Below are 72089 nucleotides of genomic sequence, written 5' to 3'. Positions count from 1 at the left end.
AGTATGCACAGATGTTTTTGGATGAGTGTGTTTGACTCATTAGGATATATCCCTAGGAGAGGAATTGCAGGGTCATTTCTATCCTTCTGAGAGTTCTCCAGACTGCTCTTCACAGGGGTTGACCAATTTACATTCACACCAGCAGTGCAGGTGGGTTCCTTTATCCCCATAACAACTACAGCATTTGTTGTTGCTGTCATTTCTGATGTATGACATTCTCACAGGAATGAAGTGGTATCTCATTGTTGTCTTTATTTGCATTTCTCTGACAATCGATGATTTGCAGCCTTTTTTCATATGTCTGTTGGCCTTTTGGATCTCTTCTTTGGTGAATAGGCTATTCATAGCCTGTGAGTATTTTTGGATGAAGTTTTTTTTTTGTTGTTGTTGTTGTTGTTGTTGCTGAGTTTGTGAGCTTGTTATATATCTTGCTTATTAGCTTTTTTTTTTTCTTTTCTGGTGTATAGTATATGAAGATCTTCTCCTATCCTGTAAGGAATTTCTATTTAGGTGCTAGTTTGTTTTTCTGTGCAGAAGCATTTCAATTTGATGTAGTTCTAGTGTTAATTTTTGTTTTAGTCTTCCTTGCAATTGGATTTACATCACTGAAGATTCCTTTAAAATTTAGGTGGAAAAGAGTTCTGCCAATATTTCATTCTAAGTATTTGATAGTTTCTAGTCATGCAAGTTCTTGATCCATTTAGAGTTTACTTTTGTGTGTGGTGAGATGTTCAGTTTCATTCTGTACATTTCAACCTAATTTTTCCAACAGTATTTGTTCAAGAGGCTCTCCTTTCTCTACGGTTTGGGCCTCCTTGTCAAAAGTTAGATGCTCATAGATGTGGGGGCTTAGAGTGGTGATTTTTAAGTGCTTGTAATGTAGTGTAGAGAGAATCAACAAAATACAGCAATGGTAGAGATCACTTCCACATACAAATTTGATTGAGAAGTAGTCACAAAAGAAAAAAAAATCTACCTAACTCCATTTATATAAAGTATATAAAAAGATAAAATAAACTATGCCATTAGGGTCAAGATATTGCTTATTTTAGATGGACATAGACTGGATCAAGAGATGGGTACTTGTGATAGTGATACCATTACTTTTCATGACATTGGTGCCAGTTTTACTGATGAATAGTTTTTTCAAAATTCCTCTAGTGAATGACAAGATATTATTTTACTTAAAATATTGGAAAATCAGGCCCTCTCTGATCTGATTCTTCTGTGTCACCAAATTTGAGTGTTAAAATGACCATGTCTCTCTCTTCTATTTTAAAATTTTTATTGTCTTTACTTATTTATTGGATACAGACAACTAGAAATCATGAAGAAAGGGGGTGACAGAGAGGGAAAGAGACAGAGGTGTACCCTTGCACTGCTTCACCACTTGCAAATCTTCCCCATGCAGGTGGGGTCCAGAGGGTCAAACCTGGGTCCTTGAACACTGTAACATGTGCGGTCAACCAGGTGCACAAACACCTGGCCCCATCACTCATATTTTCATTCATTCAACATTTATTTATTGAAAATTTCCACATGCAGGCTAACTGATGAAATGAGAAAGCAGTCAGGTAATTGTTTTCATCAGTGCTCAGATTCTAGTAAGAAAAGACAAATAATACATATTTGAATACTTGATTTTACTAACTCAGAAAACTATATGAATCAGTGTTGCTTTTTCTGTAAGAGATCAATAAAGAGTAGCTTGCTCAAGCAAAGTATGAAAATGTTGCATTTCTTAGGTATTCAATTACTATTTAGCTGTTGTTGAATGTGTCTGTTCTGTATCTTTGGAGTTGGTTTGAAGAGCCAAAATAAAATCCGTGGTCCAGGAGGTGGTGCAGTGGATAAAGTGTTAGACTCTCAAGCGTGAGGTCCTGAGTTCAGTTCCCAACAGCACATATACCTGAGTGATGTCTGGTTCTTTCTCTCTCTCCTACTTTCTCATTAATAAATAAAATCTTTTAAATAAAGAACTAAAACAAAATCCTGAAAGCGTGTGAACAGGGTCAAACATAGGAGATGGAAAGAATGAATTAGGAGAAAAATTCATATAAACTTTGAATGAGTCTTAATAGAGGTGGAGCCAAGTTGGAAGATTAATGAACATACTATTAAATCAGTTTGTTATTGCAATAACAATGAGGATATAGTTCAGAGTCTTTTCCTTAATTGGGTAGGAGTGACTCAGAATTACTGTATAAAGCTAAACTATTTCCTTATTGAAAGTTTAATTCATACAATAAGGTTCTTGTTCCTTTTTGTGACTTTTTTTTCTCATCTCTTGCAGTACTTCATTATAACTGAAACTCTGGAAAAGATAGATTCTATGCTTTCAGACATAAACTTCTTAAAACATTTTTTATTTTGTTTATTTATTTATTGGATAGAAACAGCCAGAAATTAAGGAGGGAGTGGTGATAGAGAGGAAGAGAGACAGAGAGATAGCTGCAACACTATTTCACTACTTGCAAAGTCTCCCCCTGCAGGTGGCAGTGACTGAGGGCTTGAACCTGGGTCCTTGAGCATTGTAACATATTCATTAAACCAGTGTACCACCACCAGGCCCCAGACATAAGTCTCTTTATGCTTAAAAACATTTATTTATTGAGCATGGTGATAAGTACTGGGAATGTAATAATGAGAAGAGATAGTTTCCTGCATCTAAAAATCTCACCATCTAGAGGAATAAATCATTAGTTAACACACAGAGGGTTAAGTGTTATTCAAGGGTAAAATGCAGTGATGTGAGAAATTTGTTAGCCTGGTTCGAAGGGGGAATAGTGAAATTAGGCAATGCTTCTCTGGGAAGTGTCACCTATATTATATTAGGGATAAACTAGTTGAAATTCATTACTGATCTCAGCATGGAGCTTGAACTTGGCACTGAGTGCAAAAGAGATTCATTAGGTTTTAAAGAGAAGAGAAGTAAGACTTGGCTTGTACTTTAAACCCTCTGATTACAGGGTTAGACATTAATCAGGGCAGTACTACTAGCACACATGCCTTATGTAAATGAGAAAGACAGCTTGTGAACCAAAAAAACGTGACACTTGTAGGCAGACAAATGATCAAATAATACCCATTCAGTCCTGCCCTTGTGAGTATATCTGGACTGTATTTCTTTCCTCTCCCTGCCCTGACATGGTTGGGTGAAATCAGGCAGGGCACAAGCTATACAATGGTTCAGAGAGACACTGTTTAGAAAAGGGTTATGTAAGAATTCCAGTAAGCAGTGCTGAAGGCATGAACTAAGTATAAAGGCTGATGGAGGACTTTTTTTTTTTTGAGAGATTAGAAATTTTCTTGACTTAATGTCTGCTTATAGAAGGTAATAAAAGGAAATTTACAAAAATTCCTGCATTTGTAAAGTTTTTGGCAAACAAGATTGATTAGTCCTGGGGAGACAGAATAAAAAGGAGAAAATTTTGAATATTGAAATACACATACAAATGCAGGAATTCTTACATCTATGAGGGTGCCATAGAGGTCTTCCATGAGATATGTAAGTGGGTCAATACTGACCATTCAGGGGGCCAGAATACTTTATGAAGAGTGAATAATAGCACATTGAGGAGTGGCACATCCTGTCTGGGAGTGGGTGAGGCAGTTAAGAGAGGCAGTAGAAGTGAAATTCTAAAAAGAAAGGTATGGGGGCAGGAGGCAGGAGGCAGGAGGTAGGACAAGGAAGACAAAAGGGGGCAGGAGGCAGACAAGGAAGGCAGGAGGCAGACAAGGAAGACAAAAAGTGGCTAGTAACATTATAAATGGAGAAGGTTGAGGGAAGTAAGGTGTTTTTTTTTTTTTTTCATAAATGCCAGTGATATAAAGTAGTGAGGAATCAGGAAGTTTTTGAATAATAACATCTGGGAGACCAGTCAGTATGGTGTAACTAGAAGTAAGGAAGTTGAGTTCAAGGTTCAGTGGTGGTGGACCTAGAACTCATAGTCTGACAGTGTTGGACAAACATTTATTTGGATGTTTTTGTGCTAGATGCCTGGCAAACACTGATATAAAAATGGGTATAGTCTCTAAGTCAGTGTATCTTAGATTATATCATGAAGACAGAACGTTACTGTGATTTTTCTCAGATTTCCCTGTGGAAAATGTGGTGGACATGCTGGGGAAGGTAGACTGAAACCAGAGAGACAAAATAGGGCCATTTTTATGCAGGAGATGATGATGGAGACTGAACTGTGGCAGTGTCACTCAAAGTGAGATGATGACATAGAAAGGTTATAATGTCACTGACATGGCCTGATGATATAACGTAAGGCATGAGGAAAGTATAGTCAATGAGTGGTTCCTTAGGTTTCTGGTTTGAATGACTGACTAGATGATGACTACTTTTCTCTTACTGATACAAGATATTCAGAAGAATGCATAGATGAACTACATTAATTCATTCTTTGAGATGTACTGAAATTTAGAGACCTACATATATACTTTTTCTTTTGGTGCCAGGGATCAAATGTAGGACTTTAGACAGGCAATACACTTATTAATCACTATTAACATTTTTTTGGTATTTGAATTGTGTTGATCTGAATATCCAAAAATTCTCCTTATTTATTCATTTTTTATACTTAGATTATTTCTGTATCTTGGTTATTGGAAATAACACAGCAGGGGTTTCTGGGCAGTGGCACACCTGGTTAAGTACACACATTACCATGGGCAAAGACCCGGTTTGAGTCCCCACTCCCCATGTGCAGATGGGAAGCATCGCATGCTGTGAAACAAGTACTACAAGTGTTTCTCTGTCTCTCTCCCTCTCTATCTTCCCCTCTCAATTTCTTTCTGTCTTTTTTTCTTCTTTTTTTTATTTAAGAAAGGATTAATTAAAAAAACCATAGGGTAGGAGGGGTACAATTCCATACAATTCCCACCACCCAATCTCCATATCCCACCCCCTCCCCTGATAGCTTTCCCATTCTCTATCCCTCTGGGAGCATGGACCGAGGGTCATTGTGGGTTGCAGAAGGTAGAAGGTCTGGCTTCTGTAATTTCTTCCCCGCTGAACATGGGTGTTGACTGGTCAGTCCATACTCCCAGTCTGCCTCTCTCTTTCCCTAGTAGGGTGGGTCTCTGGGGAAGAGGAGCTCCAGGACACATTGGTGGAGTCTTCAGTCCAGGGAAGCCTGGTCGGCATCCTGATGGCATCTGGAACCTGGTGGCTGAAAAGAGAGTTAACATACAAAGCAAACAAATTATTGAGCAATCATGGACCCAAAGCTTGGAATAGTGGAGAGGAAGTGTTAGAGGGGTACTCACTGCAAACTCTAGTGTACTTCTGCTTTCAGGTATATATTTTGCAGTAGTTTACGGATACGTGTGAAGATATGCTCTCTCTCACAGAAACTTTGTTATAAAGTGAACCACCTGAGATGGAATTAGAGTATACTATGAAAGGAAAGGTCTCACCCGAGTAATGAAGCTGAAGGGTTGTCATTCCACACGTGAAGTCTCTGGACACAGTCTGAAGTGAAGCATGTTGCGGTGGCAATTGTTGTATTGGTTAGGTTGTGATTGGCAGATGTAATATCATTTGATATGGATTGGGAGAGGCATATGGGAAAGTGGGCCCTATACAATGGTTCTAGGACTGGGGGAAGTAGAGGCTCTATAGTGGAGATGTGAGGTTCCTGATGTCTTAGGGTTCAAAGAGACAATGGATAGTTAATGTTATCATCACATTAATTGGTAATTGGGTTAACTTTGAAAAGTCCTTTTGTTAGGGTTTGCTGTACAGTACCCAGTATCTTGTATATAGCTGTGCTATTGGTTGCTTCTGATCTACTTGGTATAGGCTTTTGAGAGTCTGCATATCAATTACACAGCCTATATATTAAAAAGATTCAGTTTGTGTTTTGAAAAACTTTGAGACATACAATTAATTTTCCCCCTCTCGTATTAATTAACTAGTGATTTATATGACTACATTTTACTGGGAGTGTACATAAACACCGTTCCCACCACCAAAAGACTGTGACCCATCCCTCCCACCCACTCCCACCCCCCACTGTTCCAGGAAGCTGCATGTCTACCCCTCATCACAGGGTTTTTACTTTGGTGCCCTACTTACAATTTGGTCAGGTCCTGCTTTTAGTTTCCCTTTCAGATTTTCTTACTCAACTTCTGTTGATGAGTGGGATCATCCCATCCTCATCTTTATCTTTCTGACTTAGCTCACTTAACATAATTCCTTCTAGCTCTGTCCAAGATGGGTCAGAGAGGGTGGGTTCATTGTTCTTGATAGCTGCATAGTATTCCATTGTGTATATATACCACAGCTTTCTCAGCCACTCATCTGTTGTTGGGCACCTGGGTGTCTTCCAGGTTTTAGCTATTATGAATTGTGCTGCTATGAACATAGGAGTACACACCTCTTTTTGGTTGGGTGTTATGGAGTCCTTGGGGTATAACCCCAGGAGAGGAATTACTGGATCATATGGAAGGTCCATGTCTAGCCTTCTGAGAGTTTTCCAGACTGCTCTCCACAGAGGCTGTACCAATTTACATTCCCACCAGCAATGTAAAAGGGTTCCTCTGTCCTCACAACCTCTCCAGCATTTGTTGCTGCTGTCCTTTTTGATGTATGCCATTCTTACAGGAGTGAGGTGGTATCTTAGTGTTGTCTTAATTTGCATTTCTCTGACAATCAGTGACCTAGAGCATTTTTTCATATGTTTGTTAGCCTTTTGGATCTCCTCTGTGGTGAATGTTTTGTTCATATCCTCTGCCCATTTTTGGATGGGGTCATTTGCTTTTTTGGTGCTAAGTTTGCTGAGCTCTTTATATATTTTGGTGATTAGTTTCTTCTCTGATGTATGGCATGTGATGATCTCCCATTCTGTGAGGGGTCTCTTTGTTTGTTTAATAATTTCTTTGGATGTGCAGAAGCTTTTCAATTTGATGTAGTCCCATTGGTTTGTTTCTGCTTTAGTCTTCCTTGCAATTGGGTTTGATTCATCAAAGATGTCCTTGAGGTGTAGGTGGGAAACTGTTTTACCAATGTTTTCCTCTAAGTATTTCTGGTCTATATAGTTTTTATATGTTTTTCTGAAGCTCTTCTCTTAACATGAAGGAGTCTTAGTGAATTATGCTCAATCATTCTCTCCATTCAATAAATTAGAAAATCTACACTTATTCATGCTCTCCTAGCCTGTAGGATTTCTGCCGTGAAGTCTTGTGGAAGCCTGATAGCTCTGCTTTAATATATAATTTCCCTTTCTCTAGTAATATATATATATATATATATATATATTTTCTTTGTCCTTAACTTTTGATAATTTTATGATGATATATATTGTGTATGTCATTTTGAATTCAGAAACTTGGGTGTTCTGTCTACTTCCTGAACATCTATGTTCTTGGCATTCTTCAGATTTGCATATTTTTCAGTTGTTACTTCTGAGACTAAGGTCTCAGTTCCATTTCCTTTCTCTTCTTTTGTAATTTTCATCACATTTATATTTACCTTTCTAGTGGCATGACATTTTTCATAGAGTTGTTTTGTATTTCATTTTTTCCAAATCTTTTTTTTATCTCTTTTATTCCACTTGAGTGGCTCTTGGCTATTCTACTCTTTTAATTCAGATATCTTCACCTCTGCATGACTGATTCTACTTTATAAGCTCTTCATGTTTAGATGAATGTTATTCAAAGTTCTTTGTTCTATGTATCTGCGTTTAAAATATTTTCTTCAGATCTTGAATTTAGTGAAGAATCTCCTTTGTTCCTGTGTCTTCTATTCTGTGTTGACAATTTCTAATTTCTTTAAATGTCCTCATTATGAATCTTCTAAATTTGTTCTCTGATAAAGTCCTTCAGATCTATATCTTTATGGGTTTCTCCTATGTATTTGTAGTCTTTAGAGTTTTTTTTTTTAATATGGGATATCTGTTGCTTTTCTATGTTTGTTCATCTTGCATAGCTTCTGTTGTTTAATTGCATGTGGTTTCCTTCATTGTGATGGGATTCCCCTTTGCTTATAATATATGGTAAGGAGGGGAAAGGAAGTCGAGGAAAGATAAGGTTATCCTTTGGGAGAGGATACCTTGACCAGACCAATTCTGTTGTCTTCAGTGTCAATTTCAGATGGGCTCTTATGTCCCAGAGGTGAGTCCTTGTGTACAGTTCAGTACCTTGTCCTCTCATGTATGTTCCTATAGATTGGGACTTAAGAGCTTGAAGTCTTTCCTTTGCTCCTGAATTGTGTTATGTTGATATGTCACTAGTGACAGTGACAGTTGACAAGCAACATGCCACTAGTACACTGTGTACAATAACTCTCATTTCCAGGGACATCCAAATTTTCATCTACCTTTAGGAAATATCATGTCTTCCAAATCAAGTGGAGTACAGTTTTCTAGAATCTACTATACCATGACTCTGTCTCTGGAAGTCAGAATCTATATTTTGATATGTTATTTTTAATCAATAATAAAAACCTCTTTTATATCTTTTTTCATTGCAAAGTTGTATAAGTATTTTATTCTTCTTGGTTACAGTTTCTGGTATGAAGTATTTATAAAAAGAATGAAACTGAAATGATTACATCATAAAATTGCTTGTTACTGTGAAGAGGATCCCACCAGTCAACACCTTTTCTTAGAGACAACCTGACAGCTTTACTGTTCACACATTGACATTCTGTACAGTCATAAAAAGTATCATAAAACGTGGTCTAGCCTCTGTTCTTAGCATGGCTTTTTCAGTGAGTTTCCTCAAGATAGTACAGGCATATTACTAGACATTGAGGAAGATGGTATAACTTTCACAGTATCCTACATTGTAGTTCCTGGATTATTTCCAGACCAAAAAGACACAGGTAGCTCAACTCCAGTGACAAGCACAGTGAAAAACTATACATCTTTCCACAGAGAAATCTCTAGAGGAGAATGTGTCATGTGCTCAGAATATACTTCTGGAATGGCGACTCTCCTCACTGTGTCTCTTATGGAGAACCTAGATGATGACAGAGCTTCTCCCTTGTCACTGGCCTGGTACAGGACTTCACGTAGTCTAATAGCAATGGGCACAGATGAGGACAGCTGTGAACCACACCATGTCATCTGGTACTTAAGAAGCAGCCTTGCCAATGTCTTTGGCTTCTTGTCAAGTATGGTTTTTGTCATCTCCAGGGAATAAGTCTGGATGTAATTTTTGAGTTCTCTTGTTATCATCCATTTGTCTTTACTCACCTGACAAGCTGTTTACCAGGGAAACTGACCTGTGGAGGCACGGTAGAGCAGGAACACTTCACTTTTATTCCGGGAATATGTGGGTAGTGAGCAATATTACACTGATACTAAGGACACAAAAGTCCTGGAGTTATCCATGAAAACTCTTTACCAGTATACCTATCTGCATACCCCATTCTCACTTTACATTCAAATGATGAGTAGAAAATAGTAATAGGGGCCACTGGTCTTTGACCCAGGAGACAAAGTATTTGGTAAGACTTTGTTGGTAGAAACTACATTTGTCTACAGACCCAGTCAAATTACCTTGTTACAATGACATATTATAACACAAATATGAGCTGACCTTTGGTATGAAAAGGCTGTCAGCCAACAATACTTTAGCGTGTCAGGTTATTATCCATATTTGATGGAGGACAATAAGCTCAGACAAGCAACAGCTGAATGAATTTATCAGCACTAAACTGGTTCTACAAGAAACACCGGAAGATCTCATAAAAAGGACAGTAAATCCTAATGAGAAATTTAAGATATCTTCAGAATATAAAATGAACAAAGAAGCAGAGTAACAGTGGTCACTTAAAACAAACTTGGGATGTTTATCTAATCTCACCGTAAATAGTCTGGGATATAAACCATTTGGTGATATCAAAGTTGAAACACTTGGAAGAAATAAAACAAGAAAAGAAGCAACAAACATGATTAATAGACAAAGGCAGATATCAAACTATAAGAGAAGACAGCAAGTGAAGAATCAAGGAACAGAGACAAATTACAAGAAGATTTAAGATCCGGTGGAAAGTGACAATAAACTCTCTTAAATTTATAATTTCACTAAATGCCAGTGGCCTAATTCGCCAATCAAAAGGCACAGAGTAGCAGATATATTAGGTAAAAATAATCCAACTATCTTGATGTCTATAGGAGATCACTAGAGAATTAATTAGAAACACCCTTTCAAAGTGAAAGATTAGGACACAGTCATACAGGAAAGTGGACACTAAGAATGCTGGGCGGATACCTCACCCTATCACAATTATCAGCTTGCATACCTGAGGCCCCAGAGGTCACAAGTTCAATCCCTAGCACCACCTTTTGTAGGAGTCCTTGACACTCACAACAATAAAACAACAAGGGCAACCAAAGGGAATAAATAAATATTAAAAAAGGTGACAAAAGACAGAAATGAATATTATGTAACAGTTTAAGGGGTTAATCTAACAAAATGATGTAACACTTAGTGTCATCTATGTATCAGAAGAAGGGGCTTCAAAATATATAGAAGCTATTAATAGCAGAAGAGACACTGAGCTGTACAATAATAGTAAAGGATTTTGACACCTCACTTCCAGCAACAGACTAATCAGACAAACAGTAAATACATAAGAAAACAAGAGTCATGCAATACATATACAAACTAGTGTATTTCATTTTCTGTTACTGTATTTTATTGTTGACTATAAACCATTAATCTCACCAGTTAAAAAAAAAATTAAGAGTCCTAAGTGGGAGTTTAGAAAGTTTAGATTTACAAGACATTTATAGGGACTTATCACCCACCAAAAAAAATCAGATACACATTTTTCTATAGTGTACATGAAACATTCTCAGTGATAGACCTTATACTGGGAAATGAACCAAGACTCTGTTAATTCAGGAGGACTGAAATTATATCACGCATCATTTCAGATCACAGTGGAATTAAATTAGAAGTCAGTCATAAAAAGAAAGTTGAGAAAAACTCAAGATATGGAAACTTAATTACATGCTACTAAATAAATATTGGCTCAATGAAGAGATAAGGGGGGAAAGTTTAAATAATGAAAATGAGGGGGCCAGTTGGTTCGTTCAGTTAAGCGTACATAGTACTAAGTTCAAGGACCCGTGCAAGTGGGCGAAGCAAGTCTGTAGGTGTCTATCTTTATTTCTCCTTCTCTATATCCCCTCCCAATTTCTCTCTACCCTACTGTATAAAATGGAAAAAATAAAATAAAAAGAAAAAATGGCCGCCAGGAGCAGTGAATTTGTAGTGCACTGAGCCCCAGTGACTGGAGGCGGGGAGAGAGAGAGAGAGAGAGAGAGAGAGAGAGAGAGAAGTTAAAAAAATAATAATGAAAATGAAAACATTAGCTCTCAAAATGTAATGGACAAAGAAAAAGTAGTACTAAGAAGGGTTCATATCAATACAAGACTACAACATGAAGCAGGATAATCTGAAATAAACAATCTAACCTCACATTTGAAGGAACTATAAAAATAAAAACAAAAGGGCGCCAGGCAGTAGTGCAGCGGCTTAAGTGCACATGGCAGGAAGTGCAAGGACCGACGACGTAATGATCCCGGTTCAAGTCCCCGGCTCCCCACCTGCAGGGGAGTGGCTTCACAGGCGGTGAAGCAGGTCTGCAGGTGTCTGTCTTTCTCTCTCCCCTCTCTGTCTCCTCAACTCTTGATTTCTCTCTGTCCTATCCAACAACAACAGCAATGGCAACAATAACAACAACAATGGCAACAAAATGGGAAAAATGGCCTCCAGGAGCAGTGGATTCGTAGAGCGGGCACCGAGCCCCAGCAGTAAACCTGGAGGCAAAACAACAACAACAACAACAACAACAACAACAACAACAACAACAACACCCTAAAACCAAAAAAAACCCCAAAACAACAACAACAACAACAAAAACAAAAAAATTAAACCCAAAGTTGGTAGAAGGAATTAATAAAATTAGACCAGAAGTAAATGAGATTGAAGGTAAACAAAAGATAGTTTCAAAGATCAATTAAACTAAGAGTTGGTTCATTGAAAGGATAGGTTAACTCTACAAACTCTTAGCTAGATTCATTAAGGAAAAAAGAATAATGTAATAAATAGGATCATAAATTAAAGAGGAAGAAATGACAGTAGATACCACAGAAATATAAAGGTCTATGAAACGTTAGTATGAACACTTTAATATGGATAAACTGGAAAAAAATGTTCAATATCATGAACTGCAAATCAAAATATAGATATAACCTCACACCAAAAAGGACAAAGACACGTGCTGGTGAAGGTGTTGGGATAAAAGGAATATACCCTTGGTGGAAATCTAAATTCTTCCAGTTCCAGTGAAAAGCAGAATGGAGATTCTTCAAAATATTAAGGATATATCTACCATACTATCTGATAATTCTTTTTCCTCCCCCCCTTTTTTTGACCAGAGCACTGCTCAGCTCTGGTTTATGGTGGTACGAGGAATTGAACCCAAGACTTTTGAGCCTCAGGTGTGAGAATTCTTTGCATAACCATTATGCTATCTACCCCCTGCCCCTGATAATGCCTTCCTTCTGAAGACTATGGAAACACTTATCTGAAGAGACACTTATGTTTGTCACAACACTAGGCAACAGCTACTATTTGGAAATATCCCAAGTACCTGATAAGAGGTGAATGAAGATGTGATACCTACCTACCTACCTACCTACACACACACACACACACACACACACACACACACACACACACACACACACACACACACACAGCAGAATATTACACTGAATTGAGAACAGAGGAACTGTGGTCATTTGCTCCAATGTGGACAGAATTGGAGGAAATTAATAAGCCAGAAGGAGAAAGACAAATACTGGTGAGACCTGAGGATACCAAAGAAGGAAAGAAGTGGAGGCGGCGGCAAGGGGACTGGGGCCTCAGTGCTAGGCAAAGGAGGGAGGGAGATATCATTTTGGTATTGGGTGACGTCTGCTAACACAGATTTTGGGGAGATGTGTAACTGTACCCCTGAAATAATAAGTCTTGTAAAACAAGATTTTCTCTTTTTTTAAAAAAAATGTTTTCGTTATCTTTATTTATTTATTTATTTATATGATAGAGACAGTCAGAAATTGAGAGGGAAGGGGGAGACAGAGAGACAGTGAGCCACCTGCAGCCCTGCTTCACCCCTTGTGAAGCTTTCCTTCTGCAAGTGGGGACGGGGGCTTGAACCTGGGTCCTTGTGCTTTGTAACAGTGCACTCAATCAGGTGTGCCACCACCCAGCCCCCAAACAAGATTTTTATGAATAAGAATAAACTTAAAAAAGAAATGTGCGCGCGCGCGCACACACACACACACACACACACACACACACACACACACACACACACACACACACATGCCTGCAGCAGTTTGGCCTTGATACTTTTCAGCCCTTGGCCATGCCTGATCTGACCAGCAGAGGGGAGTCTCTTTCTAGAAGTGCTTCCTAGTCCAAAGACTGCAAGCAGGCTTCTTGCATTATCACTCTAAGAATTGAGAATTGAAACACATGAACTTGAAGGAAAAAAAAAACAACTGTACCCAACCCATCTCTAAGATCTTGGGAGATCTATAGTGGTTATTGTTGGGAGAGAGAAGAGTGGCATGGACTATGTTTCTATATCTTATAATCCTATAAATTACTAATTATATATAAAAAACCAAACAAAAAACTAAACACCTTAAAAAGAAAAGGAGGAGGAGGAGGAGGAATAGGAGGAGGAGGACGAAAAGGAGAAAGAGGAGGAGGAAGGGGAGAAGGAAGAGGGGGAAGCGGAGGAGAAGGAAGAAGAGGAGGGAACAAAAAGAGGACAAGGAGGAAGAGGCAGAGGAAGAGGAGGAGGAAGGGGAGAAGGAAGAGGAGGAAGAGGAGGAGGAGGAAGAAGAGGAGGAGGAGGAAGGAAGGAAGGAGGAGGAAGAAAGGAAGGAAATAATTGATTAATCCCAGGCAAGGAGCACAAAAAGTTTTGTGCGGCAATATTAAGTATAAGTATTAAGTGCAGGGCTAGTCATTTAAGGAATGAATTTAGCTCTGTCAGATAAAACAACACTGTTACGGCTGGTGGAGCAGTTTAAATCCATTCCTGTCTGTGTCATAGAATAAATGCCTGATACTACTCATAGGAGAAAGGATTTCTTCCTCACTTCTAAGTGGTTCCCCTAAAGGATCAGTTTATACTCTTCCCACACACAGTCTTAATTTAGGAAGGTTCCTGTATTTGGCCTAGTTAAATTGTGAAAGCACCCTCACTTGGGCCTGACTTTGCAAATTAAAAGCCACGGTGGGCCAGCGCCAGAGTCCCTTAGGCACAGAGGAGGAAGTTCTGAAATGACAGAAGGGTTAGGTCTTTTCCCAGCCCCAGAAATCTAAGCATGGTCCTTACTGATACCCTCTTCCTCCACAGCAGAACAATTGTCACAGTAGGGCAAACATTTTAGATTCTCCTTAGTGCTTTTCTCTGAAGACACAAATAGTTACCAAGTCCCTTTTGACTGTCCACTGTATTTAGACCTTTAACGATGCAAAACCAAAGAAGAGAAAAAGCTATTACTATGAATACAAAAATATTTTTCAGATGGCTTGGGTAAATTTTGACAAAATCTTTCCCCTGTGACGCAACCCGACAACCATCTGGCCCCACAATTACATTTCTTATTCTTATTCTAACCAGTGGATATTTTAGAGGCAAAAAAAAAATTAGTATTCTCACACTTTTATTTAAATTAGCAACTCCATGAGCATAGGCTCAAGTGGTTAGGAAATTTATCACTTTTATATATTCACTTTTATTGCAAAGAGTGGACAATGAACATAGCACATTAAATTCTAAGTAAAAGTTTGCCAGGTACATAGAGAATAGAATTTTACTTCTAATAGCTTACAATTTAATATATGGATAAAACTACAACAAATACCCAAATTGTCAAACTGATCGCTGAAATATTGGTGCCTGGAGACCCACTGCCTTCCTGTGGAGGAATAAACTTGATTGCTTCTGCAATGTTGGAAATTTCTGAGTTGCGACTGCCTTCATGGACAGATCGAATTGCAGCATAGAATTTGGTGCCATTTTCTATTCTAAATGGTTCTGGTTTAAATTCAAAACTTTCTGTTGATCCAGCTTCCTTAGGTACCAGACTAGAAGTATTCACTAAGGTAGCATTGTCAAAGTCTTCTTGGAGATCCAAGAAATGCTTACTTATTCTTATAATGTAGCTGTTGGCTGGAAGAAAGAAAATATTATACATTAGATACTATTCAGTCAAATCACCAGGATACCTAATCACCACGATATAGACTTACATCTAGGAACTATTAAACTAAGATTTGATTATGGTAATCACAGATACAGGTTTTTCCTGGTTATTCTAACATCTTTATTTTGAGAACCAATGAGCAACTTTGTTTTTATCTAATTATCTGATCATAAAAATTAATTCAAGATTATGTAGTACTTAATAAATATAATCTAGATTCATTATTATAAACAGAAATATAAAGACTTAACTACATGGGGGGAGTGTATTTAACTTTTGACTATCCATTGTATTTAGACCTTTCATGATCTAAATATAGTACATGATACAGAACAAAAAGGAAGACACACCTGGCTAATTACACCCATTACAGTGAGCAAGGAGACAGGTTCAAGCACCTGGTTCCCACCTGCAGGGGGAAAGCTTCATGTGTGGTGAAGCCAGACTGCAGGTGTCTCTCTGTCTCTTTCCCTCTCTATCTCCTCCACCCCTCTCAATTTCTTTCTGTTACTATCCAATCTTCTTCTAGCATTTGCCCTTCTTCCGTAGCCAGTCAACAGCGTCAGGTTGAAAGGTGTCAGGAGCTGCTTGTTGCAGGCTTTGAAAGTGACTGGGATCCATGTGGATTCAGTCGGCTAGGAAGGATCGTCAATTTCCCCAATGAATGGGTACTCACGGGATGCACCACGAGAAGGTCGATCCAATGCATCCCAACTATCCAATAATAAATAAGAATAAAAGGAGTTAAATAAAATTTTTGATTTATAACAAGGAACACAATAATGTTCATATGTAGTAAAAGATATTTGATATCCCACATTTGTATTGTCTTTTATTGACAGAAGTGATTTATGGTTTCTGGAAAAATGACAACTATTATTAGGAACTTTAAACAAATGAGATGTTTTGTCCTTGAGCCTTATTCAAATCCCACAGCCAAGCCTCTCAACAACTATGATTGTCTGCATATGAAATTACTTTCTCCAAGTGACACTTTTACATAACTGGGCTAACTTCTCTCATCTTTCAAAGTCAGGGAGTCTTCTCTGAAGAGCATTTGAAGATAAACCCTATGATCTTAACTCCCGACTAGGGGTTTGTGATCTTTCTTTGTGGCGTCAGATCATTCTATGCTTGATGGTAGAAATCCAGCGTGTTCTATAAAACTGTCTTCTTACTAGTAGAAATGTCTTCAACACTTGCTGGCTTGTTGAAAGTAAGGATTTTCCCTTAGGAAGTAAGTAGTGTTTGAAAAGTGCCACAAAGGGTCAATGAGTGAGTTCTTCTTCTTCTTCTAGCGTTTGCCCTTCTTCCGTAGCCAGTCAACAGCGTCAGGTTGAAAGGTGTCAGGAGCTGCTTGTTGCTGGCTTTGAAAGTGACTGGGATCCATGTGGATTCAGTCGGCTAGGAAGGATCATCAGTTTCCCCAGTGAATGGGTACTCACGGGATGCACCACGAGAAGGTCGATCCAATGCATCCCAGTGAGTGAGTGAAAGTACAGAAATGTAAAATAAGTAAATAAATAAATAAAATAAAAAAGTTAAAAAAGCAAAATGTAAAAAAAAACCTTGTTAATGAAGTAGAAAACCGGCTCCCCACCTGCAGGGGAGTCGCTTCACAGGCGGTGAAGCAGGTCTGCAGGTGTCTGTCTTTCTCTCCCCCTCTCTGTCTTCCCCTCCTCTCTCCATTTCTCTCTGTCCTATGCAACAACGATGACATCAATAACTACAACAATAAAAAAAACAACAAGGGCAACAAAAGGGAATAAATAAAATAAATAAATATATATATTTAAAAAAAAAAAAAAAAAAAAGAATGCAAAATAAATTTGTTATTTCAGTTCTTTCAAAATCATTTAGACAATGGTTCATATTGTGGGTGAACATTTGGCACAACAGAATCTGACAAGAGTGGGCTAGAATTCCAGGTTTCTAAATATATAAATAATGCGAGCTAGTTTATCACTTAAGAGTTTCCATTTTCACACCTGATAAGACTTGAATAATGGTGAAACAAATTCACTACATGTTACTTATATAAAACATTCATAAACCTTTAGCTAATGAAAGTCAATGAAAAATATTTTGGTATATTTGAAAATTTACTTAATATTTCTTTAAAATAATTTTTAAAATTTATTTATTTATTTAGTATTGGATAGAGAGAAACTGAGGGGGGGAGATAAAGAGAGACAGAGAAACATCTGCAGCCTTGCTTCACCTCTTGTGAAGCTTTCCCCCTGCAGGTGGGGACCAGGGGCTTGAACCTGGGTCCTTGTGCACTGTAGTGTGTGCGCTTAACCAGGTGTGCCACCGCCTGGCCCTATTTACTTAATATTTTATGAGAGACTGTTTATAACACTGCTCTGACAAAGGCAGTACTGTAGATTGAATCGGAGTCTTCACACATGCAAGGAATTCACTCTACCAACTGAGCCACTTCTTCAGCTTTCAGCTTTTATTTTTATTTATTTCAGATAGAGGCAGAGGGGAGGAGAGAGAGAGAGAGCGAATGAATCACCGAAACTTCCTTTGATGAGGGAGAGGGCCAGCTCACACCAGGATCGTGTACCGGTCTAAGAATCATATTATCCAGTGATCTATTTCAATGACCTCCCTTCCTCAGCCTTTAAAAGTACATTTTAAAATGTAACGTCACACTTGCCTTTTCCTTTATCAAGCACATTCCCAGGCACTGTCCATGACAGCTGAACGGAGTCCTCTTTAAATTTAGTTTCCACATCTGTGATCCGACCCTGTGGGAACACATGAGTAGGAGTACCAGCAGAGGGCGCTCCTGACAGAGTAAAGGACCCTCCTGAGGTCAGTCTGTTGAAGTCTTGCACTTTCATGCCATCTTCGACTTCAGGGCTGGGTGGGTTCATTTTAATTTTTCCTATCAAAAGGAGTTACTTGTAAGTTTTCATATTGCACTATCTCTTCTAGTCATCTCATATTGCTGCTATACACGGTTAACATCAACTGGTAATAGACACCAGCAAAATAACATTTAGTGAAAAAAAAAAAAACCTCCTTTAAGTTTTGACTCTTAAAATTAATTAGGAGAAATACATGGGACTACCTGGTTTCACTTTAGATGGAAAATCATGTAATAAAATTGCATATATTAGATACAGGCTAAGGTTTAGGGTACTGAGTACAGGCGTACATGTATTCATAAGCAAGGAGAAATTACTTAACTCAAAGTGAAAGTTATTAATAGTCCTCTATGATAACACATAGGCCTAATAAGCCTGGAATCCTAGTAGAAGTGCCGCAAGAAGGCATCATAATTCTCTAATGGATAAAACCTAGACCAAATTAACTTGGCAATTTAGCAGAAAGGCCCAAAGAAGATGGATCCCCAAAACTTAATTCTGGTTGGGAACCACAAATAATACTCAACGCTTAAACAACTAAGAGAAAATCCAAGGTCATCAGATAAAGAAAGAACTACAAAAGTTTCATAAGGGCAAGAGACTAGCTCACCTAACAATGGCCTTTGTGGTCAACATCACACTACCCCATTATCTGGGGTATCACATTATCCATTATCTGGGGCCCTGGTCAGGGGATCCTTAGATTCCCCCACACAAAAATAAAGGGCCTAAACCTCTAATGGATCCCTCTCTGCACCATCAATGGTCACTTCCATCAGACACATTATCCGTCACAAGCCCTCTTGTGGGCTTCCCTAGGACCTTGCTCTCACCATAAAGCCGCCATGATAGGGACTGCCCCACTCTCCAAAGGGAAACCATGTCAGCCTGCCCTGCCACTCCAGAGACACTGTCCCTTAAATGAGTGCAGCCTGAAATGTTCCCACTGTGAGCTCAGACCAATAAGGACTGAGTTTACACAGGCTCTTGTGATGTATATACATCTTGATTGGTGGATGAGGTAAACAGTTAATTTTTCCCCCTTTTGTTGACCGTTGCAGTTCATCATCGTCCTTGTTATCATTATTGTTCTCATTGCTGTCTTTGTTGGATAGGACAGAGAGAGACTGAAAGAGGAGGGGAAGACAGAGAGGGGGAGAGAAAGAGACACCTGCAGAACAGTTAATTTTATTCATGGATTTTTTTTTTTTCAAGAATGGGAACCCTTCTCTGCCCTATAATCCAACTTTCTAGCCCTTTTCTCTACACTAACACCATCTTCTCAGAAAATATTTTTGTCCAACTGTATGTTAACAATCAAACTCAAGCAAGAAACTACGATAGCTGTGGCCCCCTTGGAACATGCCTAGAATGGATTTCCTAGTTGCTTTGCACCCCAAGAGCCCTGTTCTCATCTGCTCTACTCCTACTTTTGTTTCCTGTTCATTAATCATTTTGTCCCGCTTTGTATTTTGCTGACTTTCAGCCAACAAGTTGCATATGCCATCATGTTTCCATCCTGACTCCCTGGGCAAATGACCTCACCAATGTGTCTTGGAATCTCACCTTTCCAGAGCCCTACCCCACTAGAGAAAGGCAGAAATAGACTGAGGGTATGGATCAACCTGCCAGTGGCCATGTCCAACAGAGAAGCAATCACTGAAGACAGAACTCCCACCTTCTGCACCCCCAAAATAAATCTGATGCATACTTCCAGTGGGGGAGAAATGATTGGAGGAAGGCTCTGAACTTCAACTCCATCAGGAACCAGAGAGAGGAGGGAGGAAAAAGGGAGGGGCATTTGGATCTAATAACAGATGTACATGAAACTTGTAAAGGAACAGAAGATAGAACCTTAAAAAAAAGGCCATCTCTCTCTCTCTCTCTCTCTCTATATATATATATATATATATACACAGATAGTTGTAGAAATAATAATTGACCCATATCTGCAAACTTGGGAGAACTGCTGTCGCTTCCAATGGAGGGGTTAGGGATCCAGAACTCTGGTGGTGGGAACGGTGCAGAGTTGTACCTTTGTTATCTTGTAAATTTGTACATCATTATTAAATCACTAATAAAATTAAAGCTGATTGTGAAACATTCAGTGGACCTTAAGGTGTATTTAGTGGAAAAAATTAATCAGGAGATAGATTTTTTTTGACTTGCCATAGATAATATTGATGAGGGGACTTTAGAACTACTGTTTAGTCCCTACTATTTAACCGGACAGAAAAGATATTTTATTTATCTGTGTAGATCCAACATACAGCATAATACTTGCCTCATAGGAAATGTTCAGTAATTTTTCTTATTGTAAATGAAATGAACTGGGTGGGGGGGTGCACCAGTTGAGAGCACATGTTAAAATGCAAAAGGACCCACCCACTCTGGTCCCCACCTGTAGGGGGAAAGCTTTGTGAGTGGCGAAGCTGGGCTGCAGGTGTCTCTCTGTCTCTCTTCCTCCCTACCCTCCCTCCCTAAACAATTTCTGACAGTCTCTATCCTATAAATAAATAAGTATAATAATAATAATAATGTTTAAAAATGAATAAATGAAATGAAGGGCATATAAGTAAAACACATGCAAATAGTCCTATGCTAGGTCCACTAATACATTGTTTGAAACATACAGAAGACTTCATTAATACATACACTGATTTATACAGTACTTTATAGTTTCCATGCTGGCCATATGCTGATTGTATGACACATTTCTATTTTAATACTAATTACCATTTTCAGTGTAGCCAGGAATGTACAGGGCTTTGTTCTGTTGTTTTAAACTTATCTTAGCTGTGTTTTTTCTTGCCTGGGCAATGACTTTCAAACTGTATCTACCATTACCATGGTAATCTGTAAAATATCTTGAGTAGATGCCATCATTCTTGACATTGTCAGCACCTTGATATTGAAATGTGAGAATTAGTAACCTAATGAGAAGCAATGATGATGCCAAAGGTTTCTGGGCATCAGTAAAGACTACTATGTTTGGAAATAATATAGCATAGTGTTTTAAGTCCGTGAATCTTGGAATCAGACTGCTTGAGTTCATAACCTGGTTTGGTCACTTGCTAATCTTTGGAAAAATTCTAGTCCTGGATAAACTTTCAGTTAATAGTAGCTTTTAATATTTCAAAAAAAAAATTGGCCAAATAAGGACAATAGTAAACCGAAGACAGCATATGCAAAGTCCTAACATGAAAGTAAAGAAAACTGTACTCTTAGGTTGGGGAGTCAGCATAATGGTTACAAAGACTTTCATGCATGAGGCTCTGAGGCCCAGGTTCAACTCCCAGCACCACAATAAGCCCAGGCTGAATCATTGTCTGGTCTCAGTCTCTCTCTCTCTCTAAAAAAATAAACTATGAAAAAAGTTTTCTTAAATTCCATGGGCATATAAAATTCATAAACTTTAAAGAAGTTATATGAATAAAATACTAAAGAGTTACAACTAAATTCAGCTTACTTAAAATCTGATCAATTAGCATATATGGTTCATAGTGCCTTGTAATTTATGTGACTTCGACCAGGATAAACCTAGGGTCTTCTGTGATTCCATGGGATCCTGCTCCAATGTCTAATCTTGCTTTTTTAGAGATGGGGTTGGGGGAGACACCACCATCTAGGAGGCTCTACCTATCTTCATCCTTGGTGCTCACCTCTGCTCAGAGATGAGGCTCCTGGCAGGAAAGACATTCCCTCCAGCCACTGAGTTACCTCTCAGGGTCTTTGTAGTGCAGTTTTAATTGTAGTGGAAGTTGATGCAAATCCTGTTACCTGCACCATTGTCCCAGAGCTCCAGTGTTACTTGATATCCGTCTTCACTTTCTTTTACTTATTTATTTTTATTTTATTTTATTTATTTATTCCCTTTTATTGCCCTTGTTGTTTTATTGTTGTAGTTATTATTGTTGTCGTCATTGTTGGATAGGACAGAGAGAGATGGATAGAGGAGGGGAAGACAGAGAGGAGGAGAGAAAGATAGACACCTGTAGACCTGCTTCACCGCCTGTGAAGCGACTCTCCTGCAGGTGGGGAGCCGGGGTTCGAACCGGGATCCTTATGCCGGTCCTTGTGCTTTGCGCCCGACTCCCCCATCTTCACTTTCTATAATGGCTGTTACATTGACTCCTAAGACAGGCAGAAACCCTTGACTGACTCGGGCATAAACAATCATTGGGCTAGGGTAGTGTGCTGTATTTCGACTCATGTGAACGGTTGCAGTTACTGGGAAAGTGGTTGAATCTCTTGCTCGTGTGGTCACTGTCACTGTTAGCAACTGCGAGTCAGCATGTTTATTTAGAAGGCTGTAAGTCCAAGTACCTGTCTGAAGATCAGAAGTATGCATTTGAGAAAATCTGTAATATTTTTCCACTCCTTGTTGTAATATAAAATCTAAAACCTGAAGTAAGAAGAGTAATGGCTATTAAAATAAGATTAACAAAAATATGGTTATGAATTTAATGAGAGAAAGACATATAAAGACCAGAGCGCTGTTCAAATCTGGTATATGATAATCCTGGGGATTGAATCTTGGAACTCGGGATTCTTACATGAAAGTCTTTTGCATAACCATTATGCTATCTCTCCAGCTCTCACCCCCCTTTTTTCTTTCTAAAAGATGATTTGACACTGTTTTGATATTGACAATGTGTACTATATCTTCATATTCCTCCCTTCACATTGATTGGTAAAGTATGGAAAAATAATATTCTTACCTCTGCAGTACCTGGTATTCGAAGGCGGACAGAGCGAATATTCAGTTTATCTTCTTGAAAATGTGAAGTTTCATATATTTTTCCTTTTGGATCTTGAAGAAAAATTTCTGACCTTTGTGTCGTCCATGTGACAACAAAGAAAGTGTCATTTCCAACTGTCTTATCCACAGGCACTGTGCCGTTTGTCCATTTCCCTCCTGCAGCATTGACGGTTTTGCTTTCCAACTGTTGCACAAGTAAAAGCAATAAACACAAACCAACTGGTTATCATAGTTACTAAGATGTCAAGTTTATGTCGGTGTCTATGGCCATACCACCCTGAACACACCTGATCTCAGAAGATGTCAAGTTTAGTTTGTTCAGAGAAGTGCTAAATGTAAAGATTAAAAAAACTGGGAGTCCTGAGGTAGTGCAGTGAGTTAAGTGCAGGTGGCACTAAGCGCATGGACTGACTAAGGATCCCGGTTCAAGCCCCTGGCTCCCCACCTGCAGGGGAGTCGCTTCACAGGCAGTGAAGCAGGTTTGTAGGCGTCTGTCTTTCTCTCCCCCTCTGTTTTCCCCTCCTCTCTCTATTTCTCTCTGTCCTAACCAACAACGACGACATCAATAACAACAACAATAACTACAACAATAATAAAAAACAAGGGCAACAAAAAGGAAAATAAATATTAAAAAAAACTAAGAATTGTTTTGAAAAGACTTCAAACACAAATTATTTATGATATTATAAAACAAACAAACCTAGAAGAATCCTTAACTACCAGGCTTAGGCAAAAATTACCAAAGTCATGGACCCCTTGGAATATACCTAATGTGGACTTCCTAGCTTCTTCCCACATGAAGACCCTTAGTTCCATTTGCTCTATTCTTACCTTTAGGTTGCTGTTTATGAAACAATTTGTCCTGCTTTATATCTTGCTGCTTTTTCGCCACCAAGTTGCAGATGCTACCAGGATGCCATCTTGATTTCCCTGGGCAGGTGACCTCACCTATATGTCCTGGAACCTCACCTCCCTAGAGCTCTACCCCACTAGGGGAAGATAGAAACAGGCTGAGGATATAGACCAACCCGCCAATGTCCATGTTACAGAAGCCAGACCTTCCAGCTTCTGCACACCATAAAAAATTTGGTCTATACTCCCAGAGGGATAAAGAATAGGGAACCTTCCAATGGAGGGACTGGGAAACGGAACTTTGATAGTGGGAACTGTATTAATCACAACAAAACAAACAAACAAGCAAGCAAACAAAAAAGAACACCCCAGTAGAATCAAAAGAAAAGATGGCTGTGGGACCAGGACATAGCTTAGAGTACCCAATTTACCATGCTTAACAACTTGTATTTGAGCCTCTGGCCACATCATGCAGAGGGAGAACTTTGTAAGCATTGGAGTGGTAACATGATGTTTCTTCTTCTCTCTTTATTTCTCACTTTCTTTTGCTCTCCCTCTCTATCTGGGAAAAAAATTTCACAAGAAGCAATGATATCATGCAGACACAAAGCTCCACAAAGTTCTGGCAGAAAGGAAAGGTGACTTTTTTTTTTTTTTCCTGTGTCACAGCAAAACAAATTTAGTCAGGGTGTTTTTCTTCTGCACACGTGAAATATTTTCAGAAATATGTTATTTACTAGAGAAAGAAGTTTTTATGTCGGATAAGGGAAATTTATTAGCTGTGTGACAAAGCAAAGACTCTTTTTCATATACTGACCTGAATAGCTTGCTGACTGATGCTTCCACTTCTCGATGAAATCCTACTGAAAGCATCGATAAGACCATTTATGTCTCTGTGGGCGTAAAAACGATGTCCACCTAAAATGGAATTTTATTTCTTCTCGTCATGTAAATTTTAGATGGAAACTCATCTTTGTTATTGTGCTGTCTTCAGTATGAAACAGAATGGGAGCAAAGTCCGGAGCGCCTCCCTTCTAACCACCCAATACTTCAGGAATCAACAGAGAAGTCTCTGACCACTCCTTCCCTTTAAGGTAAACTTAAGGCTTCTTTAAGACCTATCAGTGCACAGATCCTGCCAGTGACCACAGTCTGACCCTCCAGAAAGTGATGTAGTGATGTCGTCTCTATCCCTTCTTTTTTTAGAAATCAATTGCTCTTTCCATTGTGTCATCGAGCAAACCTTTCCCTCCCTTAATATCCTTCACTCCTATTCATTTTTAGAAGACAGCCCATGACCCTGCTGCTCTGTGGTGGGTCCCCTGTGATTCAAAGATAGGCCAGATAAAGTGTATGTGGGCAACACTGTACTCATATTAATTTCTGTTTCAAGAAAGTCAAATGATTTGGGGGTCTGTAACAATTATACTTTACGATACATTAAACAATTAGAAATTACAGAAAGTGAATTTTATAAGGCCATAGAATATTTTCAGTGTTCTATACTCCTACAATAATAAAAACTTTGTTCAAAGTAAATTAGACAAAAAACAACTATAATAACTTTCCAAATGCTGTGGTTTTATGTCAATTACTAATTGCCTAATGCCTGTCTCACTAGTAAAGCTTATCTAAACACTAAATAATACAAGTAAAGTGAGCTTAAAGGGATTTCTTTTGAATAAAAGTGGATGTATGGACCAATGCAACAGGGCAGAGAACATAGAATTAAACACATAAATTGGCATGTTATATATGATGGGGCCAAAATTGTCCACTGGGGCAAAGAAAGTTTCTCTGACAAATGGTGTTGGGTAAATTGGACAACCACATGCAGAAAAATGAAAATAGACCACCTAACACCGTGCACCAAAATTAACACAAAATATGTCAAAGACATGGGTATTAGACCTGAAACTATAAAATACGTAGAAGAATACTTTGGTGAAACATTTTAGAACCTTAATATTAAAGATGTATTTGGAGACTTCACTCCATGGGCAAGGGAAACAAAACCAAAAACGAATAAATAGGATTATATCAAATTAAAAAGCTTTTAGTCATCAAAGAAATTCCATAAACAGGAAACCCAGCAAATGGGAAAAGATGTTCACACACGACATTTCAGACAAACGGTTAATATCAAATATTTATAAAGAACTCCTACAGCTCAACAAAAAGAAAAAGAACAACCCAACTAATAAGTGGGCAGAAGATATGGATAGATGGTTCTCTAAAGAAGTGATAGATAGGGAGTCGGGCAGTAGCGCAGCGGGCTAAGCGCATATGGCCCAAAGCATCAACGACTGGCTTAAGGATGCCGGTTTGAGCCCCCGGCTCCCCACCTCTAGGGGAGTTGCTTCACAGGTGGTGAAGCAGGTCTGCAGGTGTCTATCTTTCTCTCCCTCTCTCTGTTTTCCCCTCCTCTCTCCATTTCTCTCTGGCATATCCAACAATGACAACAATGACTACAACAATAAAATAAGGGCAACAAAAGGGAATAAATAAAATAAAAAAAAATAAAAAAGAAGTGATAGATAGATATGACCCACAGACACATGCGAAAATGTTCTAATTTACTCATCATAAGAGAAACGCAGATTAAAACCACACTGAGATTCTACCTCACACCTCTGAGAATGGGCTCCATCAACAAAACAAGAACAGGTAAGTGTTGGAGAGGATGTGGAGAGAGAATTCTAGTACATTGCTGGTGGGAGTGCAAACCGTTGCAATCACTTGGGTGCACAATATGGAGAAACCTTAAACAAATACAAATGGAAACACCTTATGATCCAACAGCTCCACCGCTGGGCATATACCTCAAAGATATAATACTAATTCAAAGGGATATATGCATCCCCATGTTTACAGTGACTTTATTCACAATAGAAAAAACCTGGAAATAACCAAAATGCCCTTTGACAGATGACTGGGCAAAAAATTATGGCACATATACTCAACAGAGTATCATGCAGTAATTAAAGGGGATGATATGTCTTCTTTAGGATAAAATGGATAGAATTGGAGGTGGTTATGCTCAATGCTGCAAGCAAGTAAGGAGGTGAAGGATAACTACAGATTGGTTTCACTCATATGAAACAAATGTGAAAAAACAAAATGTCAACCTATTCTCAAGACTGTGGGAGAACTATAGTGGTTATATATGGGAGTGTTGAAAAAAAAAAAACTAACAGAATTGTACCTGGTTGAGCATACGTATTACAACGCCAAGGACCCAGGGTCGAGCCCCCGTCCCCACCTGCAGGGGGAAAGCTTCACGAGTGGTGAAGCAGGGCTGCAGGTGTCTGTGTTTCTCCCTCTCTATCGCCCCCTTCCCTCTTGATTTCTGGCTTCTTCTTCTTCTAGCGTTTGCCCTTCTTACGTAGCCAGTCAACAGCGTCAGGTTGAGCCTGATGTAAAGTTTCGAGACCTCCTTTGAATCTGGAGAGGGGGCAGTCATTGACTATGTGGGTCATAGTCTGTCTGGAGCCGCAGGGGCAGTTCGGGTCGTCTCTGGCTGTCTCTATCTAATAAATATGAAGATAATTAAAAAATTAAAAAATATCTTTAAAAAACAAAAAACAATTATTTTGAATTACTTGCTTATTTGCTATTTGCCTCTTAATACACACACACACACACACACACACATATATATATATATATTGCTTATTTACTATTTGCCTCTTAAGATACACCTCAAATTAGGGAATAAAACTTTGGAATGAAGTTAGAATTAAGTGCAAAACGTAAATACAGAAATTAAGGGCTTCCCGCGCTCGCGCGCGCGCTCTCAACCCTCTGCCCGCATCTTCTCGCGCTCGGACCCCGCGTTCGTTCCTGCAGGTCGCGAGCAGGCCGCCCCCAAGCGGCCGCAGGTGGAGGCGGCGCCATGGCGGAGCAGCGGTCGCCCGGCGAGGCGGAGCAGCAGGTGTGCGCCTTTCTGTTCAGGAAGCCGGGGCGCTGGGGGGCTGCGGGCCGCGGGAAGCGTTCACGGAGCGAGGCCGCGGGCCTGGAGGGCCTGGAGGGCGGCGGCGGCGGCGGCAGCAGCGGCGACGAGGGCAGCACGGTGGTGCGGCCGGAGAGGAAGCGCGCGGCGCACAACCCCATGATCCAGAAGACGCGCCGCAGCGCCCAGTCCCGGGCCGGCGGCGGCCGCGGGGAGCCGAGCAGCGGCGAAGAGCGGGACGAGGGGGAGCCCGAGGGGCTGGGCGTCGTGTACAAGTCCACCCGCTCGGCCAAGCCCGTGGGCCCCGAAGACATGGGCGCCACGGCCGTGTACGCGCTGGACACCGACAGGGAGCGCGACGCGCGGGCCGTCTTCGAGCGCAGCCAGAAGCTCCAGGAGCAGCTGCGCGGCCGCGAAGACGACAAGCTGTACCGCGGCCTCCACAACTACCCGCACTTCCTCCCGCCCAAGGACTCGGCCCTGGGCAACGCGGCGTCGGGGCTGGTGCGCAAGGGCCCGATCCGCGCGCCCGAGCACCTGCGCGCCACGGTGCGCTGGGACTACCAGCCCGACATCTGCAAGGACTACAAGGAGACCGGCTTCTGCGGCTTCGGCGACAGCTGCAAGTTCCTGCACGACCGCTCCGACTACAAGCACGGCTGGCAGATGGAGCGCGAGCTGGACGAGGGCCGCTACGGCGCCGAGCTCGACGACGACTACCGGGTGGCCGGCGGCGGCGACGGCGACGACGACCTGCCCGTCCGCTGCTTCATCTGCCGCCAGCCCTTCCGGGACCCGGTGGTCACCAAGTGTCGCCACTACTTCTGCGAGGCCTGTGCGCTGCACCACTTCCGCGCCAGTCCGCGCTGCTACGTCTGCGACCAGCAGACCCACGGCGTCTTCAACCCCGCCAAGGAGCTCCGGGCCAAGAGGCGCAAGGCCCGCGCTGCCTCGCAGGCAGCGGCCGCCCAGGGCGGGGCCGACGAGGACGACGAGGACTAGGAGCTCCCCGAGACCTCCAGCAGGGGCCCCAACCCCTCCCCTAGCATGCCCCGCCTCGCTTCTTCTGTACTCAAATAAATGTGTATGTGTTTTGGAAAAAAAAAATAAAGAGAAAAAAAAAAAGAAATTAAGGAAAAGTGATTACTTAGGCATGAGTTAGAAAAAACAACTTGCAAAGAGCAAAAATTGGTAATCAGGACTCTAACAAGTTATTTGAGTCTCTGTTTCCTCATCTATGAAGTCCAATCATCTGAATCTCTATTGTAGATCTAAGTAGTAAAGATATGGAGCAAATATTTTGGAATTGGAAACAGGAAGGGAAAGCATTAAACTCGTATGTATGAGGGTCTAGATTTCCCAGGCTCAGTCCCCAAATACCACCATAGGCCAGAACTGAGCAGTGCTCTGGTATCTATCAATCTTTAAACATTTTTTGACTGCAGTTGAGTAAGTCCTTAGTAGTCACCAAGGTGTTTCAATTTGGTGATACTGGTACGAAGGTAAGAATAATGGATGAAAACAGCACAGGCTGAATAACAGAAGGCCTTAGTATAGGTAGGAATAGAGAGAAGTAGTGTGGAGGAAAGAGAATTCCTTTGGAGCATAACGAAGGAACAAAACTAACTTTTACGGTAGTGCATTTTTAGCAGTTTTGTAGTGTAAGGGGAAAGGAAGAACACCTGTGTGGGAAGATAATGAAAATGTAATTTGTATTCAAACTGTGTTCCAAACGCTTACCTGTCATGGTTGCTAGTGTCTCCAGTTCTTTGGCAGCAGAAGGTCCCAGAGCAATGGTGTGGATGATAGCACCACTCTGTTTTACCTCCTCAAAGCATGAGCTGATTTGACTGTCTTCCCCATCTGTCAGTAATATGATCTCAGATCCAGAGGTACTCTGACTATTGCGGGTAATGACCTGATAGTGAGATATCAGATTATTGACTTCAGAATATCAGATTGTTGTCTTCAGAATATCATATGTGCTTACATTTAAACTCCAGATAAACCCACCCTTTAGTTTGGGAGAAGTCTTTAGGCTTATGCATTACAGGAGGAAAACACTGCCTGTGATTCCAGGTCGAGATGGCATGACAATGAATGATAATGTACAGAGTTTTGTTAGGTTTGCAAAGACAGAGTTTAAAATGTCCCTGGTCCTTTATAATATATATATATATAAACACCCAAGAGTGGATAAATAATCAATTGAGAACAAGGCTTGGCCTATAGTTAGTACTCAGTGAATGCTAGGAATTACTGTTCCTTTAAGAGACACTCGGAATGAAGTCATTGCTTAAGTCAGTCCCAGAAGGCTGCAGACAAGACAACATATGCAAAATCATGTTAGATGATGTAGTTGTGAAAAGTTAAGTGATGAGGAATTTTATGAAACTCATTGATGAGGAACTTCAAGACTTCCTGAAAAAAAAAATACTAGCTTGACAGAAAAAAAAGTTCATAAATGTATCAAGTACTCCCATTTTTAATTTTAAAAAATATTTATTTTCCCTTTTGTTGCCCTTGTTTTATTATTGTAGTTATTATTGTTCTTGATGTCATCGTTGTTGGATAGGACAGAGAGAAACTGAGAGAGGAGGAGGGGAAGACGGGGAGAGAAAGGTAGACACCCCAGACCTGCCTGTGAAGTGACTGCCCTGCAGGTGGGGGGCTGGAGGCCCTACACTACGAATCCAATGCTCTTGGAGGCTATTTTTCCCATTTTGTTGCCCTTGTTGTTGTGCTTGTTATTGTTGTCATAGCTGTTGTTGTTGTTGGATAGGACAGAAAGAAATGGAGAGAGGAGGGGAAGACAGAGAGGAGGAGAGAAAGACACCTGTAGACCTGCTTTAGGGCTTGAGAAGCGACCTCCTGCAGGTGGGGAGCCTGGGGCTGAACCAGGATTCTTACACTGGCCCTTGTGCTTTGCGCCATGTGTGCTTAACCCGATGTGCTACCTCTCGACTCCCTAATTCTAATCTTTTCTAACCAAGAGAAATGAGAATAAATTTTGGCACCACCATTTTCTCAATAGAGTGATTAGTGTTTGCAACTACTCTCAAACTGTCTTTCCTGTGTAGAACAGAATTCTATAAATAGTCCAGTGGAGTGGTTAATTTTTGAACATTGGAAAAACCAGGTTTTTAATCCTAGATTTGCAAATTACTGACTATATGACCTTGAGGAAAATGTTTAATGACTCCAGCCTATTTCCCTTATGTGGGTAATGGCAACTACTGACTTAAAAAGTAAGGATAAGACCATGCACGTAAACCATTTAAACTTGACAATGATTTACTATGCACTCAATAGATGTCAGCCATTATTGTTATGATTATATACATAAAATACTTATATATTGATGTGCTTTCTTTATGTAGGGAGTTAAGAGGTACCTTGAAGTTTGAATGTGATTTGACATAAGATATACAGCCACAGAGTCTGGTCAAAATAAGATATAGGTCAAAATATATTAAAAAGCAAGTCAATATATGGAATTTAAAGCATGGCAATAAACAGGCACGAGTAGAGTCTTAGATGGGCAGAAAAACAGTCACTGGACATATTTGATATGTGGCTTAAAAGTTGCTTCCTTGTTTTACTTCACGATTTTGTTTCATTACATTTCTCCTACATGATGGATTTGGCACTATACTTCTTGGGGAGCTAATTTTATCTGCAAGGTTCTTAAATACATGCTTAACTTGAACTGGGTTTCTTTCTTCATAACAGAGAAATCTTATGTTTCCCCTTTATACAATCCCCTTGAGAGCATTCTTTGCAGAAAAAAAATTCAGTTTGTGAGAGTGATGAAGAAATGTGGAGCTCTTCAGTAAGATCATGATTGCTTGACCTTGGAATTCTTCTTTTCTCACTTAAACAATTCTTTCTTTGTTATCTTTTTTTTTTCCCACCATGGTTATCACTGGGGCTTAGTGCCAGCACTATGAATCCTCTGCTTCTGGCAGCCACTTTTCTCATTTTTATTGGATAGGACAGAGAGAAATTGAGAGGGAAAGGGAGATAGGGGGAGAGAAAAATAGACACCTGCAGACCTGCTTTACCAGTCCTTAAGCATGCCCCCCTCCCCCGCAGGTGGAGACCCAGGAGCTAGATTCTGGATCCTAGTTTAGGTCCCTGTGATTCATACCATATGCGCTTAACCAGGTGCACCACCACCTGTTCTCCTTTAACCATTTCTTAAGGCTTCTCAATACCTCAGGAATTTATTAATACAACTACTTAGGTTCTAGAAAAAACAACAGGTAGTTGGTTTTTATTTTTTGGATAGAGACAGAGGAGGGACAGAGAAAGAAAGATAGAGATAGAGTGACAGAGAGAGATACAGAAAAAGAAATAACCATAGAAACAGTTACAGAAACTAAGTGTTCATCAGTAGGGATATGGATTAGGGGCAAAGAACCACAGTACCCAAGTGAGTTAATTTGCCATCCATCCACGCTATTAGGATCTTGAAATTGTATTTCAACAAATGACTGACTTTCTCATGAATATTATTAAAAAAACAAGTGAGGAAAATAAAAACAATACTAAATGTCAAATACTAGATAGAAAAATAATTTTTTATTTTACCTGAAATCCTGTAGTGAGTCCACTGCAAATTGAAGTTCCGCCATCAGCTACTTGAGGAAGGTTTGCTGTGATCTTTTGGTAATCATCATCATCAGTTACTTCTGTTAGATCATTTTGGATTGTAGCATAACTTTTAAATGTGACCATCCCAACCAAGGATTCCTTTTCAATAATTTGATTTAAGAATAGTTCTGCTGCTTGATTCATTTGTAAGAGCCGCTCTTCCTGTAAGAGAATGTTGAAAAAAGCTTCAAGTCTCCTCAAATCTTGATACATTGGTGAGAGATAAAGTTTTCCAAGGACTAAAGATAATAGCACTTCATTCCATTTTACATTAAAAAAATAGAATTGAAGAAGATTTCATAAAATAAGTTATATTGTGCTTGGAAAAATATTTAAAAACTATTTTTCTTTGTAATTTCATTTACTTATTTATTTTTCACACAGACAGAGATTGAAAGGGAAGAGTGGGATAGACAGGAAAACAGAAACACCTACAGCACTGCTCCACTGCTTATGAAGCTCCTCCTGCAGTGTGTGGACCTGGGGCTTGATCCCAGGACCTTGCGCACTGTAACGTGTGTGCTTTACTGGGTGTGCCCCCACCAGGAACCCTAAGAAGTCTATTCTGTGCAGTTTTGTGTTTTGGAATTTCTTGCACAGAAATAACTTTTAAAATGCACATAAAATATTCATCACAACAGTTTTCGGTAATGAAAAACTGATACTTTTCAAATACTCAATAGCCATCACAGCTCAGTGGACTAAATTCTGGTGTGTGCATCTGATGACACAACCATCAGAATTATGTCATGGAGCCGTTTTTGTACATGGGCAGTATTAAAGGATAGGAGGTAAAAATAATGTATAAAACAATTTTTTAGAGGGAAACAAATAGCTATATTTTAAAAAAGAATAAACTCATATAAACCAAATGTAGATGTATGAATGATTTCCATGGCTTGTTTGTTCAGTTGTATAATTTTTGGTGATTAGAAGTGAAAGTTTAAGGATAAGCATTATTCCTTTCTGATATATTTTATTTGTGAAATATAAAGAAGTAAGAGAACCAAACCAAGCCAAATTATTAGAATTTGCTGATAAAATGGTTACCAGAAGGGAAGGTGATGGGGATGAGATAGGTGGTAGATGAGATGAATTCCATAGTGGTGAGTTTTAGCTAGATCTTTGTTGGCGGACATGATGTAATATATGCATTTATAAAGTCTAAAGCTGCCATCTTGAAAACTACATAGTATCAGAAACCAAGTGTCCCTCAATGAAGATAAAAAATACAAGTATTACCCACAAGCCAATGGTGTTATTACTACAATTATCGCATTTTGGCACGTGATCTTCAAGTACTGATAGATATTAAAAGATTGCACATGGATTTCTTAGGGCAATAAGTATAGATTTTAGTTTAGCAGAACTAAATCTATGATTAAATTATATTTCTATTAAGTGAAATTACTTAAGAGGGTTAACAAATTGGTCTTACTGAGTCCATGCTTCCAGATTTATCAAGTACCAGGCAGACTACATGCTGTCTGGTCCTGAGCAATGAAAAGGTAGGAGGAGGTGGTGGATTTGTTCCTGGCATGGGAGAAGCTTTCTGAAAGTCCTCAGACTTCGTGATTGCTTCCCATGTGCTTCTTTTACTGCACATTTTGTTTTGCAGGTTTGGAGCATCTGGATTGTGTGTTTCTTTTGTACATAATTTAGTCACCTAGAAAAAAAAAACAACCAAAGTAGAAGATGAAGTCATGATAAATTATGTGTGATTACATAATCTTTCTTTCCAGATAGGCACTTGACAGCCATGCATATCCTTGACGGATTGTATTGACTGAAAATCCAAATGAATTTATAACATATTACCACATCTATTCGGTATACTTGGTATACTTTGACAAAAATTGGGATAATATAGGAAAATATTTCAGCAGTAACTTTTCTTTCTTTTTTAAAAATTTTGTATTAGTGATTTAATAATGATTAACAAGATTGTAAGATAACAGGGATACAATTCCACACAGTTCCCAGCACCAGAGTTCAGTGTCTCATCCCCTCCACTGGAAGCTTCTCTAACCACTATCTTTCTCTGAAAGTATGGTCTTCATGGGGTGCAGAAGATGGAAGGCCTGGCTTCTGTAACTGCTTTTCTGTTGGACATGGACGTTGTCAGGTAGATCCATACCTCCAGCTTGTTTCTGTCAGCTAAGGCTCTGGAAAGGTGAAGGACCAGAACACATTGGTAGGTTGTAGCAGTAACTTTCTGTGTCTTGAAATTACTGTTATTTCGGTGATGTCTATACATTCAAGTTTAATTGTGCATTTTTAACTTCCATTGTCTGATACTTTGGAAGTGAGGTTTTGGAGGAGTGGTTGTTTTCTTTGACTTTACTTTTTACTGATAGTGGAAAATTTGAAGCAGTCCTAAGAGGGAAGTTCATAGTAATACAGGCCCACTTTAACAAAGAAGAGAGATTTCAAATAAGCTATCTGAATCAGCTGGGAAAAGAATAACAAAGAAACACAAAAATCATCAGCATCAGGAAGAGGGAAATAATTAAAATCATAACAGTAATTAATGAAATAGAAACCAAAATATGGTTCAAAAGATCAGTGAAATAAAGATCTGGCTCTTGGATGGATAAATAAACTAGATAAGCCATTGGCTAGACTCATCAAGAAAAAAGGGGAAAGCTATGGTAAAAACAATCAAAAATGAGGGAGGTGAAATTATAACTGATGGTGTGTAAATACAAAAGATCATATGAAAATATTATAAACTTCTTTATGCAGACAAGTTGGGCCAATGAGATGAAATGGATACATCCTGAGAGTTATGCCACCTGTCAAGGTTGATGCAAGATGACACAGATTTCTTAACTAGTGCAGAAATAGAAACAGTAATCAAAAGTCTTCTCAGGTTCAGAAGAGTATACTAATACATTTTATAAGACTTTTAAAGAACTTACACCAATTCTCCTCAAATTATTGCAAAAAAAATAAAGTGGGGAAAATAGTCCTAATTATGTTCTATGAGCCTAATAACACCCAGATTCCCCCAAATATGAAACAATTCTACCAAATATAAGCACATATACCTAGTAAACATTAATGCAAATCTCAACGAAGCTGTGACAAATTGAATTGAACAAGATATAAAGAGAACAATTCACCAAGAGTAGGGGAATTCACCCGAGGATGGTTCAACATTCACAAATGAATATAATCCATGACTTCAACAAAAAGAAAGATAAAAATCATGTGGTCATTATAACTCATGCTGAAGCAGCATTTGACAAGATTCAACACACATTTATGATAAAGACCCCAAAGAAATTGGAAATAGATGAGAAATTCCTCACTATAAAAACCAATGGCTAACATAATATTTACAAAAATTTCCAAAATGTCATTCTGGGTTCTAGAAATTGAACCCTAGATCTCACTCATGCACATCTTGTACTCTGCTACTGAATATTCTTTGCTGTCCCCAGGATAAATTTCAAATATTTTGAGAATAAAATATGTTTTGTGTGTATTACAGTCCCTTCTCTCTAAACTGATTTTTGGGGTCTAAATATTATGAGATATTTTACTTTTTCCATCTCAGTCACCCATAGTCTCTTCTGCTGTGTATTCAACAAAAGTTCTATAGAGGAAAACTGGTAAGTGGGGAGAATGCCCTCTGAATTTGGCTTCCTCCAGAATCAATCTACCAGCATGCATTTTTTTACCCTTTAGAGCTTGAATATGAACATGCTCACAGACAGTGTTTTTTATTTTATTTTTTATTATCTTTATTTATTTATTGGATAGAGACAGTCAGAAATCAAGAGGGTAGGGGGAGATAGAGAGGGAGAGAGAAAGAGAGACACCTGTAGCCCTGCTTCACCACTTGCAAAGCTTTCCTCTTGCAGGTGGGGACCAGAGGCTTGAACCTGGGTCCTTGTGCATTGTAACATGTGTGCTCAACCAAGTATACCACCACCTGGCCCCCTAACAGACAGCTTTTTTATCCAGGAGAGAGAGAGAGGAAGAGAGAGAGAGAGAGAGAGAGGAAGAAGAAGAAGAAGAAGAAGAAGAAGAAGAAGAAGAAGAAGAAGAAGAAGAAGAAGAAGGAGAAGAAGAAGGAGAAGAAGAAGGAGAAGAAGAAGGAGAAGAAGAAGGAGAAGAAGAAGGAGAAGAAGGAGAAGAAGGAGAAGAAGGAGAAGAAGGAGAAGAAGGAGAGGAAAGAGAAGAAGGAGAAGAAGAAGAAGAGGAGGAGAGAGAGGAGAAGAGAAAAAGTGTGTCTGAGAAAGAGGATGGGACACTTATAGATTCAGTGCCTCTGTCTAGTGTCATGGCATTCCATGTGGTGCAGTGGTCGGAACTTGGCCTGTGTGTGAGGCATGGTATGTTGTGAATTATGTCTTTGACTCCCCCCCCCAGTGCATACTTGTTTGAAATTCTGCTGACTTCTGACAACCAATTTTTATGTCTGAAGCAGACAATGTCTTTGCACTTATGACCCTATGGAAGGGTTTTCTCTCTGGAACTTAGTTACCTTGAACTTTTGTGTGTTTGTAGCTATTTGAATTCTAATATTGATATATTTGTGTATTTCTTTCATATATTTAAATGCTAAAATGTATGATTCAGATAATAAGTGACTTAGTGTTCAAATGAATTTGGACTCAGGAAACAGTTAAGATTTGAAAGAACTTAAGTCTTGAAATATCATTACCTGGTTTTGTATTAAAGAAATAGCATAAGGAATGGAAAGAGGTAGCTAAGATGGACATATAGTGAGGAACTTGTGTTTTATTCTATAGAAACTGGCAGCCATCAAATATATTGAAGCAGAGTTTTGACATCATAGATTTTACATTTCCACCTGCGTAGGGAAGTCGGTATGGAATCCTAGCAGTGTATGCGACTTGGTGGCTGAAAGGTGGTAAGATATAAAAGAGGAAAAATTGTTTAATAAACAGGAATCCAAAAGTAGGAATATAGAAAATGAAATTAGGAGTCTTTGAGTGGGAAGAAGGTAGGAAGTCTTTGTTGGATATGTCCCATGGGGCCCATGGCTTTAGTAATTTTTGCCTGAGCCTGATGGCTATCATGCAGGTAGACTAAAAATATCATCTGGGGAGATGGTATCAGAGATAAGAATAGGACTAGGAAGCTAGATTGAGGCAGAGTGTAGCTCCTAAACATGAGAAATGTATATAAATACCATTAACTGTTTACCCCATCAATCTGACCTAGGGCATATATATATATATATATGAAAGGAGAAATTAACAAAACCATAGGATAAGAGGGGTACAATTCTGCACAATTCCCATAACCCGATCTCCATATCCCATCCCCTCCCCTGATAGCCTTCCCATTCTCTGTCTCTCTGGGAGTATGGATCCAGGGTCATTGTGGGTTGCAGAGGGTGGAAGGTCTGGCTTCTGTAATTGCTTCCCTGCTGAACATGGGCGTTGACTGCTTGATCCATACTCCCAGTCTGCCTCTCTCTTTCCCTAGTAGTGTGGGGCTCTGAGGAAGTGGAGCTCCAGTACACATTGATGGGGTCGTCTGTCCAGGGAAGTCTGGTCAGCATCCGGAACCTGGTGGCTGAAAAGAGAGTTAACATACAAAGACAAACAAATTGTTGAACAATCATGGACCTAAAGACTGGAATAATGCAGATGAAGTGTTGGGGGTATTCCCTGCATGCTCTTGTGTACTTCTGCTTTCAGGTATATATTTTTCCCCTAGTTTATGGGCACGGGTGAACCTATGCTCTATCTCAGGGGACCTGGACTATATCTAGGTTTGGGGACTTTATTGGGGAGTGGACCACCTGGAATGGAATTAGAGAATACTATGAAAGGAAAGGTCTCACCTGAGGGATGGAGCTGAAAGGTTGTCATTCCACACCTGAAGTCTCTGGTCACAGTCTGAAGTGAGGCATGCTGTGGTGGCACTCGTTGCATTGATTAGGTTGTGATCTGCGGATGCAATATTATGAATTGAGAGCAGCATGTAGAAAAGTGGGCCCCACCCTAAGGTTCCAGGACTGGGGGAAATATAGGCTCTATAGTGGAAATGTGAGGTTCCTGTTGTCTTAGGGTTCAAGAAGACAATGGATAGTTATTGTTATCGTCACATTATTTGGTGATTGGGTTAACTTTGAAAAGTCCTTTTGTTAGGGTTTGGGGTATAATACCCAGCATCTTGTATATAGCTGTACTACTGGTTGCTTCTGTTCTCCCTGGTCTAGGCTTTTGGGAGAGACAACATATCAAAGACAGCCTATGTATTAAAAAGACTCAGTCTGTGTTTTAAGACGTTCTAGACATATGGTCAATTTTTTCCCTCTCATATTAATTAATCTTGGACAGAGCTAGAAGGAATTATGTTAAGTCAGCTAAATCAGAAAGACAAAGATGAGTATAGGATGTCCCCACTTATCAACAGAAGTTGAGAAAGAAGAACAGAAAGGGAAACTGAAAGCAGGATCTGATTAAATTGAGAGCAGGGCACCAATGTAAAACCACTGTGGTGAAGGGGAGGGTGGCCATTGGGCTTCCCGGCATGGTGGGGTGTGTGTGTGGGGGGGCAGGGGCAGGTGGTGGGGATGGGACACAAGTCTTTTGGTGGTGGGAGTGGTATTTATATACAATCCTATTAAAGTGTAAACATATAAACCACTATTTAATTATTATATATTTCTATTTAGAATAGGAGCCTGTATGGCTTCTGAATCCCTGTCAGTCTGAGCTTGCAGTCCATGGTCAGAGCTAAGAACATTCTAGGCTGCACTCATTTCAGGAACAGTCTTCAAGTAGCAGAGTAAGTTGGCACAGTCTCCGGTAGATGGTAGGGAAGTCCCTATCATTGCTGCACTACAGTGAGGATAAGGTCCTAATAGGCTCACAAGAGGGCTTATGATGATGTTCCTGATGGAAGCGACCAGTGATAGTTGAGAGAGGGATAGGACTATCATAACTATGTGGGAATCCAAAGAGTCCCTGACTAGAGCTCAGATGAGGGGATGGTCTGCTACTGACCCCAAAGACCCTCATTATAGTCTTGCCCTTATTCAGCTTTTGAAGTCCTCATATATACCTTTTCTTTTGGTGCCAGTGATCAAATGTAGGACTTTATACAGGAAAAACATGTATTGCTCAGTGTCCACTACTATTAACGTATTTGATATTCAAATGTGTTGACCTGAAAATACAAAAATTCTTTTTTATTTGTTTAAACTTTTTTTATTCTCATCAGATTTATCACTGGGGCTTATGCCTGCATGATCTAGCTATCACTTTTGATGGTCATTTTTTTCTGCTGTTTTTTTTTTTTTCATTTGTTGATAGAGATAGAAATTGAGAAGAAAGGAGGAGATAGAGAGGGAGAGAGAAACAGAGACAACTGCAGCACAGCTTCACCACTTGTGAAACTTCCCACCTACAGGTGGGGATGAGGGGGCTTGGACCCAGGTCTTTGTACACAGCAAAATGTGTGTTCTACCAGGTGTGTCATCACTGGCTCCCTAAAACTTGTTTTACTTGAATCACTGTTCTCCATTTCCTCTTCCTCTAAGTTAAACCAGATATATGTTTTTAGTGGCTTTAAATAGAATTCAGGGTGTATAAGGCTTTTATCTTAAATAATAAACTTTCTCTTTCCCAAGAGTATTTTACTTGTCTTAAACAGGAGAAACAAAAAATGCTGTATTCTTATGAGCTTTCCTTGTATGGGTTCTAACCTCTCTCAAGAGTGATAGATGGTTGGAAATTGGTTCTCTATATGGTTTTTATATGTTTTCATAAGGTTATTCTCTTAGTGTCAAAGAGTGTTAGTGAATTATGCTCCATCATTCTCTCCATTCAATAAATTAGAAAATATACACTTAATTATGCTCTCCTAGCTTGTAGGATTTCTGATGAAAAGTATTGTGGAAGCCTGAAAGCTCTGCCTTAATATGTAATTTCCCTTTCTCTAGTAGTCTACAGTTTTTTTCTTTGTCCTTAACTTTTGATAATTTTATGATGATGTATATTACATAGGTCAGATCTTGAATTTAGTGAAAAATCCCCCTTTTTCCTGTGTCTGCTTTTCTGTGTTGAGAGTTTCTAATTTCTTTAAATATCCTCATTATGAATCTTCTAAATTTGTTCTCTGATAAGTCCTTTAGATCTACATCTTTATGGATTTCTAATATGGATTTATATTCTTTAGGGATTAATCTTTTAAAATTTATCTTTATTTATTTGAAAGAGACAGCTATAAATTGAGAGGGATGGGGTGATAGAAAGGGAGAGAGACAGAGAGACACCTACAGCACTGCTTCACCACTTACAAAGCTTTCCCCCCTGCAGGTGGGGACTGTGGGGGAGCACTTGAACCTGGGTCCTTGTGCATTATAGGCATGTGTGCTCAAACAGGTGCACCATCACTGGGCCCTGGAATTCCTTTTTTTTTTTTTTTTTTTTTTTTTTAACATAGGACACCTATTGTTTTTCTATGTTAGTGTTCAAGCGGTGAAGCAGGTCTGCAGGTGTCTGTCTTTCTCTCCCCTTCTATATCTTCCCCTCCTCTCTCCATTTCTCTCTGTCCTAGTTAACATGACGACATCAATAACAACAATAACAACAACAACAACAAAAAGACAACAAGGGCAACAAAAGGGAAAATAAATAAATTAAATTAAATTTAAAAACTTAGTTTTAATAAGGTAAATTTAGTTGTAACTCTTTAGTATTTTATTCATATAACTTCTTTAAATTTTATGAATTTTACATGCCCATGGAATTTAGGAAAACATTTTCTTTTTTCATATTTTACTTAATTTTTTTAGTGAGAGAGAGACTGATACCAGACAATTGCTAGCTTTCCTATTCTTTAACCCTCTGGGAATATGGACCCAAGATCATTGTGGGATACAGAAGGTTGAAGGTCTGGCTTCTGTAATTGCTTCCCCGATGAACATAGGCGCCCATGGCACAAAGTGCAAGGACCCTCATAAGGACATCGGTTCCAGCTCCTGGCTCCTCACCTGCGGTGTGTGTGTTGGAGGTCACTTCACAAGCTGTGAAGCAGGTCTGCAGGTGTCTATCTTTTTCTCCCCACTCTGTCTTCCCTTTCTCTCTTGATTTCTTTCTGTCTTATCCAAAAACAATGACATCAACAACAACAACAACAAGATAAACGACGAAAGGCAACAAAAAGGAAAAAATAGCCTTCAGGAGTAGTGGATTTGTAGTGCAGGCACTAAGCCCCATAAATAACCCCCCAAATAAATAAATAAATAAATAAAAAAGATAAATAGAAACAAAAGATTCAATATGGGATGACCTTGTTCATAGGCAGAAGCTGAAAAAACAAACAAACAAACAAACAAAAAAACCCCAAGCTCAGAAGGGAAAACAGTAAGCAGAACTTTGGTTTATTGCACCAAAGTAAAAGTTTTGCTTTTACCAAAGTAAAAGTCTCTGGGGTTGGGGAGAGGGGTCAGGTCCTGGAACATGATGGCAGAGGAGGACCTATTGGGAGGTTGTATGGAAACATGGAAAACTAGGAAATGTTACACACTTAGAAACTATTTGTATTTTACCTTTTGAATGTAAACCATTAATCCCCTGATATAGAAAAAATAATATTAAAAAAAAATAAAATAAACACAATTAAGTATAAGAAAATAAAATGTCCCTGGTTCTTTCAAGTATAGTCAAACTGCCCAAGAGAGGAGGATGAGTAATCAATTGAGAACAAGGCTTGGCCTATAGTTAGTACTCAGTGAATGCTACGAATTACTGTTCCATTAAGAGATACTTGGACTGAAGTCAACGCCTGAGTCAGTCCCAGAAGGCTACAGACTAGACAACATATGCAAAGTCATGTTAGATGTAATTGTGAAAAATTAAGTGATGTGGAATTTTTAAAAAATCACCCATGAGGAACTTCAGGACTTCCTGGAAAAAAAAAAACAACAAATACTGACTTGCCAGGAAAGAAAAAAAAAGTTCATAAATTTATCAATTTTTTTTTTTTACCTTTTTCCTCACCAAGAGTAATGAGAGTAAATTTTGGTACCACCGTTTTCTCAATAGAGGGATTAGTGTTTGTAACTACTCTGGAACTGTCTTTCTCTCCTATATAGAACAGAATCCTATAAATAGTTTAATGTAGTAATTAATATTTTTGAACACTGGAATAAGATAAACCAGATTTTCAATCCTAGGTTTGCTGATTACTGACTATATGAACTTGGGGAAGGTATTTAATGATATTAACCTACTTTCTTTATGTGAATACTGATTAATACCAGACTAAACAGTAAGGATAAGGTCATTCATGTCAAGCATTTAAATTTGTCAGTGATATACTGTACACTCAACATGTCAGCCATTATTGTTAAGATTATATAAAAATGCTTATATACTGATGTTGTTTGTTTGTTTATTTATTTATTTATTTATTTTTGCTTCCAGCATTATTGCTGGAGCTCAGTGCCAGCACTACAAATCCACTATTCCAAGGGGGCATTTATTTACTTTTCTTTTCATGGAACAGAGGGAAATTGAGAGAAGAGGAGGAAATAGAGAGGGAGATAGAGAGACACCTGAAGACCTGCTTTGCCACTGTGATGTGTCCCCGTTGTAGGGGGGGGAGCGGGCTTGAACTCAGGTCCTTGTGTGGATCCTTGCACTTAACTGGGTGCACTATGCCAGGCCTCCTGATGCAGTTTCATTCTGTAGTGAGTTAAGAGGTACCTTTAAGTTTGAATATGATTTGACATAAGATATATAGCCACAGAGTCTGGCCAAAATAAGTATAGGTGAAAATATATTATAAAGCAAGTAAATATATGGAATTTAAAGCATGGCAATAAATAGGCACAAGTAGAGTCTTAGATGGGCAGAAAAACAATCACTGGATATATTTAATATGGGGCTCAAAAGTTGCTACCTTGTTTTAGTTCACAGTTTTTATTTCATTAAATTTCTCCTACATGATTTGGCACTATACTTCTTGGGGGGCTAATTGATTTGGCACTATACTTCTTGGGGAGCTAATTTTATCTGCAAGGTTCTTAAAATACACGCTTAACATGAGCTGGGTTTCTTTCTTCATAACAGAGAAATCTTTTAAGTTTCCCCTTTATACAATCCCCTTGAAGGCATTCTTTGCAGAAAAAAAAATTCAGTTTGTGGGAGTGATGAAGAAATGTGGAGCCCCTCAATATGATCATGATTGCTTGACCTCAAATTCTTCTTTTCCCTTCTTTCCTTCCTTCCTTCCTTCCTTCCTTCCTTCCTTCCTTCCTTCCTTCCTTCCTTCCTTCCTTCCTCCAACCCTCCCTTTCTTCCTTCCTTTCTTCCTTTCTTTCTTTCTTTCTTTCTTTCTTTCTTTCTTTCTTTCTTTCTTTCTTTCTTTCTCTCTTACAGAGAGAAATGGAGAGAGGAGGGGAAGACAGAGAGGGGGAGATAAAGACACCTGTAGACCTGCTTCACTGCTTGTGAAGCGACTCCACCCTAAAAATTTATTCTTAGAAGTTTTGTGCTTTGGAATTTCTCTTATAGAAATAATTTTAAAAGTTTACATAACCATATTCATTGCAACAGTTTTCAGTAATGAAAAACTGATACTTTCCAAATACTCAATAGCCATCACACATCAGTGGACTAAATTCTGGTGTGGGCATCTGATAACACAACCATCAGAATTATATCATGGAGCCATTTCTGTACATGGGCAGTATTAAAGTATAGGAGGTAATAATATACAAAAACAGTCACATGTTTGAGAGGGGAAACAAATACATGTAAGGGAAAAAAAAGAATGAACTAATATAAACCAAATGCAGCATAATTTCCATGTTTTCTTATTGTTGTTCAGTTGCATAATTTTTAGTGATTAGAACATAAACTTTAAGGATAAACATTATTCCTTTGTGATTTATTTGTGAACTATAAAGAAATAAGACAACCAAACCAAACCAAACCAACTTATTAGAATTTGCTGATAAGATGGTTACCAGAAGGGAAGGTAATAGGGATGAGATAGGTGGTAGACGAGATGAATTCCATAGTGGTGAGTTTTAGCTACATCTTTGTTGGTGGACATGATGTAATATATGCGTTTATAAAGTCTAAAGCTGTCATCTTGAAAAATACATAGTATCAGAAACCAAGTGTCCCTCAATGAAGATAAAAAATACAAGTATTACCCACAAGCCAATGGTTATTACTACAATTATCGCATTTTGGCATGTGATCTTCAAGTACTGATAGATATTAAAAGATTGAACATGGATTTATTTAAAAAAATTTATTTATTTATTCTTTTTGGTTGCCTTTGTTGTTTTATTGTTGTAGTTATTGATGTTGTTGTTGTTGGATAGGACAGAAAAAAATGGAGAGGGGAGGGGAAGACAGACAGACGTGGAGAGAAAGATAGACACCTGCAGACCTGCTTCACAGATAGTGAAGCACCCCCCACACACACAGGGGTCCTTAAGGCCAGTCCTTGCTCTTAGCACCACCTGTGCTTAACCTGTTGTGCTACCACCCGACTTCCCTACACATGATTTCTTAAGACAATAAGTATAGATTTTAGTTTAGCAGAACTAAATCTACGATTATATTATATTTCTATTAAGTGAAATTACTTAAGAGGGTTAACAAATTGGTCTTACTGAGTCCATGATTTATCAAGTACCAGGCAGACTACACGCTGTCTGGTCCTGAGCAATGACAAGGTAGGAGGAGGTGGTGGATTTGTTACTGGCATGGGAGAAGCTTTCTGAAAGTCCTCAGACTTCGTGATTACTTCCATGTGCTTCTGTGACTGCACATTTTGTTTTGTAGGTTTGGAGCATCTGGATTGTGTGTTTCTTTTGTACAAAATTCAGTCACCTGGAAAAAAAAAACAAAGAAGTTGAAGTCATGATAAATTACGTGAGATTACATAATCATCCTTTCCAAATATACAGTTGACAACATGCATATCCTTGACGGATTGTATTGGCTGAAAATTCAAATGAATTCATAATATATATGTATGATTTTTAAAATTATCTTCATATGTTGGAGACAGAAATTGAGAGGGGAAGGGGAAAAAGAGAGGGAGAGAAACAGACACCTGCAACACTGCTTCATTATTTGCAAAGCTTTCCTTCTGAGGGTTGCATTGGATCGACCTTCCTGTGGTGCATCCCATGAGTACCCATTCATTGGGGAAACTGATGATCCTTGCCAGCCGACTGAATCCACATGGACCCCAGTCACTTTCAAAGCCAGCAACAAGCAGCTCCTGACAGCTTTCAAGCGGTTGGTCCTGCTCTTCGAGTCCTCCAACTTAATGTTGAGGGGTTGTCCTTTGCCAAACGTGTTCTTATTGGTCAATTGGTGATACAGCATCAGGCAGATGTTATCTGCCTACAAGAAACACATATAGCAGTCGATGAAGCTGCTTGATTCACCATCAGTGGATTCGATTTAATATGCTATAATCTCCATCCTAAACACGGCCGAGCCATCTACGCCAAATCGTATCTTGCGGACGTTTACCATACGGCCTCTTTGACCTTCTACGACTCCATTACTATTGGAACTATTCAGCTCGTCAATGTATATAAGCCTCCCAGTGCCTCATGGGATAATGAGGTCCTGCCTAGCCTGAGTCACCCAGCCGTTTACGTTGGAGACTTTAATAGTCATCACCAAGACTGGGGATATTCCTCCACTCGTGCTGACGGCTCTATCTTAGCCGACTGGGCATCAGCGAATGACCTCTCCCTATTAAACGATCCCAAACAGCCAGGCTCTTTTCACAGTGCTAGATGGAATAAAGACTCGTCACCTGACCTGTGCTGGATTAGCACAGTCAACGGCCAAGCCTTTCCCGCTACAAGACAAGTTCTCAAGATCTTCCCGCACAGTCATCACCGCCCAGCTATCATCCACATTGGTCTCCAGCTCCCACTGATTCTGTGCTCAGATAAACTAAGATGGAACTTTTGGAAAGCAAACTGGCGTCTGTTCAGTGATCTTACCAACAAATCTATTCCTGCAATTCCAATTAACTCTATCCCCTCTGAAGATTCCTACAAGCGCTTCTGCCAAGCCATCTTCAAAGCAGCTTCCCAAGCTATTCCTTGTGGGAGACGTGCTAACTATATGCCTTGTCTTGATGCTGAATGTGAGCAACTACTAAAGCAGTATGATGAGTTGAGCGACCCAGATGTGGCCGACCATCTCATTGCCTCCCTGGATGCAGCACGCCAAGCCCGCTGGCAACAACTCACGGAAAGTCTGAACTTCACCCACTCAAGTAGGAAGGCTTAGAAGCTTCTTCATAGTCTGGGTGCTGGTAGCCAACCCTCTCCCATCTCCCATCCTCCCGTATCTCTAAACTCAGTGGCCAGTCACCTAACTCAAGTTGGACGTGCTAAGATCGACCCAGTCTGGGAAAGAGAAATTTCCCATGAGTGGTCATCCCACTTCCGTTTACCTTGTCCATCTCCAAAACTCTCTCCCTTTACACTGTCTGAACTGGAAGACGCTTTGAAGAGGGTTAAACCAGGAACAGCTACTGGCTATGATAACATTACCCCAGAACTCATTCTTAACCTGGGCCCCACGGCAAAGAAGTGGCTCACTTCATTCTTGTCCCACACCTTGGAATCCGAATCTATGCCCAAAATTTGGTGTCGTGCGAAGATAATAGCAGTTTTGAAACCAAAGAAAGACCCAACACTGGCCGCCAGCTATAGACCAATTTCTCTCCTCTCCGTGTGTTACAAACTCCTTGAGAGGCTGCTTCTGTCACGTATTTCTCATCTTACAGAGAAATTCCTATCACCCGCCCAGGCTGGTTTCCGCCCAGGAAGATCTACCTGTGAACAAGTCCTGGCCCTCTCAACTTACATTGAAAATGGATTCCAGAAGAATTTAAAGACAGGTGCTGTCTTTGTTGATCTCACAGCAGCCTATGACACGGTCTGGCATCGTGGTCTCCTAGTCAAGATCTCAAGATGCCTGCCTCCATGGTTGGCCAACACTATATCATTTCTTCTCCAAAACAGAAGATTCCGGGTGCATCTGGGTGACAAGTCTAGCAGATGGAGACTTGTCTCAAGTGGCCTCTCCCAGGGCTCTGTTCTGGCTCCTACGCTATTTAATATTTACATCAATGACCTCCCAGAAACTTCTTCAATGAAGTTCATCTACGCCGATGACATCTGCTGTGCAACTCAGGCATCCAAGTTCGACATCCTCGAGGAAACACTCACGAAAGACATGTCTCTGATATCTGATTACTGTAAAAAATGGCGACTAATCCCTAGCACTGCAAAAATGGTATCATCTGTTTTCCATCTACACCATGCCTCGGCCTCGCGTGAGCTTAATGTGCAGCTTGGCGATACGAGAATCCGGCATGAAGCCCAACCAGTCTGTCTTGGCGTTACTCTCGATCGCACTCTGTCATTTCACGAACATCTCATAAAAACTGCAGCAAAGGTGGGCGCGAGGAATCACATCATTGCAAGACTGGCCAGCTCCTCATGGGGCGCGAGCGCTTCCACACTACGATCATCATCTCTGGCATTATGCTATTCCACTGCAGAATACTGTGTCCCAGTATGGTTCCGTAGCCCCCATGTCCACTTGGTCGATTCCAAATTATATTCCTCCATGAGGATAATTTCTGGAACCATCCATTCCACCCGGGTTCCGTGGCTGCCAATTCTTAGCAACATCGCCCCGCCAGATATTCGTCGGGATGCGGCATCATCTAAGTTCATTTCCCACGTCTACGCTCGACCGGACCTGCCAAGATACGCGGATATCTTCACCCACCCTGTTCAACGCTTGACGTCTCGTCACCCAATCTGGTCCCCTACGCCTACACTGAACTTCTCTGTTCCAGTCTCTTGGAAACAGAGCTGGCAGTCAGCTGAGGTAAAGAACAAACACCTCATCACAGACCCCTGCAAGCGTCAACCCGGCTTTGACCTAGCATGTTATGATTGGGCCTTCCTCAATCGCTATCGAACAGGCCATGGCCGGTGCACCGCTATGTTCCATCGCTGGGGAGCCAGAGACGACCCGAACTGCCCCTGCGGCTACAGACAGACTATGACCCACATAGTCAACGACTGCCACCTCTCCAGATTCAAAGGAGGTCTCGAAACTTTACCTCAGGCTCAACCTGACGCTGTTGACTGGCTACGGAAGAAGGGCAAATGCTAGAAGAAGATGAGGGTGGGATCCAGGGCAAATTCACAATATATTATCACACCTATTATGTATATTTGTCTGGTAAAAAACCATCAACAATGGCAATTGGGGATAGTGGCTGTTGATACAAGTACCTGTCAACCCCCTTTCCTTCTAACCTTTGGGAAACTCAAGTCCTGCATTATGTTTCATAGAGAAGGGAACAGGATTTGTAGTTATTTGTAGCTGCCCTTTAAAAGTGAGCTAAAGGCAGCATTATTATTTTTTTTTTAGTATTTATTTTATTTATTTATTCCCTTTTGTTGCCCTTGTTGTTTTTATTGTTGTAGTTATTATTGTTGTTGTTGGATAGGACAGAGAGAAATGGAGAGAGGAGGGGAAGATAGAGAGGAGGAGAGAAAGATAGACACCTGCAGACCTGCTTCACCGCCTGTGAAGCGATTCCCCTGCAGGTGGGGAGCCGGGGTTCGAACCGGGATCCTTATGCCTGTCCTTGTGCTTTGCGCCACCTGCGCTTAACCCGCTGCACTACAGCCCGACTCCCCTAGGCAGCATTATTTTTAAATTGTCTCAGTGTTTTCATTTTTTTTCATATTGGACTAAAAACCTAAGTATAGCTATTTCAACAACCTGTTGTCTTACTGTCTCTGCTGAATTATAACACACACACACACACACACACACACACACACACACAATAATCCTGAAAAAGTAATGAGAATGTGGAGAAGAAATGTGTTTGGTTCTTATGCAGAAGTAAATGATGAATTGTATTCAATCATTCTGCTAAATGATGCCATGATTATAGTCTTTGAAAACCTCTTAACTTGGAAAACTCCTATATATTTATTTGCGGTAAGCCTCAATTTATAAGAATTGTTTAATTTGGGGGCTTTGTGGTTGTGCATCTGGTTAAGCCACATAGTACTTTGCTCAAGAACCTATGCAAAGATCTAGGTTTAAGACCCCGGCTCCCCACCTGCAGTGGGTGATGTTTCACAAGCAGTGAAGCCGGCTCGCAGTTGTCTATATTTCTCTTTCCCTTTCTATCTCCCCACTCCACTCTCATATTTTCTCTGTCCTATCTAATAAAAAGGTGGAGGGTGGAAAAATGGCTGCTGGGAGCAGTGGATTCTTAGTGCTGGCACCGAGCCCCAGCAATAACCCTGGAGGCAAGAAAAAAAAAAAGAAAAGGGGTGAGTCTGGCGGTAGCCCATTGGGTTAAACTCACGTGGCATGAAGCACAAGATCTGGCTTAAGGATCCCAGTTGAGCCCCCCCCCCCCCACTGGCAAGGGGAGTCACTTCACAAGCAGTAAAGCCAGTCTGCAGGTTTCTATCTTTGTCTCTCCCTCTCTGTCTTCCCCTCCTCTCTCCATTTCTCTCTGTCCTATCCAACAACGATGACATCAATAACAACAACAATAATAACTGCAACACGAACAACAAAAACAAAAAAACCAAGGGCAACAAAAGGGAAGATAAATAAATAAATATAAAAAGAAAATGGAAAAGAAAAGAAATGTTTATTTTTAGTATCATCTCCTTTTTAAAAAAGTCACCTAGGACTTAGGAGATAGCACTGTCAATAGTGCTGAGGCACCCAAAGTCCCAGGTTTGATAAATGAATTAAAAAAAATTCTCCAAATATAAATTTGGGCAACTCTCCAAATATTTTATAAATTAAAAAAAAAAAGGGCTGACAAAATAGCTCACTTGGGTACCTTTCTGCTTTGCTGTGCATACCATCCAGCCTTGAGCTTAGCCTCCAGTGCTTATCTGTATATTTTAAAGCGACTGAATGAACTCTTTTGGGACACTCAGTGGCTAATAATTAGAAGAGAAATTTTAAGTAAGGTTGTAGTTGTGGACAGAAGTTCACAAAAATGTAGAGACAAGTAAAGAAATATTATAAGAATTTATTAATCAGTTTTACATCTGAAGGAAGAAACATGTCTATAAGGAAGGGCAGAATAATTTCCATATACACCCTTTCATTGGATAGAAAAAAATTTATTGTCTGAATAATTTTCTAATCTCAAGTGTTAAACATACTGTCATAATAGAAAATTTAACTTTCCTCATTAATTTACCCATAAGCATTCCTTTGTGACATTAAAGAGAAGATACTTACAGAATTGAGACTTTGTAGAAACATGATGGATTCCCTTGCAGTGTTGAACTTCTTTGGGATGAAGGTACAGTCTGCTTCATACAGCCCTGTCTGTGAATCATGTTTGCATGGCCTTTGTGTACAGATGCCTTCCTGGCATTTGCTGACAATTACTGTACCAGTAATATTACTTGAACACCTAAGATGAAAGAACAGATTACATTTTAAAGATTAAGTCCTAAGATATTTGCCACACTGACAACATCTATAAATCATGCACCAAACATTTCATTATGACAGAAGTAAGCAGGCAATCTTACCCCTACTTATAGTTTTCAGTAAGAATATTATTTCAGCTCATATTTCTTAAAGTTCATTGCTCACTAATGTGATTTATCTTTATTATTATTATTATTATTATTTTTATCCAGAGCACTTGTTAGCTCTGGCTTGTGCTGCTGTGAAGGATTGAACCTCAGACTTTGGAGCCTCAGGAATGAGAGTCTCTTTACATAACCATTATGCTATCTACCACCACCTTCTATCTACTATCTTTATGACTTGAGCCATGGTAATAGATGGTAATTCCCAACTCACAGAAATGTTGTGAATATAAGTGAATTAAGATATAAGGGAAATTGTTTGCTAGTAGGGAGGGGAACATTATATATATCAAATAAAATTAACCTTATACCACCTCAAAGTGCATGGCATTCTGTAAGAACTCAATAACTTTTATTTTAAGCGTTGATTTTTCTAGAACAGCTTTTATTTTATTTTAAAAAATTGGTTGTTTGCTACATTCATTGCTTAGTTTTTACATACTTTGTGCCATTCTTAAGGCTAGGGAATTAATCAAGGATATCATAGCCTAGTGGGGAAAATCAAATTACACAACTGAAGAGAAGTCTGTGCAGATTAATTTTAAAACTTTTGAATGAATATCTAATGATGAATGGAGGGAGAGGAAGAATATTTTAATTGTCTGGAATGATGACTAAGCTCTTTTGTGGATAGAAAAGGTGGTGACAGTGGAAGTTAAATGGATCAAGATGAATAAGGTGAGTGTTCTCGCTTGGGAGTTAGTTCAGACAGTGTTAAGGGATGAGGTTAACTCATCAGGAATAATAATCTGCACAAAGAGGATGGGGAGAGGAATTTTGTTTTTCTATCTAGTATGTTTCTTCCAGTATATTATTATCTGAAATGATTATTTGCTATTTTAATCTACATGTGATTCACATTTTTTATTTAATGCTTAGCCATCTCTTCTGCCTATAAACAGAACTTGTCTAGATCTGCCTAGGGCTGTATATCTAAACATTAGTTTATACATTTACATTTATGAACATAACTTTCCCATTTATAGTTACAGTTAAATAGAAAGCAAATTCTATTTAGTTTATAACTCTAGTAGTTGATGTCAAGAAGAGATATTCACATTAAAATAACCAAGTGGAATAAAAAAGTTGGAAAGGAACTTTTAATCTGATTCCAATGTATTTTATATTTTAGGCTACACTATTTTCCCTTTTTTCTCTATATATTTATTTTATTTACATTCTTCATGAATAATGAAATTATTCTCAATTCATGATCATTCTTAAATCCAAGCTGGTTCTTTAAAAAATAGTTGGATACATACATTGTGGGGCAAATTGGAAACTGCAATGAACTGCAGAAATATACAAACACTGAATTCATTTCTGTTGACTTAGTGTGGAAAATTTGAAAGCATGAGTGCTTGAAAACATTAGATCAGGACAGTAGTACCTCGTTGCTTCAATGGTTTCCTTTCTGGAGAAATAGAATGGTCGGTCCTCGTTGTATTCATCAAACACGCCCCATCGAAGATGGGCCCACTCATGGACAAGCACTCTTCCTATGAAAAAATAAGTTTACATTTACAATATTTTAGTTCAGCTCCCTTAATTTTTATTTCCCTCTTCCCTACATCCCCCAGTCAACTGAGTCCAGGAACACTAGGAAAAATTGACAGCTTTAAATTAAGACAAAGAACTTGAAAAAAGTTAGTATCAGTAAATGATTAACTGGACTATGAAGCACACACTCAAAAAGAAATGTACTTAGGTTGGATGACACTAGTATGTGGTCAAACAAAGGTAGTGATACCTATTTCACTCTTTTTTTAACCTCTTAAGAAGTAATATTTGTCACTGTGTTATGTATTTTTATTAGTAAGAAGAAAAGAAAATAGAGAAGTATCAAAACCTTACCTCGAGGCCCGTAGACATGTATATTATTATCCAATAAGAAATTTGGATTAAAATGTATGTATTGTCCTTTCTCTCCACATTGTCCATATTGAAGAGTATAGGGGTCATCTCCATATTTTGCATAAGGATTAGCAACTATGACATTTGCCCATACAGCTGTTCAAACAGATCAAAACAGATTCCAGAAGCAATACAACAAGATAATTTCTCTCTACATTATGAAGAGTTGTATTTGCTGAGGTTGTGGGGGCTGTTTCCCCTCTGCACATTGGCTGGTGACCATTGGGGGCGGAGATGGGCCACCCCAGGGATCCTGGGAACCCTGCTGATGAGGGAGAGTGCCCAGAGAGGAATCACAAGACCTCTTTGGGAGAAGCTTCAGAGAGACAACTCGTTTATTGGGGGTACAAGCAAGCAGATACACTCAAGGGTTAGAAAAAGTATTAAGGCAATCATTAATCCATATACAATACACAGTTAAATCTTGACCTATCAATTATTTGATCACAGCTGGAAAGTTACCATATAAGTTCTGGTCATGAGCTCATAATACGTAAGTAGGCTTTTTCTCTAAGGGTGAATTGATGAAATGAACAGAAAAATATATACAAGCAGAAGAAACAAACCTTAGCTCTATTCCCTAAATAGTTTGGCAAAGAGAGGCTGACTGGAAAGTAGGTTGAGTTTTTTGTTTTTTATTTTATTTATTTATTTTTTACCTCTCTGTAAGATCTTCATTTTTATGTGCTGAAAGCTCCCCCCTTTTCCTAGCAAGCATTATTATTATTTCACATATTTTATTTATTTATTTACCATTTTATTTTTAAAATTTTTATTAGTGATTCAATGTTGATTTACAAAATTATAAGACGACGGGGGTATAATTCCATATCTTTACCACCACCAGAGTTCTGTGTCCCCATTCCCTCCATTGGAAACTGCAGTAGTTCTCTCAAGATCACAAGTATGGGTTGACTATTGTTTCTATAAACTTCTATGGTTATAGAAATTTTTCTATAGCTCTGCCTTCCTTTCTGAGTTATACCTACTTTTTTTTTAATTTATAAAATGGAAATATTAAAAAATGGAAATACTGACAAGACTATAGGATAGGAGGGGTACGATTCCACACAATTCCCACCCCCAGAGCTCCATATCCAGTCCACTCCCTTGATAGCTTCCCTATTATTTATCCATCTGGGAGCATGGACCCAGTATCATTGTGAGGTGCAGAAGGTGGAAGGTCTGGTTTCTGTAATTGCTTCCTACTGAACATGGGTGCTGGCAGGATGATCCACACTCTCAGCCTGTCTCTCTATTTCCCTAGTGGGGCAGGGATCTGGGGAGGCAGGGCTCCAAGACATATTGGTGAGATCATCTGCCCAGGGAAAAGTGGTTGGCATCATGGTATCATCTGGAACCTGGTGGCTGAAAAAGAGTTAGGATATAAAGCAGAACAAATTGTTCACTAATCATGAACCTAAGGGCAAGAATATTGCAGATGAAGATTTGGGGGTCTCCTTTTTGGAAAAAGCTAGTAATGTCTGTTTTAGGTATATTCCAGGGGGCCCATGACTTTACTAGTTTTTGCCTTAACCTGACATCTAATATGTAAGTGGACCTAGGTTATTGTCTTAGAAGATGCTGTCATAGTTGGAAAAAGGAGTAGAAAGTTGGATCAGGGAAGAGAGTAACTCCCAAATATGGGAAAAGTATGTAAATATTGTTAACTGTAAACCCCACCAGTTCAATTTGGGGCCCATATTCAGCAATACCTGTGTGTCTTGCCTTTCTTTTTCTCGTCTCATCTCCCTTCCCTTCCCTTCCCTTCCCTTCCCTTCCCTTCCCTTCCCTTCCCTTCCCTTCCCTTCCCTTCCCTTCCCTTCCCTTCCCTTCCCTACAACCTTCCCCCTTCCCTTCCCTTCCCTTCCCTTCCCTTCCCTTCCCTTCCCTTCCCTTCCCTTCCCTTCCCTTCCCTTCCCTTCCCTTCCCTTCCCTACAACCTTCCCCCTTCCCTTCCCTTCCCTTCCCTTCCCTTCCCTTCCCTTCCCTTCCCTTCCCTTCCCTTCCCTTCCCTACAACCTTCCCCCTTCCCTTCCCTTCCCTTCCCTTCCCTTCCCTTCCCTTCCCTTCCCTTCCCTTCCCTTCCCTTCCCTTCCCTTCCCTTCCCTTCCCTTCCCTTCCCTTCTCTTCCTTTCCCTTCCCTTCCCTTCCCTTCCCTTCCCTTCCCTTCCCTTCCCTTCCCTTCCCTTCCCTTCCCTTCCCTTCCCTTCCCTTCCCTTCCCTTCCCTTCCCTTCCCCTTCCCCTTCCCCTTCCCCTTCCCCTTCCCCTCCCCCTCCCCCTCCCCCTCCCCTTCCCCTTCCCCTTCCCCTTCCCCATCCCCTTCCCCTTCCCCTTCCCTTCCTTTCCTTCTGTCCCTAGATACTGATGGAGTTCACAGCCCTTGAGTCATCTTCCCCTAACATTTACCCATCTAGCAGTATGGATGACTAAAATTCTTTATGGGGTGCAGAAGGTGGAAGGTCTGACTTTTGTAATTGCTTCTTTGCTGGACATGGGCACTGGCAGGTCAATCCATACCCCCAGCCCGTTTCTATCTCTCCCTAGTGGGTGAGGGCTCTGGAGAGGTGAGCTTCTGGGACTCATTGGTGAGGTCATCTGTCAAGGAAGTCGGGATGGAATCATTTGCAATTTGGTGGTTGTCACATAGTGAGTTTCTGGAGGAGATCCTGGTTGTTTTTTGTTTAGTGTTCAGGTGATTTTTCATTTTTTCCCCCTAGTTTACCAGGATCTGAAACAGCTCGTCTTTCATAGCCACACCTCTACCAATTCTTTTAGAATGTTGTAGTCGCTATCCTTTTATCTTCATCAAATAGTACAGGAAATCTTCAAGTCTCTGGGGTATATTTACCATAAAAAAGTAAAAAGTACTGAAAGAGAATAGATGCCGAAGACGTGGTTGAAAAAAAAAACAAAACAATGACAAGTAAGTCTGCTGGGAGAATTGGGACTGCGCACATGGGAGCCATGAACACACTGATGGGGGGAGCTCCACGAACGGCTGAGGGCTGCAATGGTGTCTCCCCTTCTTTCTCAATCTCTGCCTGTCTGGCATCTCTTATTTTTAGTTCACGGAGCTTCTCCTCAGTGTCATGCATACTGTTCCCGTGTAGTGTGGGAAAAGTGGCTTTTATTTATTTTTTTTCTATCACTGAGTTGACATCCTTAACTGAATTATGGGCATAGTGTATACTCTTGGTATTCATGAAAGAGACAGCTTCATTCTTTTTTAAAAAAATATTTTATTTTTATTTTTGAGAGAGAGAGAGAGAGAGAAAGAGAGAAAGGGACACCAGAGCACTGCTCAGCTCTTGGTAGTGTGGGGAATTGAATCTGGGCCTCTTTTTTAATATTTATTTATTTATTCCCTTTTGTTGCCCTTGTTTTATTGTTGCAGTTATTATTGTTGTTTTTATTAATGTTGTCATTGTTGGATAGGACAGAGAAAGATGGAGAGAGGAGGGGAAGACAGAGGGGGGAGAGAAAGATAGACACCTGCAGACCTGCTTCACCACCTGTGAAGCAACTCCTCTGCAGGTGTGGGAGCCGGGGGCTTCATTCTTATCATCAGTGAAAAGGACTTCCCTCTGCTGAACTATAAACTCCATGAGGGAGGCATGTAGCTAGAAGCACTACAGCCCCCTTGTGGTACTGGGTTGAGATAGTTTCTCAGAGTAAAATTTATTGTTCACACTGCCTATAAAGACATGGAGTTCTAGTACCTGACTGATGCATTGGATCGACCGTCTCGTGGTGCATCCCGTGAGTACCCATTCATTGGGGAAACTGACGATCCTGCCTAGCCGACTGAATCCACATGGATCCCAGTCACTTTCAAAGCCAGCAACAAAGCAGCTCCTGACAGCTTTCAACCTGACGCTGTTGACTGGCTACGGAAGAAGGGCAAACGCTAGAAGAAGAAGTATCTGACTGAGGCCAGGTGGTGTTTTACCCAATAGAGTGCACATGTTAACATCCCTGAAGACCTGGGTTCAAACTCCCAGTTTTCACCTCTAGGAAGAAGCTTAATGAGTCAAGCAACAGTGCTACAACTGTCTCTCTTTCTCCCTCTATTGCTGTCTCCAACAGAAAAGAAAGAAAAAAAATGAAGAAATTACTGCCTGAAGTGGTGAAGTAGTCATGCAGGTACCAAGCACTGGCAATAACCCGAACGGCAAAAAGAATCAGCCTAGAAGGGTTTTTAAAGATTTTATTTATTTATGAGAAATATAGGAGGAGAGAGAAAGAACCAGATATCACTCTGGCACATGTGCTGCTGGGGATTGAACTCGGGACTTCATGCTTGAGAGTCCAAAGCCTTATCACTGCACCACCTCCCAGACCACCCTAGAAGGGTTTCTATACCCTGGGGAAAACTTCATTGGAAACTTGAAACTTTTCTTTTTCTTTCTTTATTATTGGATAAAGTCAGAGAGAAATTGAGAGGGGAGGGGTAGATAGAAAGGGACAGAAACAGAGAGACAACTGCAGCCCTGCTTTACTGCTTGCAAAGCTTCCCTCTACAGGTGGCTTTAAACCGGGGCTTGAACCTGGGTCCTTGTGCACCGTAATGTGTGTGCTCAACCAAGTGCGCCACCGCCTGGCCCCCAGAAATGTGAAGCTTTTACAGTGCTGGCCTGGTTTCTCTTTATTTTCCGCACTTAGTGTGGCATTTGTTGTTGTGCCACAGGAAGTGCTTTGGCTAAGGTGTTTGATTTCCCTATTTATAAATCTTGGTGGAAGAGGGAAGTTGTTTTTTTTTTTTTTGCGGGGGTGGGGGGTAGGGGGTGTTTATCCTGAGTCAGCGAGCTGTCCTTGGTGTTAATATAGTCTTCCTGCTGCTGTGCCAGCCTCTGGGGGCAACAACTTTGTAAACTCAAGAAGTCACAGTTATAAATGGATGAGTTTTTGGGGACTTTTTTCTTTGTAATGGCTTTTTGTTGCTTTATCTTGGACCTGGAAGTGGTGCACCTCGGCCGCCTCTCTCCCAATTTGCTGCCCACAGTCCATGAGCATTGCATTTTAGTCCTGAGAATCGCTCCCTCACCCCTTCTCTGTCATGAGCCACATGTGTCAGTACTCAACTGTGACTTAGTGAGTTTCTTTTTCCTTCCTTTCTTTCTTTCTTTCTTTCTTTCTTTCTTTCTTTCTTTCTTTCTTTCTTTTCTTCTTCTTCTCCTCCTCCTCCTCCTCCTCCACCTCCTCCTCCTTCTTCTCTTTCTCCTTCTCCTTCTCTCTTCCTTTCTTCCTCTTCTTCTTCCCCTTCCCTCTGCCCCCCCCCCCCCGTCATTGTCCTTCTTAACATCTGTTTCTTTATCTTGGACCCAGAAATGGTACACCTCAGCCGCCTCTCTCCCAGTTTGATACCTGCTGTTTCTGAACGCTGCCTTTTAGTCCTGGGATTCTCTCTCTTACCCTTTTTCTGTCCATAAGCCACATGTGTCTATACTCACCTGTGGGTTGGTGAGTTTCTGAAGAAATCCTGGTTGTATTTTGTTGAGTTTTTAGTGGATTTTCCATTACTTTCCTAGTTGACCAGGGAGAGCAAAACATTCTGCTTCTACTCCACAGTCATGCCTCTGAAAGTCCATTTTTTTCTTTCTTTTTATTCCACTTTTTTTTTGTGTGTGTATTAAATGTCTTTCAACATTTCCTCCACTTTATTGGGGGGGATGGTTTACAATGCAGTTATTGACAAATAGTTACAACCTTTTTGCATAACCATTATGTTATCTTTTGTTTTTCTCCGGTCATTTTATTGGGGAGACAATAGTTTATAGTACAGTCATTGAACTTCTCTGTTCCAGTCTCTTGGAAACAGAGTTGGCAGTCAGCTGAGGTAAAGAACAAACACCTCATCACAGACCCCTGCAAGCATCAGCCCGGCTTTGACCTAGCACGTTATGATTGGGCCTTCCTCAATCGCTATCGAACAGGCCATGGCCGGTGCACCGCTATGTTCCATCGCTGGGGAGCCAGAGACGACCCGAACTGCCCCTGCGGCTACAGACAGACTATGACCCACATAGTCAACAACTGCCACCTCTCCAGATTCAAAGGAGGTCTCGAAACTTTACATCAGGCTCAACCTGACGCTGTTGACTGGCTACGGAAGAAGGGCAAACACTAGAAGAAGAAGTACAGTCATTGATACATTGGTACAACTTCTCATTTACCTGTGACAAATACCTGTAAAACATTCTCATCTTGAGACTTGGAGTAAGCATTGAGTGTTTTCTCTGAATTTCCTACATATAAACATGTCTTTTCCTTATTAATATATATTTTTTAATTTTTAATTTTATTTTATTTATTCCCTTTTGTTGCCTTTGTTGTTTTATTGTTGTAGTTATTATTGTTGTTGTCGTCGTCATTGTTGGATAGGACAGAGAGAAATGGAGAGAGGAGGGGAAGACAGAGAGGAGGAGAGAAAGACAGACACCTGCAGACCTGCTTCACCGCCTGTGAAGCGACTCCCTTGCAGGTGGGGACCCGGGGTTCGAACCGGGATCCTTATGCCGGTCCTTGTGCTTTGCGCCACCTGCACTTAACCCGCTGCGCTACAGCCCGACTCCCCCTTATTAATATTTTACCTGCAACAAATATTTAGAGTTTTTCACTTAAGGCTGATCCAATTTTACCTGCTAAGTGTACATTTTCTGTACGTACCTTGTGGAATATTGAGTTTTTTTAACCCCAAACTTCTTGATAAATTATCAGCCAACACCTTTATTGTCATTTTCTACTCTGATCTTCAAAATTTGGAGACCCCACTCACCCACTGAAGCTAGACAGAAGGTTCATTGCTGCTCATTGCTTTAGAAGTCAATTTCTGCACAGTGGTCTTTTAGAAAAGAAATTTCTGCTTATTGTGTCGTCTGGGGTCAGTGTATTTTTTTACTCAGGTAAGACTTCCTCCTCTGTGGTAGTGGCCACTATCTATATTTATAGAAATGAAGGGCAGCTACAATACTGGGACTTTGCGTCTTCTGTGGCTTCCTCCATCCCACTCCCTTCTTGCTAGAGGAAATGGGGGTTGGTGATATGTCCGGAACTATATTTCCCTAACTTCCCACAACCTGTCATCATAGAACCTTCATTAACTTTTTAAAGCACAGACTGAGTCTTTTTAATACATAGGCTGAGTCTTTAATATGTTGACTCTCTTAAAAGCTTAGACCAGGGAGAACAGAAGCAACCAGTGGCACACCTATATACAAATAATATCAAAGGACATAAATTATGGTGATGCTGTGTATAATACAGAAAATCCTAACAAAGGGATATTTCAAAGTTAACCCAATTGCCAAATAATGTGAATAGCAATGACTATCTATTGTCTTCTTAACCCTAAGATAGCAGGAACCTCCCATTTCCTCTATAGAGCCTATATTTCCCCCAGTCCTCGAACCTCTAGGATGGGGCTCACTTTCCTGCATGCTACTCTCAATTCATACCAAATGATATTGTATCCGTTGATCCCAACCTAATCAACGCAAAGATTACCACCTCAGCATGCTTCAATTCAGTGTCCAGAGACATCAGGCATGGAATGTCAACCCTTCAGCTTCATTACTCGGGTGAGACCTTTCCTTTCATGGTATTCTCTAATTCCATTTCAGGAAGTTCACTTCCTAACAAAGGCTCAGAACCTAGATATAGACCAGGTCCTGTAAGACAGAGTGTATGTTCACATGTATCCATAAATTAGGGCAAAAATATATACCTGAAAGCAAAAATACACAATAGTCTGTAGTGAGTCAGTCTTAAGTTCATAATGAAATAGTGTCCATTTAGACTTAGATACCCTCCTCACCTACTTCCTATTACAATCCTCTCACTCACTCCAAAGTTAACCTTATTAAAGCAAGGACTGCAAAAACTGAATAAGGGCAAGAGACTGGCAAACTTTAATGATGACTCTTTAGTCACTATCAGGACATTCCAGCAGCAGGGGTCCTAATCGGGAGTCCTGAGATTCCCAAACAGACATGATGGGCCTAGACCTCAAATAAATCCCTCTTTCCATTGTTACTGGTCATTTCTATCAGGAACAACAAAATAGACCCTTTGTAGGTCTCCATAGGATCTTACCCTCAACTTTGATCAACAATGGTAGAGAATGTTCCATCCTGTGAAGGGAGGATGGACAACATACTCTGTGCTACACCTGAGGAAGATGGGACCTGAAATTGGGGAAGCTTGGAATGTTCCTACTCATGACCACAGAATGTGAGCTCAGATCTACAGGGATGCAGAGGTCGCATAGACTCCTAAGCTGAATATGGGCTCCAGGTCACATCAAATTGATGGAGTTTACAGTCAACAATATTTATATACCTTTCCCATATTAGGGAAATATTCTCTTCCCTGATCCAGCTCTCTGGTTTTTCTGCCAGCCATGACATCATCTCCCCAGACAATAACTAGGATCCATCTGCATATTAGATTTCAGGCTCAGGGGAAAAAAGAAAAAGAAAAAAACTAGTGGTAGCCACAGGCCCTTTGGAATATAACTAAAATATGCCTATTAGCTATCTACAAAATGGAGTAACCCCCAACTCTTCATCTGCACTATTACAGCCTTTAGGTACATGATTGGTCAACAATTTGTTTGGCTTTGTGTGTTAACTCTCTTTTCAGCTACCAGGTTCCAGATGCTTCCCTGGACAGACAGCCCCACCAAAGTGTCCTGGAGCTCAACTTCCCCAGTGCCCCAGCCTACTAGGGAAAGAGAGAGAGAGAGACAGGCTGGGAGTATGGATCGACCTGTCAACTCCCATGTTCAGTGAGGAAGCAACTACAGAAGCCAGACCTTCCACCTTCCACATCCCACAATGACCTTGGGTCCATTCTCCCAGAGGGTTAAAGAATAGGAAAGCTATAAGGGGAGGGGAAGGGATACAGAGTTCTGGTGGTGGGAATTGTGTGGAGTTGTAACCCTCTTTTCCTATGGTTTAGTCAATGCTTCCTTTTAATAAATAAAAAATTTAAAAAAAGAAGGAAAGAGCATCAGGGCAATTTCCTGAAGCTGTCTTTCCTTCCATGTCAACACACTGATTACTGGAGTTAAGCTTTACTCAGTTCTTTAATTCCTGGCTATTGTCTTCATGCTCTTAGTCTTAGTAGATAATGCAAACCCAACTCCTTTAAGGTCTCATTTTCACCAGGACTGTATTTGGCTAGATTCTTTCTTTAGCTCAGTCTTATGCAATTAATTTTGTGGGTATAAATACCACCTATAGGGTGGTGACTTCCAGATTTAATGTGTAAGTGTGGGAAACTTCATATTGACATAATATGGCATCTTTCTGACATCTTTAGTTGCGTGACTAAAAAGTATCTGTCCAGAGTTGAAAGTTTAAAATATTTTTTCCTTCTTGGAAAAAAAAGACAAGTAGTTTTTTTAAAAAAGGGTTATTAACTTTTTATTTCTCATTATTATTTTTTTAACCAAAACACTGCTCAGGTCTGGTTTACATTGCTGTGGGTGTTTAAACCTGGGATTTCAGGAGCCTCAGGCATGAGAGTCTCTATGCATAACCATTGTGTAATCTACCCCACCCTTACTAACTTTTTATAAGCTAAGAGAGAGAGCATGTGAGTGAACAGAGCACCATTCTGGTATATATTATGACAGGAGCTGAACCCTAGGCTTAGCTTCATGCAAGTACTGTGCTCTACCTGTCTAACCAAGTCCCTAGCCACAAACAAATTTATTTTCCCACGGGAAAAGATGACGTGATATTGCTGATCACAGTAAAAAGTAATAAGAGAAGAGATTTTTAAAAATTCATTCCAATGAAAATCAGACAGGTACAACACCTATACACAAAGTTCGTTTATTCAGCTGAATGCTTTAATAGAAAAACATTAGAAATCAGTTTAGTTAATTACATAACCTCTCCCTTTTTATCTGCATTGCTTAATGAACCACTTATTATTATTGTTTGAATTATCCCACCAAAAAATAACTCAATTTGTATTCCCACCCAGATGTTTTCCTTAAATTCAGATAGTAATATTTTCTGCTTGACTAAATAAAAGACCTTCAATTAAAAACTGAAATTCATTTCAAAATCAAGATATCATCTAACAGCTATAGGGAAATAGCCTATCTAACAAAGACAAGTAATAGCAAGTGTTGACCAGAATATACAGAAAAAGAAAACTTTGTACAACATTAATGTAAATTAGTGTAGCCACTACAAAAAACATTTTGGAGGTTCCTAAAAAAATAAATAAAAACAGAACTACCACAACACCTAGAAATTCTATAGTTAGGCAACTAGTTAAAACATAAAAAGCCACTAACTTGAACAAGTGGACCCTTCTATGTATTTCATTATATTTACTTCAAAATATCTTTTTAAAAATATTTATTTATTCCTTTTTGTTGCCCTTGTTGCTTTATTGTTATAGTTATTATCGTTGTTGTCACAGTTGTTGCTGTTGTTGGATAGGACAGAGAGAAATGAAGAGAGGAGGGGAAGACAGAGAGGGGGAGAGAAAGACAGACACCTGCAGACCTGCATCACCACTTGTGAAGTGACTCCACTGCAGGTGGGGAGCCGGGCTTCGAATCGGGATCCTTACTCTGGTCCTTGTGCTTTGCACCACCTGCCCTTAACCCACAGCGCTACCGCTTGACTCCCACTTCAAAACGTCTTATCTGTTTTGCTCAAGTGAAATTTTTCTCCCCATTGAATCTTTCTCATTACAATAGTTGCAGGTCAGTCATGCAAGAGTACAATGGTATCACGCTCATTGTGTAGTAGAGCAGACACCTCTTGCTAAAGCTAACTATTTATAATAGCTCTTAAATCCCATTCAATGGTACTAGCAGGTGGATAGGTAAGGTATTGTTTTCAGTCATAAACACTCACGGAAGGATATTGGCAGCCATCGTGATAACTCTGATAAATCCAGAAGGGAAAACCATTCCCACCCTCAAAGAGTCCATTATCTTAATGTTTGTTTGTTTGTTTGTTTTGTCATCGCTAGGGTTTCACAGCTCTAGGCTGACTTTTTGTTTTCTTTTTTCTCAGTGTTAAGGGAAAAAAAATCAAAAGAATGCATTTTGAAATAGATTATTTTTTTGTTTTTAAAATGTTTTTAATTTTTATTTTTTATTAATAGTTTGTTACATGATTATAAGATTACAGTGTATATTTCTTTTTTAAATATTTATTTATTCCCTTTTGTTGCTCTTGTTGTTTTATTGTTGTGGTCGTCATTGTTGGATAGGACAGAGAAATGGAAAGAGGAGGGGAAGACAGAGAGGGCGAGAGAAAAATAGACACCTGCAGACTTGCTTCACTGCCTGTGAAGGGACTCCCCTGCAGGTGGGGAGCTGGGGGCTCAAACCGGGATCCTTGAGATGGTCTTTGTGCTTTGCACCACCTGTGCTTAACCCACTGTGCCACTGCCGAACTCCTTACAATGCATAGTTCTATATCACACCCACCACCAAAGTTCTGTATCCCCACCCTCCCACCTCCCAAAGAGAACCATCAGAGTTCTGACAAGTATAACAAACACTTTGCTTGCTTCTGATTTGTTTGAATTTTTTTTTTTTTTTTTTTTGGCAAATTCATGTCATCAGATCCCTAGATGCCTATGAGGGAAACCATCTGGCAGTTCGTTGTCTTTCATCTCTTTGATTATTTTGTTTAGCATAATCCTATGGGCTGACCTTTTTAAGAGAGAGAAAAACAGATAACAGAGAGACAGGGAGAGAAGGAAAGATACCACAGCACCAGTTTTGTGGGACCTGGTCTTGAGCCCAGGTCTTATACATGGCAAAGCAGGAATCCTCACTGGTAAGCTATTCTGGCATTCTTAGTATTTACTATTTTTTTTAAAGATTTTTTTTTTTCTTTTTAGTGTGAGAAAGAGAGAGAGGCCAGAGCACTGTTCAACTTTGACTTATGGTGATTCCGAAGACTGAGCCTGGGACTTCTGTGTCTCAGGCATGAAAATCCAGTGCAGGGGCCTGGTGGTAGTATACCTGGTTGATCACAAACATTACAGTGCTCAAAGACAGGGCTTCAAGTCCCTGATCTGGACCTGTAGGGGTCAAGCTCATGATCCTCATCTGCAGGGGGAATGGTGCTTAACCACTGTGATATCTCCTCAGCTCTACCTAGTTTTAAAGATGGCTATATATGGGGGTCTGGCGGTAGCGCAGCAGGTTAAGCGCACATGGCGTAAAGCGCAAGGACCCACATAAGGAATCCGGTTCGAGTCCTGGATCCTCACCTGCAGGTGAATTGCTTCACAAGCGGTGAAGCAGGTATGGAGGTGTCTTTCTCTCCCACTCTCTGACTTCCTTCCCCTCCTCTCTCCATTTATCTCTGTCCTATCCAACAATGATGACATCAATAACTACAAAAATAAAAACAACAAGGGCAACAAAAGAGAAAATAAATTAAAATGTATAATATATATATGCTTTACTATCACAGACTTGGCATTAGCAGATCCTTGGTTGAGTGAAACAGAGCAGGCAACTAGCTGGCTCTGGACACAGTGTCCTTCCCCAAGAGGAGCTGCTCTGGAATTGTTGCCAAATAATCAGTGGGCTAGTGTAGGAGCAGGAAGGGCAGAGCAGGCCATAATCTTGTGGTATCAGTTGCTGCTAAGTGATGAGATCCCTGTGGGGCCTGAAGAGACAGCGTTGAGATCACCTGTATCTGTTTCTCAGCTGTTCTTATACCACAGACTCCTGTTGTAGGGTGTGGGATTCAAAGATGGTAAGACTTCATTCTAAGTCCTTGGAGAAGCTTGCCCCCAGTCTAGTGAAAGAAAAATAAGCAATATTAATATAAAATACAGCAATAGAAATATGTATGTCATAGTGAAAACCATCAGAAGAACCCTTAATTCATCCTAGATGCTGAATAGAGAAAATGACTATCTCTACCAAATACAAAATATATATGATTGAACCAAGTGATGGTAAAATGGGGAAGATATTTTCTCTATTTAATAAGGGTTCTTTGAAGAATATAGATGTTTTCACAGAACATTCACAACCTTTACAACCACTCACCGATGTTAGCAGAGAAAAATGAATGACTACACGTGGTTATATAATCTTCACAGTGATGTTTTCTGACTTTGCCCTTCAGCATACAGATACCATTTGTACAGTTTTCTTATTTAGTTATTTAATCCCCCACTGATTGTAAATCTGGAAGAAAGGATCCATGACACTTAATTTCACATATTTGGACTTACTAGGAATGAAGCACACAATTCTTCCATTAATCCTTTCTGATTAAAGGACAGGTTGAGGGGTTGTTTCTGTCACTGGTGTTGCCATATTGTATTGCTCCACCACTCATGAGTCTTTCTCCCTTCAGGTGGGACTGAAAGCTCAAAGTTGGTTTCTTGTGCATGGTAATGTGTGTATTCTACTCAGTGATTCACCACCTGGCTCCGTGTTTTCATTTTTTTTTCCTTTTGCTTCTCTCTTTTTAAAATTTATATAAAAAATAAAATATCAACAAAACCATAGGATAAGAGGGGTACAATTCCACACAGTTCCCACCACTAGAGTTCCATACCTTATCCCCTCCTTTGAAAACTTTCCTATCTTTATCCCTTTGGGAGTATAGACCCAGGATCATTATGGGGTATAGAAGGTAGAAAGTCTGGCTTCTAATGTTAAATATTTCCTGCATGTTTCTGGAAATGCTATTTTGATAGGCTTAGGGTATGTTGGGACTATGTGTAAGCTTGATAGAGCTTAGGGAGAACTCTCCCATCCTTGGATGGAGTTCTGAGAAGATACCCTCTTGGTTAGTCTCTCTCAACTGAGATGAGCAAAAGTGGAGAAACTCAGTCTTAGTTCTTTCCTTCTTGACTCTCAGGCTCACAGAAACCCCAATACTTCTCCCCATTAACTGCAGGCCACATGGCCGCCTACTTTAAGATTCACTTACTCAGTCACCTTACCTTCTGATAACAGAAGAACACACCTTATCACACACTCCATCATACAACTCAGACCCCAGACAAGAGAAATTCCAAACTATATGGCCTTTTGATAACCATCTTCTCTCTGTCTCACCCTACTGGTTTAACCCCTAGGCTTCTCTCAGACACCTTTGGATAATTAAGTTGCTTGTGTCATGGAGAATAACTGTCTTGTATCTCATCAATTCCTGTCATACCAGCCCCCTACCATAAGGGCAAGCTGATTTTTAAGAAACCTGTAATTTCTGACATATTTCAATAATTCCCTTTGTTTGGTTTTCTATTTAACTCATGTCCACCTGGTAATAAACGAGACCTGAGACCTGAGACTGGAGATCTGAGGTCTGAGCACGCTGCAAGTCTCCCCGGTGTCTTTTACTTCATGTCGTCCCCTGTCACGAGCGAGAAAGAACCGGTCCGTTACCTTTCCCCTGGAGATCACCCCGCCAGAGACCCCGACAGGGGTATATCAATTATGTTTTCCTTTTTATTGCAGAATTTTAACTATCTAAAGTTAAATACAATGAAATGGAGTGTATATATAGTACATTTAAAATATAAATATATATTAAGTATTAAATATATGTTGTGTAAATTCATTATTCATTGAATGAAATATGACCTACTGAGTAGTCAACACCATAACAATGTAGACTTTCAATACTAATGGTAGTTATTGATGCTGAGGATTTATTCTGATGCAGTCTCTGCCCCCAGGTTTTACCACGCCCCGCGAAATCCTAGCAGTGCCCCCTTCAACCAATCCTGGCCCCACACGTCACCTCTCTCGGCTCTCTCTCTCTCTCTCAGCGCCCTCTCCTTCTTGCCCGGTGGTGAGGTAGTGGGGACGGCCATTTTGTTGACTGACTCCACATGGCCTGAGCCACCCCCCCATGCTATAATAAAGATCTGTGTACCCCATCTGCTCCGGACCTCCTCTCTCTCTCTTCTCCATGGTGCAGCCCGACACCTGGCCACAACCGACAGTTATAATGATGATAATAATAATATTTTTATAGTGGATTGCTTACCATGTATCATCATCATTATCCAAAACATAATACTAATACATTTAATCTGTTATGTCACAGAGACAATAGTTGATTTTTACTATTAATTTTATTATTTTTTTTTTTGCATCTAGGGTTATCCTGCACTATGAATCCACTGTTCCTAGTGACCATCTTTTATGCATTGTTGTTACTATTATTGTTTTTGTTGTTGGGTAGGACAGAGAAATTGAGAGAGGAGGGGAAGAGAAAGATAGACACCTGTAGACCAGCTTCACTGCTTGCAAAGCCACCTCCTTGCAGTTGGGGAACCAGGGGTTTGAACCTGGATCCTTGCGTTGTTCCTTGCACTTGGCACTAAGTGTGCTTAACCTGGTGTGCAACCACCTGGCCACCTATTAACTGTATTTTAACTACTTACTACCAAGTTAACATTAACTATAATATTATAGAATTTTAAGTTTATAATTCAGTGTCTCTGTGTGTATTCCCACAAAGATATGATGGGCCTAGACCTCTAATAGATCCCTCTCTCTGCCAACACTGGTCACTTCCATCAGGAATGTTATTATGAGCCCTCTTGTGGACCTCTCCAGGATCTTGCTCACACTACAGAGCAACAATGGCAGAGACTGCCTCTCTCTGAAGGTAGAGTAGATCAACCTTCCCCAATCAAGGAAACTGAGTGCAGCCTAGAATCTTCCTAGCTGTGACCAGGGACTATGAGCTCAGAATGACAGGGTTGCAGAAGTTACACAGGCTCCTGTGCGGAATATGAATAGACATGGGCCCTGGGTCAGACTGATGGGGTTGATAGTTAATGGTATTTACGTAATTTCCTCATTTTTTGGAATAAACCTCTGCCTTTATCCAGCTTTCTAGTCCTATTATCAACTATGACACCGTCTTCCCAGACAACACTTTTAGTCTCCCTGCATATTAGCTATCAGCTTCAGGCAAAAATTACTATAGTCATAGGCCACATGGAACATACCTAAAATAGACTTCCTAGTTTATTCCCACACAAGGACCCCCTCATTTCATCTCCTCTATTCCTACCTTTGAGTTCCCATTTATTGAACAATTTGCTTTATATCTTACCACCATGCAGAAGCTACCATGACACCATTCTGGACTCCTCAGGCAGACAACCTCACCAGTGTGTTCTGAAGTCTCACGTCTCTAGAGCCCTACCCTACTAGGGGAGACAGAAACAGGCTGGGGGTCTGGGTAGACCTGCCAACATCCATGTTCAGTGGAGAAGCAATTACAGAAGCCAGACCTTCCACTTTCTGCACCCCATAAAGAATTTTGGTCCATGCTTTCAGAGGGATAAAGATTAGTGAAGCTTCCAATGGAGGGGATGAGACACAGAACTCTGGTGGTGCGAATTGTGTGGAATTGTACTCCTGTCATTTTACAGTCTTGCTAATCATTATTTAATCACTAATAAAAATTATACAAAAAGCTTTATACTGGAATTCCCTGTGGAACACTTCTTTGTATTATTTTCTACTTCACAGAAAAGTGCTTATTTTTTTCTAAACCTTCCCTCTTCAAAAGTTAATTTTTAAAAATATTTATTTATGGGAGTCCAGCGGTAGCACAGCGGGTTAAGCGCACATGGCACAAAGGCAAGGACCAGCAGAAGGATCCTGGTTCCAGCCCCTGGCTCCCCACTTGCAGTGGAGTTGCTTCACAGGTGGTGAAGCAGGTCTGCAGGTGTCTATCTTTCTCTCCCTCTCTCTGTCTTCCCTTCCTCTCTCCATTTCTCTCTGTCCTATCCAACAATAACAACAATAGTAACTACAACAATAAAACAAGGGCAATAAAAGAGAATAAATAAAAAAATTTTATTCTCTTTTTGTTGTCCTTGTTGCTTTATGTTGTAGTTATTACTGTTGTCATCATTGTTGGATAGGACAGAGAATTGGAGAGAGGAGGGGAAGACACAGAGGGGGAGAGAAAGATAGAAACCTGCAGACCTGCTTCACCTGCTTGTGAAGCGACTCCCCTACAGGTGGGGAGCTGGGGGCTCAAACCGGGACTCTTACACCGGTCTCTGAGCTTTTCATCACCTGCGCTTAGCCTGTTGTGCTACCACCCAACTCCCCAAAAGTTAAATTTATAGTGTAGTAGTTATACCTTCTAGCATTGACATTCTCTTCTCAACTTGATTTAGTCTACTTTTTAGGCCTGTTATCTGAGCTTGAACTTCATCCAAATTGTCCTTTATATCCTGCAGCTATTTTTGGATGTGTGTGTGTGTGTGTGTGTGTGTGTGTGTGTGTGTGTGTTTTGTAAGTCTTTAGCAATATGATCTCTGAATTAGTCTCTGAGTTATTGAACTTTTGTCTGTGTTCTAAGTTTAGTTTCCTTTCTTTTAAGAAACTTTTAATTATCTTTATTTGCTGGATAGAGACAGTCAGAAATTGAGAGGGAAGGCGGAAATACAGAGGAAAAGAGACAGGCATGTGTAGTCCTGCTTCAGCAGTCACAAAGCTTTCCTCCTGCAGGTGGTAACTGGGGGCTTGAAATTGGGTCCTTGCGCATTGCAACGTGTGCTCATGAGTTTTCTGAAGTCTGTCAGTTTTTTTTTTTTTTTTTTTAAATCACTATGTGTCTGTCTGGTTGGTTATATTGTCCAACATCACCGTGTGTGAGATATTTGTTTCTTAATTTAATGTGGCTTTTGTTGTTGTGCCAGCATGTGGCGCTGTGGCTACAGTGTTGGATTTCCCTGTTTGTATGTGGTGTTTGGCGAGGGGAGATTCTACCGTGTGTTGTAGGGCCTGTTTAGTATCTGTGATGTCAATATAGGGTCCCTCTGCTGAATTTCCAGCCTTTGATGGGTAACAGCATAGGAGAATGTGCTGTGCTGTGTAACTCCAAAAATGACACTAAGCATGGCTTCTAAGTCGTGATTATCTCCTCCTCACCCCTTGCTATCTACGGACCACACATGCCTGCACCCATGTGTGACTTAGTATGTTTCTGAAAAGATCCTGGTTGTATTCTGCTGAGTATTTTTTAACCTCCTGCAATAAGAATTTAGTGTATTATAAGGAAATTTATTGATTTATTTTTTAAATATTTATTTATTATTTATTCCCTTTTGTTGCCCTTGTTGTTTTATTGTTGTAGTTATGATTGATGTTGTTGTTGGATAGGACAGAGAGAAATGGAGAGAGGAGGGGAAGACAGAGAGGTGGAGAGAAAGATAGACACCTGCAGACCTGCTTCACCACTTGTGAAGCGACTCCCCTGCAGGTGGGGAGCTGGGGGCTCAAACCGGGGGCTGGAACTGGTTCCTTAGGCCGGTCCTTGCACCTTGCACCACCTGCACTTAACCCGCTGCACAACCACCAGACTCCCTATAAGGAAACTTAGAGCTCATTGCACTAGCATCTCTTTCTTCTTCAGTCTCTGTCTTTTCATTTCCATCTCAAAACATCCTCAGACTTGCTTTTCCTCAGCTGGTGGGAGATCACTCAGTTTCCCATGTTTATCATGAAAATAGCCCCTCTGACTTAGAATCCTTCATCTATATTTTCTCTATTCCCTCTAGGCACTAATACCTTAAAATATATTTATGTTCTGCATGTACATTTTAATATCTAGTATAGCAACAACATTTAGAGTGCCTACATGGTTCAAATCATCTCTCAGTTTTACTGTTTTTAAGAATGAAATTTCTATTGTTGCAAAAGTATGTAGGTTTTGAGGAACTTTAATTTCATTTTTCAAAAGGTTGTTATTTTGGGGAATTTTTTTGCTGAATTGGAGTTTTTTTTTTTTCTTTCATTAGTACAGTTACTGCATTATAGTGGAAACAGCTAAGAGGAAGGAAAGAAACCGCCAGCAGTTCTTCTTCTTCTAGCGTTTGCCCTTCTTCCGTAGCCAGTCAACAGCGGCAGGTTGAGCCTGATGTAAAGTTTCGAGACCTCCTTTGAATCTGGAGAGGTGGCAGTCGTCGACTATGTGGGTCATAGTCTGTCTGTAGCCTCAGGGGCAGTTCGGGTCGTCTCTGGCTCCCCAGCAATGGAACATAGTGGCGCACCGGCCATGGCCTGTTCGATAGCGATTGAGGAGGGCCCAATCATAACGTGCTAGGTCAAAGCCGGGTTGACGCTTGCAGGGGTCTGTGATG

The 72089-nt window shown here is 40.1% G+C and overlaps 2 protein-coding genes across 2 annotated transcripts; one reads left to right on the top strand and one right to left on the bottom strand.

The window, feature by feature from the left end:
• Nucleotides 1-14888: 14888 nt before the first annotated feature.
• On the bottom strand, nucleotides 14889-59685 carry LOC103119659 (calcium-activated chloride channel regulator 1-like). Its single transcript, XM_060202370.1, has 15 exons — nucleotides 59616-59685; nucleotides 59123-59194; nucleotides 52886-53041; nucleotides 52422-52530; nucleotides 50670-50847; nucleotides 33800-34027; nucleotides 32299-32523; nucleotides 29446-29623; nucleotides 24571-24671; nucleotides 22861-23085; nucleotides 22247-22469; nucleotides 21920-21970; nucleotides 20876-21043; nucleotides 17926-18156; nucleotides 14889-15226 (listed from the first exon to the last, which is right to left on the bottom strand). Exons 1-15 carry the CDS (start codon nucleotides 59683-59685, stop codon nucleotides 14889-14891), a joined length of 2553 nt encoding a protein of 850 aa, XP_060058353.1.
• LOC103119654 (E3 ubiquitin-protein ligase RNF113A-like) lies at nucleotides 27290-28722 on the top strand. Its single transcript, XM_007529969.3, has one exon. It carries the CDS (start codon nucleotides 27649-27651, stop codon nucleotides 28705-28707), a length of 1059 nt encoding a protein of 352 aa, XP_007530031.2. The 5' UTR covers nucleotides 27290-27648; the 3' UTR covers nucleotides 28708-28722.
• Nucleotides 59686-72089: the final 12404 nt, after the last annotated feature.

Source organism: Erinaceus europaeus, chromosome 11, assembly GCF_950295315.1.
Source record: "Erinaceus europaeus chromosome 11, mEriEur2.1, whole genome shotgun sequence".
NCBI lineage: Eukaryota > Metazoa > Chordata > Mammalia > Eulipotyphla > Erinaceidae > Erinaceus > Erinaceus europaeus.
Note: the sequence above shows the minus strand (reverse complement) of the source record. Positions and strands in the feature narration are given on the sequence as shown.

Coding starts and splice junctions, on each gene's coding strand:
- LOC103119654 (XM_007529969.3), top strand. CDS start 27,649: ATGGCGGAGCAGCGGTCGCCCGGCGAGGCGGAGCAGCAGGTGTGCGCC.
- LOC103119659 (XM_060202370.1), bottom strand. CDS start 59,685: ATGACAATAAAGGTGTTGGCTGATAATTTATCAAGAAGTTTGGGGTTA. Junction 53,042..59,122: donor TTTACAGGTATTTGTCACAG/GTAAATGAGAAG, acceptor CTGTTTGAACAG/CTGTATGGGCAAATGTCATA. Junction 23,086..24,570: donor TCAGTCAGCAAGCTATTCAG/GTCAGTATATGA, acceptor CTTGTGCAACAG/TTGGAAAGCAAAACCGTCAA.